At 40.4% G+C, this 72,089-nt stretch overlaps 1 protein-coding gene and 4 non-coding genes across 5 annotated transcripts; 2 read left to right on the top strand and 3 right to left on the bottom strand.

Annotated features, from left to right (window-relative positions):
- Positions 1-3,655: 3,655 nt before the first annotated feature.
- Positions 3,656-3,728, bottom strand: trnaf-gaa (transfer RNA phenylalanine (anticodon GAA)). The gene has a single exon. It is a non-coding gene; the product is annotated as a tRNA-Phe (tRNA).
- Positions 3,729-18,699: 14,971 nt separating this feature from the next.
- trnaf-gaa (transfer RNA phenylalanine (anticodon GAA)) lies at positions 18,700-18,772 on the top strand. The gene has a single exon. It is a non-coding gene; the product is annotated as a tRNA-Phe (tRNA).
- A 326-nt stretch (positions 18,773-19,098) lies between these two features.
- Positions 19,099-19,180, top strand: trnas-gcu (transfer RNA serine (anticodon GCU)). The gene has a single exon. It is a non-coding gene; the product is annotated as a tRNA-Ser (tRNA).
- Positions 19,181-41,883: 22,703 nt separating this feature from the next.
- On the bottom strand, positions 41,884-44,443 carry LOC131350238 (polyadenylate-binding protein 1A-like). The gene is made up of 5 exons (XM_058385434.1): positions 44,278-44,443; positions 43,864-44,057; positions 43,663-43,754; positions 42,857-43,175; positions 41,884-41,952 (listed from the first exon to the last, which is right to left on the bottom strand). The coding sequence occupies exons 1-5, from the start codon at positions 44,441-44,443 to the stop codon at positions 41,884-41,886; spliced, it is 840 nt and encodes a 279-aa protein (XP_058241417.1).
- Positions 44,444-52,532: 8,089 nt separating this feature from the next.
- Positions 52,533-52,605, bottom strand: trnaf-gaa (transfer RNA phenylalanine (anticodon GAA)). Its single transcript has one exon. It is a non-coding gene; the product is annotated as a tRNA-Phe (tRNA).
- Between the last annotated feature and the right edge of the window lie 19,484 nt (positions 52,606-72,089).

Below are 72,089 nucleotides of genomic sequence, written 5' to 3'. Positions count from 1 at the left end.
ATCAGGTCTAATATTATTTACAATAATGTCAGTGTAAGTGATTATTATTTACAATAATGTCAGTGAATAATGAAGTGAATTACAATAAAGGTTTAATATTAAGAATAAGAATAAGAATAAGAATAATACGAATAAGAATTAAAAATATAATAATAACAATAATATAACAATATAACAATAAGAAGAGGAATAAAAAAATAACAATAATAGTAATAATAAAAAGAAGAAGAAGAAGAATGATGGTGTTTATAAATTCTTCCTCTTATTCTTCTTTCTCTTCTTGTTTCCATCTCTAAAAGTCCTCTTGAGGACAGAAGTCAGAAATTCATTTTATTTCCTGTGTTCACTGTGATGTGATGTAATGATCCATTTAAATATGAATCAATATCAGAAACATAATCATACACTTTCTTTAACATGTAATATTTAGCATGCAGAATATTGTTATTGTTGTGTGTTTGCTTTTTGTTGTGTTTCGGACCTGAAGTGGAGCTGGAACTCTGATTTCTGAGACACTTGTGTCAACAGCTGTGTCCTTACGGACAGCTGTCTCCACGGCTTCCAGAGTTTCCTCTGGGGCAGCTGTCTCAGTAGCTTCCACCCTGTCATCTGAGGCCGTTGTCTCCACTGCTTCCACATGTCCCTCTGAGACCGGTGTCTCCACTACTTCCACAGTTTCCACCGAGGAAGCTGTCTCCACAGCTTCCACAGTTCCCTCTGAGGCAGCTGTCTTCACAGCTTCCACAGTTCCCTCTGGGCCAGCTGTTTGAACAGCTTCCACATTGTCTACTGGGGCAGGGGACTCGGCGGGACGGACATTCTGTGAGGCAGCAGTGTTGACAATGTCCTCTGAAGCAGATGCCTCGGCGGTTTGGACAGTGTCCTTTGCACAAGGTGTCTCAACAGCCGGGGTGCTCCTTTCAAACCAGAGAGGCAGCACTGGTTGGAGCAGTTTTGGTGGTACATTGTGCAGTGTTGCACAATGCTCGGTGCTCTCTGCAGGCACTTTCTGTGGATGGTGTGGCCAATCTTCTTGATAAATTTTCTATTGCCCTGGTGTTGGGAACTGGGGCGTGCCTCCACTTTGGGCTCCTCTGCCTTGCGTGCCTCCACCTTGGGTTCCTCGGCCCTGAGCACCTCCACCTTGGCCTCCTCGGCCTTGCGTGCCTCCACCTTGTTCTCCTCTGCCCTGCGCACCTCCACCTTGCGCTCCTCCCAAGACCTGAAGTACTCGATGGTGCTGTAACACAACAGAGAAGCTGCACTTAGAATCTAAACCCTGCTGTTAAAAGTTATGTCCTCAGCAGCGGAATTACCACCTGATGTTGACTGAAATACCCTCATAAGACCAAACAAATCTCTGTTTCGACAATATAAAGAGTTCAATGCAATTAGTTTAAAAAGGAATGTAAAAAATCCTGATATTTGAACCCTGGCTGGTAAAAAGACACTAATTTACACGTGACTTACACTTGCCGGTCGTTCAGGAGTTTTCCGTTCAGCCGTTCGATGGCCAGCGCCGCCGCCTCCGCTGACTCGTACTGAACGTACCCATAACCTTTTGATTCCACAACCTTCAGGAGAAACACAGCGTGTCAACACACAACAACACACTAATCATGAAACTCAGATATTCAGCTATTCATATATATATATATTCATATATAACAGCTCAAAGCTCGAACCTTGCATGACACGATCCTCCCGAACACAGAGAAAGTGTCAAACAGGGAGGTGCAGTCAATGGACCAATCAAGGTTCCTGATGAATATGTTCCCTCCCTTGATGGGCTTGGCGGTGGGTTCCCAGTTTCACCACATGACACGCATGGGTCTCTCCAGGAGGAGTTCAAAACTGAACATGTCAATGGCTCTCTCAGCTGAGGGAACAGAAATAAGCCATTCATTTTTAATTAAAGTCTATTATAGTCTATATATAACTCATCCAAATATCTTTTCATATCTTTTTAGTACCATTTAAAACATGACCATATCCATATAGTAAAACTATAAAATACTACAGAAGTTACACATGTAGCCTTAAATCTGCTGCAAAAACAGGTAAGAAACAGTGTAGAAAAAAGAAAAGGTTTGTTTTACCGTCATCTCGATAGCGAAAGTTGACGTACGCGTATCCGAGAGGAGAGCCGGTCTTCCTGTCCCTGCAAATGTGGACAGATTGGACGTGTCCTGCAGGTCTAAATCTATTAGAAAGTATCACCTCTGATACTTCAGGGTGAAGATCTTTCACAAACAGTGCAGCCATTGTATAAAACAGTTAAAAGTGGTGAAATGCTGCTAAACGCTGTAAAAATACTGCTAAATGGTGTAAAATCGCTGTTACACAAGGGGCACTGTTTCTCTGTCGATAGCTAAAGGTGGTCTGAGGATGGTTGCTATGTACGTCATCAGGTGATGTTCAGAACAGAATTCGGAATTCTACATGACCTCATGACATCATGTAAGCAGTTAACATTAAACAGTTAAGTTCCAAACCCCAATAATGAATCCAATTCAAAATGGCTTTTAATATTAATATAGAAACACTGTATAGGCCTGGACAGGAAAGAGGCTGAGCTGCAATTAATCCCCAAAAAACATTCACTGACTACATTTTCAATGCATAGATATTAACCTAACGTAAACACTACTCTTTCAAGCTGCATTTAAACTTTTGCATTTAATATACATATATATATATATATATATATATATATATATATATATATATATATATAGAGAGAGAGAGAGAGAGAGAGAGAGAGAGAGATTTAATTTATTTTTTTAAATTCATGATTGGCATGGATATGGAACAGGATAATACATGAGACCATTCAGCAACGAATCTTTATAATCTTTATAATTGCGCTACCACCGTTTTGTCATAGCGGCGAGAGACTGCTGGTTTTGTTCCGGAAATTATTCATTTACTAAATAAACACTGAGCGGGAACATGCACTAGGAGAATATTAAGAACAAAAGGCCACCCTGGCAGCGGTGGGATTTGAACCCACGCCTCCAAAGAGTTGAAATGTGGATTGGCTGTCCATATCCTCCACCTCCTGTTGAGGTGGCTTGTTCATATGAACTTACAGCATGTGTGTCCAACCAGCATGGGAATGCAGCCCAAGGTTGTGAAACACTTATGCCGAGTTCACACTGCACGATTTTCAAAGTAGTCGGATCACTGTTGTTTTCACGCTGCACGACTGTCTGGGGGAGCATTCAGTTGCTGCTGTGTGGCACACAGCGGTAAACGGGAAGCACACACACACGACAAGGGTGGGACTCGACCCCACGTGTGCAGAGCACAGCGGATTAGCAGTCCATCGCCTTAACCTCTCAGCCACCTCATCGGGTGGCAGCGCTTCCAAGGAGCCTTGTCAAAAGCAGGGGTTTTCTAAGGGCATGCAGGCTAGGAGGCTACCTTGCCAATGATTTGTAGGCAGGTATTGAGGCATGCGGTCACGTAAACTGAAGGGTGCAGGCTAAGCGTTCAACAAGAACCTAAGAGTTCTGTAGCACACTAGTTTTTTGCTCTCGCCTCAGACCAGGGGGCTTTCAGATCTTTATCCTGTGCTATTTCCACGTTTTGCTGTTTTCAAGTCTGAGGCATAAGTTGCAGAACTGTGCTGGGGGACTACACTACCTCCAGCTGCCGAAACCCAGGATCGAACCAGGGACCTTTAGATCTTCAGTCTAACGCTCTCCCAACTGAGCTATTTCAGCACCTCTGCCAAGGTTCTCCTGTATGTGTGAGTGAGCAGGTTTTTTGTCGGTACGACTGCACACCACGTCCAGACCGGAGAGGCAAACTTCTTTAGAAAGCGGTAGAGCTTTTTCCTTAAGGGCATAGACAGAGGGCATGGTTGCCTTACACCACTCAAATCCCACGCTACCCGAGGGCGCCGGTGGGGTTACGCGTGCGTGGTAAGAAGATGACCAAGTCATTCGGCCAGACAAGGAGGAAGCCTGGCACGGGCACTACAAATGGTCTGCCGTGCGACTAACACGCCTTCCACTTCACCAGCTCTACAGGAGACATCTAACCATTCCCAAGGAAGGAGGGAGCTCGGCCTTGGCTCGCGGCCGGTCACTGACCTTGAATGGTCTCGGCTTAAGGCCCCGTGGTCAACCGCCACCCCTGTAGCCATGGGCGGAAGGAACGCTTCTGCTTAAAGAAGAATAAGAAATGTGTTTGAATCCACATTTTCTAAAGGTGGCTATATTATTATTACTATTATTTTTTAAATTATTTTTTAACCAGTCTGCTCTGATAAAAATATTCAGCCTGATCTACCTAATAAAAATAATTATGTAGTTCAAGTAAGACTAGTCTTTGTATTTATTACTTAATTTTCTATATGTAAGAAATACTTCTTGCTCTAAATTTCTGCATTTCCTTAGTCATTGTTTTGGGTTTGCTCTACTTAACTTTGAAAGTTTTAAAAGTGTATTTTTATTGAAACTTAAACCTAATTTTTTTTAAAGCTTCCATATTACTTAACTTTGAGTGGACCCTACTTTGTTTTTCTAAATGTACTAGTCACATTTGAAAGTTACATTTACTCCCATTTTCTGGTCAGGAACTAGGCATTTCCTATGCATTACAGGTAAAATATGAATTGTGTAATTATGCATTTTGAAATGCAACTTCACCCAGCACAAGAATAAAAGGAAGGAGATTTTTTATTATATGCACACACTCATGAACAGTCAGTTCTTCCAAAATGCACTTGGTCCTGAATTTACACAACATGAAATAAAGTAAATACAAGAAGAAGCAGCTCGACTCTCTGCTTGTCTGTCCATCAGTACCCAAAAGTAAAAAAAGAAAAATATATTTATAACAATATGTGAGAGTATATCAAGAGTGTGATATGAACAATGTCCTTTCTGCAGTTATGTACAGTCTACAGTGTGATGTAGAATGTTAGTGTGTGTATTAATTAGGAGGTTGTTGTTGTCCTCAAAGTCCACATAGGGCTGGCAGCGTTGCTTTGATATACCCAAATCCTCACGAAGCAGAATCCAGCTGAGGTTGGTCCATCTCTGGATGCCTCAGGATCCTCGCAGGGTTGGCCTCTGTCTACTGGAGCTGGCACAATCTCCAGATGCCTCGGGATGGGTAAAAAAAGGAACAGGTGGAAAGGAATTAGCATTCGTAATATTAGCAGGACTAGATGATAATGTGCATTTGAAAGGCTGCATTTTAAAGGCTGTTTTAGTAATAGTGGAAATATGATTTTCAAAGGACAAGTTGCTGTCTAATATTACACCCAGGTCTCTCACTGCTGAGCTAGCCATAACAGTACATCCTTCTAAATGCAAGCTAAATTCTAATGGAGGGTAATGTAAAACTTCAAACAGGCTTCTTCAAGGTGAGTTGTTTTATTATGGTTTGACATAATAGGCTTGCTTAGTCATATCCATGGTCTCTGCTATTTGTGTCCCTAAATTAGTGTTAGAGTGAATGAGTGCAAAGGTTACTGTGAAGACAGAAGAGAGAGAGGAGAAATGTGAAAAGAACTCCACACAAATCTCATGCTTACTCTCCCCATCTGGGAAGCATCCGATCTTGAATGGGAAAAAACATGTATTGTGGAGCTGCATCTGTAATATGTATATAAAATGGAACATTGATATATTGTAGAAAGTATTCAAAACTGTTCGTTTCCTTGTTTTTTTGATAGGTTACTCCCTTATTCTGAAATTAAATAAATTCTCCAAAAAACACCATAACAAAAAGTATAGTTTTTCACATACTGTATGAGTGTAACTTATAAGTATATGTTTTGTAACTGTTTCACATTTCTCTTCATTCCTCCTCCCAGTCCCTGCTATGTACAAACATCCCACTGTGTTATTAGGGGTTACAACCGGCCAGATGATGAGCAGTGCCTTGTTTCCTCCAGAGGTATGAATATCAGTACCTATAAATGTCATCTACACCTCTATTAGTTCATTAGTAGCTGCTGAGAATATGCTCCTTGTAAGGTTGTGACTGAAATGTTGTGCGGTCTGTGTCTTATTATTTTGCATGTTTATATTTGCAGCCTGGCTAGCTAAGCATTTAACTCACTGGTTCGTGTGAGTTTTCCTTCACATCAGGACAATTGTATATAAAGACAAATAGGGTTATGACCAACTGATCCATTTTAATTTTTATAGAACTAAATGCAAAATGTTTACTATTTTTTTAAACTGGTTGCCTACAAGCTATATGGTTGATATGAGGTGTGATATGATGTGTTGTGTGAGTGACTTTCCTGTTCCCAGTATCTTAAACTCTGAAGGTGAATAAAGTGTTGTTGTTGTTGCTTGTAGATTGAACTAAATGTAAAAGAAGACATGACAGAAGACTGGTGATAAACCAAGCTAAACATGTGGTGCTAAAAATATAGCTTAGGTACATGTGATTTCCACTGATCACACTTGAGATTTTTCTAAAACATCATTAACAGTCATAGCAAAAACACGTCATAGCTTGTAGACCTAAGAGGCAAGATTCTGCTGAGGCACAGATCTGAGTATTTTCATCATCTTTGAAGGTCCCTGTGACTTAAATACACAAACCTAAACAAAGCACAGGGGACACCTATTAGACATAATGACAGAGACTGGACACCAACAAAAAGGCAGTGGGGGCCTCTAGTGGCCAGAAAACAGTCCACAACCCTGACAGGAAACCAGTAGATAGCAGTTTATATTCATTTTTCATCATAAAATGGACATAATAAAGCCTCCAAAAGTCATGATGGACAAATCAATGTGTATAAATTACACCAAAATATAGATTTTAATTAAAACGCTTAAGAGAAACATTATTACAGACTTTTGCATAACAGCTGGATAGACTTTTATTTGATAATTATGTGCAGTATTGACATTAAAATTTATACTTGATTTGGATTGGTCAGAAGGTGTTCAGCATGGTCCTGATAGCAGTTCAGGTTTCAAATCAAATCTCTCTTTTTTAAGAATGTCCTCTTTCTGATTATTGTTTCTCTAAAAACTCCAATCATTTAACCCTCCTGTTATCTTCGGGTCAATTTGATCCGCTGTAAAAAGTACTCAAGTACTTTTTTTTTTGGTTTTAAAAGTATTTCCCCGCAGATTCTGGCTGGTCATTTGTTCCAAATAAAAGATGAGATGTGTTGTTTTAAAGTCTTAAAGAAAGTTTTAGATATAAAAATTGGAACACACTAAAATAAATACAGAAATCTAGGCAAAATGTTCATCTTTACTGAGTTTAAACGACCAGCCAGAGAAATGGGGAGAGCTGACCAGCGAGCAAAATCATTCTGAGATTTTGTGAACTGTACCAGCTCTCCCAATTGTTCAGTATGAATGGCAATTGCTAAGGGTTCAATTACCAATGCAAAAAGCAAAGGTGAAAGTGGGCAGCCCTGTCTTGTGCCATGTTTCAAGGGGAAATAAGAGGAAGATACTCCATTTGTCCAAACTGAGGAGACTGGGAAGGAATATAAAATTTTAATCCAGGAAATGAATGTGTTGCCAAAACCAAATTTCTGTAGCACATAAAAAAATGTAATCCCATTCTACATGATCATGTTTGTGTCAGTTTCTTCCTCCTCCCTGCTCCCCAAAACATGCAATCAGGTGAACTGGCTACATGCAATCATGTTCACTTCAAGAGAGAGAAAAGAGAGGTTTAAAATCATTTCTATAATCTACTATTTAAAACAGTCCAGGCTGGTGGAGGTGGTGCAACGGTGTGGGAAATGTTTTTATGGCACATTGGGCCTGCTGGGCTGCTTAAATGCCACAGCCTCAGAAAGTTATTAGTGTATTAGTGCCGATCTTTAAGAATAAGGGTGACGTGCAGAGTTGCAGCAACTATAGAGGGATAAAGTTGATGAGTCATACAATGAAGCTATGGGAAAGAGTAGTGGAAGCTAGGTTAAGGAAGGTAGTGGAAATTTGTGAGCAGCAGTATGGCTTCATGCCCAGAAAGAGCACAACAGATGCAATTTTTGCTCTGAGAATGTTGATGGAGAAGTATAGGGATGGTCAGAGAGAGTTGCACTGTGTGTTTGTAGACTTGGAGAAAGCGTATGACAGGGTGCCAAGAGAAGAGCTGTGGTACTGTATGAGGAAGTCAGGAGTAGCAGAGAAGTATGTCAGAGTGGTGCAGGACATGTATGAGAGGAGCAGGACAGTGGTGAGGTGTGCTGTAGGGCAGACAGAGGATTTCAAAGTGGAGGTGGGACTGCATCAGGGATCGGCTCTGAGCCCCTTCCTGTTTGCTATGGTGATGGACCAGTTATCAGAGGAGGTCAGACGGGAGTCTCCTTGGACAATGATGTTTGCAGATGACATTGTGATCTGTAGTGAGAGCAGGGAGCAGGTGGAGGAAAACCTGGAGAGGTGGAGGTTTGCGCTGGAGAGAAGAGGAATGAAACTTGGTCGTAGTAAGACTGAGTACATGTGTGTGAATGAAAGGGAGGGAAGTGGAACAGTAAGATTACAGGGTGAAGAGGTGAAGAAGGTACAGGAGTTTAGGTACTTGGGGTCAACAGTCCAGAGTAATGGAGAGTGTGGGATAGAGGTAAAGAAGCGAGTGCAGGCGGGTTGGAATGGGTGGAGAAAGGTGTCGGGAGTTCTGTGTGATAGAAAAATTTCAGCAAGAATCAAGGGGAAGGTGTAGAGGACAGTGGTGAGACCGGCCATGCTGTACGGTTTAGAGACAGTATCACTGAGACAGAGACAGGAGTCAGAGCTGGAGGTAGCAGAGCTGAAGATGTTGAGGTTCTCTTTGGGAGTGACAAGGTTGGACAGGATTAGGAATGAGTACATCAGAGGGACAGCTCATGTTGGAGGTTTGGGGGACAAAGTTAGTGAGGACAGATTAAGATGGTTTGGACATGTTCAGAGGAGGGAGAGTGAGTATATTGGTAGGAGAATGTTGGACATGGAGCTGCCAGGCAGGAGGAAAAGAGGAAGGCCAAAGAGGAGGTATATGGATGTAATAAATGAGGATATGAAGCTAGTGGGTGCAAGTGTTGGGGATGCAGAAGATAGGGATAGGTGGAGAGAGATGATTGGCTGTGGCGACCCCTGAAGGGAAAAGCCTGTCATCATAATACACACAAATAATCTCATCTCATCTCATCTCATCTCATCTCATCTCATCTGTTGTGCATTAATCACTAAAGTTAAAAGTAAAAGGTAATGTAAGAATGGAGTATTTAAAACCTTTTATATTCTTATACACAAATGCCTGACAAGATTTCGTATCTTGCAGTGCCTTCTGCTGCCCTCTCCATACCACCTGAGTTCTTTCAGAGAGAACTTGCATCTACCAAGCAACAGGTGGAGGAGAAAAGACTGCAGAAACGTAAGAGGCCTGAAGCTCACCATCAGCTGAGAAGATCATCAGCGTCTCTCTTCCCTCTATTATGGACATGTACTCCACATGCTGCATCCGTAAAGCAAACAGCATTGTGGACGACCCCACACACCCCTCACACACACTCTTCACCCTTCTGCCATCCGGAAAGAGGTACTGAAGCATTCAGACCCACACAACCAGACTGTTGAACAGCACACACACACACACACACACACACACACACACACACACATATTTCTTGTTCACATGTACACGTCACTTTAATATTTGTATCTCTTTGCACTCACGGTCAAACACTATTCTTTTGCGTCAGCGTTATGTGTCTTGTTTGTCTGCACTGTCTTGTCTTGTCATCCTGTGCACTTATGTTGTATGTTTAGTTTCTAAAGAATGCACCTTGTAGTATAGTTGTATACTTGTAGTATAGGACCTCTGGTTCAGGAGGAAAGTTGTTTCATTTCACCGTGTACTGCATCAGCTATATATGGTAATAAAGCTTCTTTGACTTTTGACCATGTCGGACGCCCGTGTAGGTTTTGTAAGATGGAACTAAAGCAGGGTCCGAACAGTCCACATATACACTACCAGTCAAAAGTTTGGACACTCCTTCTAATTCCATGGTCTTTCTTGATGTTTATTTCTTTCTACATTGTAAAACAATGCTGAAGGTGGCCGAAATCCAGAATAATGTCCTTTGAACAGTTGATATTGAGACATGTCTGCTACTGATGCTCTGTAAAGCCTTCATAACAGCTCTAATCTGAGGTGCTGTTAATTGGTGATTTCTGAGGCTGGTAACTCTAAATGAACTTCTCCTCTGCAGCAGAGGTAAGTTTTGGTCTTGCTTTACTGGGATGGTCTTCATGTGAGCCAGTTTCATCATGGTGCTTGATGGGTTTTGCAAATGCACTTGACAATACTGTTCTTGCAAGAACTATTCCAGAACACCTGACCTTCGTGTCTTAAAATAACAACTGACTGTTTTTTGTTGTCGTTACATATGGATTACTTAAGTCCATGTGTGTTATTTCATAGTTTTGAAATCTCCAGTATTGTTCTAGGATGTAGAAAATAAATCCCTAAACAAAAAACATTGAATTAAAAGGTGTGTCCAAACTTTTGACTGGTAGTGTACACACACTTTTCTATATATTTTCAGATAGAATTTGTATTTATTTTTAGATATATTTTGTATATATTTTGTCTTTATTTTAATGTGTATTAAATTAATTAGTGTTTAAAGTTTGCAATAATATGTATATATGTGTGTGTGCAGTCTCTGGTGTGTGTTTTTTCACATTTTTTGTGACTTTTGTTTCGATTGCTCTTTAGTGTTAAAAATGTCAAATAAATAAATTGATTGATAAACACTGATTTCTTTGTTGTTGTGTCTCTATTTACAGAATTCATTATATATTATTCATAAATGTGTGTTTACATAAACTCTTTCATGAACTGCATGCTGTCTTTGTGCTTATAGTTCACAAAGCCGTATGCAGCATTTTTTTGTAGCATTGCAGCAATTTTCACTCAGTTAAAAAATTTCATTCATTTGCACTGAGTGGGATTCGAACCCCGTTCCTGACAAACGTTTTAATAAATTTAAATTGGCTGTGACATGAATTTACCACCTGGGACAACAGCAGAAAAGCTTCAATTTCCATTTTTCCAAGCTTCCAGTTTTGTAATAATTCAAGAGTGTGTATGTTACACAGACAATCTCTAAATAATTTAAAAGCCCAATTTGTTGTTCAATATTGTTTTAGGCTTTATATTGCAAAAGTTAAATGGTAATGACTATTAGGCTCTGTGGCGTTATAGTTTGCTTGAGTTTTCACTGATTTTATTTAAATTCATTTTGGGATAGTTATTTCCTTTGCTATAAATCTTTATGAATAAAAATAAACAATAAACAACAATTCAAGAGTCTGTACATTGTTATAATATGCTATGTTACAAAGGTGTAGGTTACACAGGCAATCTATATTATTAAATAACTGCATATGGATTAAAAACAACACTCAGATTTATGCATGAATTTATACATTTCTATTTTCTACACTGCAGGGTTAGCTGATGTTTATTCAGATAAATAATACATAGAATAAATAAACAGTAAGTTGATAAATAAAATAAAATAAAAAGTAAGTAGATAAATAAGAGAAAGAAAGAAAGAAAGAAAGAAAGAAAGAAAGAAAGAAAGAAAGAAAGAAAGAAAGAAAGAAAGAAAGAAAGAAAGAAAGAAAGAAAGAAAGAAAGAAAGAAAAGAATGAATGATTTTCCCTAATGAAGTTTAAAGCATTAACCAACTCTTTATTAAAACATTCAGTGTTATGGAAAAGAACCATAATGACAGATATTCACACATTTATAGTCTGTAGGAAATAAAAAGCTATAATGCATCACATGAAAGTAAAAGTAAAAAAACTGTAAGGACGGTTGAGAATGAACTCATTTCTGTATCCAATAAAGCGGTCATGTCACGGTACAAAAACGAAAGACTCGAACCCGAAGACTCGAAAGGTGAACTAATCTTTTCTGTTTACTGATCTTATGCGATGTTGCGCATGCGCGGTGAACACAATATGAACAAATCACTCCCCGAGACGACTCGATGTTCTCGAGTCATGGGAAAGATTCGTTCAAAATGAACGTCTTAAGCAAGTGAGAAGATGGGCGATTCCACACAGCTACATGTAATCCATATCAATGTATACGTTAGTTAGATGCCCTTATTGTCCAAGGAATCAGGTATAATATGTCTAAAATGGTTGTTAAATGACCCCAGTTGTTTTGTGTAGGTGTGGAGGACATGGTGCTTTCTTTCTAGAGGAGCAGAGTGCTGGGGTTGTGCTTACAGAGACTGAATGGATGCTGTGACCACAGGCACAGTTTAGGACACACACTGACCCAAACTCCCCATCCTGAGACTTTGGAAGAGATCTGTATTTATTAGTTTTAAACTATGTGCAGCAAATTGTGGAAAAAATGTGTTTTAATTACGTTTATAGCATCATTTTGCAATGCATTTAACCCTAAATCCTTCTGCAGCTTTTATGGTGGCATGCAACTCCATAATGATGTTGATCTGTCTCTAACACACATACATAAATAAAGAGTCTAGAAATCATTTCTAATTTAAAGAGTTGTTTTGAGCTTGACTCTGACAAGAAGCCATTGTTAATATGAATAAACAGCTCTCTCTCTCTCTCTCTCTCTCTCTCTGGCCTTAATATGAAACAGTAACACTCACCGCTTTAATAAAACTTTATTTTCTTTCTTTCTTTTTTTCAACATAGGACAGAACTAGCAGTAACAGCCCTTGACACAGAATTACAAAAACTTAAAAAAAACTTATTATAAATGATAAAACTACTGCAATGGGCAGAAACAGAAGTGCAGAGTCAAATACTTTAAAAACATTATGCAAAAAAAACAAACCAACAACTGTATTTTATATATCAAACATGTAGATCTTGTATAAGCAAGAACACTGCTGTAATGGCAGCCCTGAACATTCAGACTAAAGCTTTTATCTTTCCTGGTTTCTGGAATGGCCATGTCCTGATTAGTGCATGTGTCCGTCTCTGATCCTGCAGCCCCTGACCCTGTATCTGACTGACCTGACCCTGTATCTGAGCCTGTATCTGACTGACCTGAGCCTGTATCTGACTGACCTGAGCCTGTATCTGAGCCTGTATCTGACTGACCTGACCCTGTATCTGACTGACCTGAGCCTGTATCTGACCCTGTATCTGACTGACCTCAGCCTGTATCTGATCCTGTATCTGACTGACCTGAGCCTGTATCTGACCCTGTATCTGACTGACCTGAGCCTGTATCTGACCCTGTATCTGATTGACCTGAGCCTGTATCTGATTGACCTGACCCTATATCTGACTGATCTGAGCCTGTATCTGACTGACCTGAGCCTGTATCTGACCCTGTATCTGACTGACCTGAGCCTGTATCTGACCCTGTATCTGACTGATCTGAGCCTGTATCTGACCCTGTATCTAACTGACCTGAACCTGTGGATATGGTGATACAGGACTCTGATTAAGAGTCTGGGTTAATACAGAGATCAGAGTAAACACAAAGTGAATGACATTACTTTAAAGCTCTACATTTCATCATGATGAAACTGAACACATGAGCTTAGTGCTGTTAGCGCACTACTCTACTGTTTGAGCAACAATAATGTTATGCTATGATGCTAATGATTGTACAATGATACACTTGTCCAGTTCATTAAAATACTCTTAATAACAGGAACAGGGTTATTATACTTCTAATAACAGGAAGTTTGACACGATACTACAATAGACACACATTTAAGAAACGGATTAATTAAATCTTCTCACTTGATTAAGACAGGTTCAAACACTAACCGGCAGAGTAGCGCGTCAGTGACGTCCCTTTACTGATAGGCTGTGATAGGGCAGTAGGTTGAGCAGTGGACCAATGGGGACTTTTATCCCGCCCCCTAATCTGCATAAAATTCTACGCGTGATTTTTGGAATAACAAACACTAGCATGCTGGAAAGAACAAACTAGCATCCTTGTGATTCACGTGTTTTATTTATTTTTACGAGTACGATATTTATGGCGCGGATTTGACGCTATATAAAACATTCAGGGCTGGATTAAACTCTTTCCGGTCTCGAGACCTATTGATAAGGATTAGCCCTAGCCACGCCCCTGGTTACCATGGAAATGTTCTGACATTACAGAATCAGAACAGTGACGTGGGACTGCTGAAGGGTTGATCATTTCTACTTTGGAGACGGTTCACACTTTCAGACTGAGGTAAGAGAGATTTTTTGTGTCTTCAAACTGACAAGTGTTTAAAACTCTAATTTAATGATCTAAACGAAAACATTATCCATTTAGTCAAAGTAGCTCTTAAAGGAAAACAGGTTGGAGAGTCCTGTTCTATAAAGTTCTGCTGTTGTTGTGTAGATTTGTAGCAATTCAGTGAAGATGATGGCAACAAAGGTGATGAGAAAACACGTTAAGGTTTTTGTTCTAGTTCTCCTTTTTTATTATCGTCCTTTTAACACGTAGTTTCTCCCTAATACTAATTTAGCTAACATTAGCTAGTTCAGGCTAGCTACACACGAGCTAGTAGCAGAGACTGCGCCTTGTGCACTAGAAATGTACAGATTTCTGCTTCCTAAAGATACTGTGACAGACACTAATGTTAGTGGATCGATCCCTGATTCTCGTCCGGCACCAAGACCGTGCTTCTGCTCCCCATGTAGGGTTTTAGTCCTGCATATGCCATGAGAAAGACGGTGTATTTCTGACAGAGGGGTTACTGACCGGACAGCGGCACGAGCGCGAGACCGTGAGCTGCAAAAGCACGTGCCGTGTCCGGTGTGCACATGCATGACATTTAGCAAGAGTTTGTCCAAAAAAGCTGGAGATTAATGATCTGATCAAATCTATTAGTTCAGAAAGCTCCTGTATTGATTGGGTGTACTTCTGTCATGTTGTTGTAGTTTGTACATTTAGACTTCACAACCTTTAGTTCTGATCAGTTTTAATAGCAGCGATTATTAGTTAATAATTAGTTAATTGATTATTAGTGTCTAGTTAGGGGTTTATTCACTGCTATTCAGGTGTTATTTACCAGCTGTGACTGAGGTCATGTGACTGACGGCGTGTGACTGAGGTCATGTGACTGACGGCGTGTGACTGACGTCATGTGACTGAGGGCGTGTTAGGACATGTGACTGAGGGCGTGTTAGGACATGTGACTGAGGGCGTGTGACTGACGTCATGTGACTGAGGGCGTGTTAGGGCATGTTTCTACTTTGGAGACGACCACAGAGATCTGGGTTTGGTCCCTGCTTCCAGCGAAGTCTCCCGATTATTACACACACAATGTTAGTTAAATGAATGTGATTTCTATTTCTATGCTCTGTTGCAATCATATGCACAGGCTGTGAACACACTGTGCATTGTACACTGTCTGTGCATATGACATGACATTCATCCTGTGAATCACATTTATACCTGTGCACTGTTATACATGATCACACTGTAACACACACTGCACTGTTATACATGATCACACTGTAACACACACATTTTAAGACACATTGAGGCCATTTCTGTCAAAAATGAACACACTTAAATTAATACACTAGCCTTCAAAATAAGGGATGTACAAAACAGAAAAGAAATATATAAAAGGTGGACACTTTATAGCCTTGCTAAGGCCATAATAATATATATAGTGGGGTCCAAATGCCATTTTTTTTTATTTAATACATTAATTTGTTTTACAGATTATATTATTTGACAACAACCTGAAGTCAAATCTTTGAAATTTATGCTTTCTGAGTTTCTAGCATTTAGCATGTTGCCTTTTTTGCTTTAAATGAGTGTGTGCATGTGAGCTGCATGGACACCACAAGTTTATGCAAAACCTTACAAGTCATTTTAGATCAAATGCATCAGTGTGTCACTTGAACACATGCTTCAGTAAAAAAGATCAGACATGAGGAAAATCTGACCTTTTAAATAGACACCTAGAAAGAGTACAGAATCTTAAATTAACTATTGTTTACTTTCTATATTTTAAATAGGAAAAAGTGCAGTTGAAGAAAAATCCCAGATTATTAATGTGGTCACAGAATTTGTTGTTTTACCCGAGTTGGTTTCTTCAAGTCTTTTGTTTTGCGGTGATTGAATGAATCTGACATTTGACAAATTCAGACTTTCAGCATGTGAAATGTTAAAAAAAACCTGTGAGGGTGGACTAATGCAAATTTTGTTTGTCCAAAATTAAGAGATGACTAGAGCACAAGCCTCCATTTAAGAATATTGAGGATTAATATTATTATAATTATTATACATATTATAAAATTGTCGTCTAGATACTTGTCATGAAAACCAGTCGGGAGTTTGTGAGAATGATGTCTAATGTCACGCGCTTTGATGCCTTTTTGTAACATTGCTAATGAATAAATGGCATATTTTATACGCCAATCGCGTTAGCAGCTAATCGCTAATGCTAATCGCTAGCTTGGTCTGTGCCATTACTAAGCCTGTGATTGGTACAAATAATTGATAAGTGGTATTGGAAAAATAATTGGTTTTGAATTAAAATGAATTAACCACAACTTCTTGGAAGCCGTACGAGATATTGGGCTACTTTTCTTGCCGAAAGCCCGGTGAGTGTATAGCATGTTCACTTTTAGCTCGTAGCTGTGGCTAATATGCTAACAAGAAATGACACCACACTTGATATTGTTGTCTAGATACTTGTCATGAAAACCAGTCGGGAGTTTGTGAGAATGATGTCTAATGTCACGCGCTTTGATGCCTTTTTGTAATATTGCTAATGAATAAATGACATATTCTATGCGCCAATAGCATTAGCGCTAGCAGCTAATGCTAATCGCTAATGCCAATAGCTAGCTTGGTCCTGTTGACTGAAACTTTCTGTTGGTGTTGACTTGTTAGTTCAGTTATTATCTTGATGTGTGGTTTGCGGGCATTCCAGTTTCGGGGTGCAGCTAAATATATATATTTTTTTATTTTTTTACTTTTGGGTACTGATGGACGGACAAGCAGAGAGTCGAGCTGCTTCTTTTTCTTCTTCTTGTTTAATGGCGAATAACTCCTTAGGATCATTATCGCCACCTACTGTACTGGATGTGAAGTAAGTTTACATAGGTGATGAGTCTGAAATTTGAGAAGGGGATATTTTGGTGGATGTTCCGTTTTCCTTCCAATCTATGGCGCACTCAGTTCACATGCTCATGCTAGCGCTGCGTGTTTAGCTCCTCTAACACTCACAATTAGCTCTTCATGCTCCAGATTAGGTAGAATACTCCCATCCACACATATTATCATCTAGATCCTAAACCTGGGTCATAAATATATACTGTATTTAATCAGTGCTCTGTATACCTGTTCACGTTGTCTTTCCCCACTTCACTCTCATGGTGGAAGTGAGACTCAGATGGTGTCTTCATGCTTCTGATTCACTGAAGACTCCTGGTTTATGTCATCTGTAGTGGGCAGGGCAGGGGTCCTTGATCTCCACGATTGAGAACCCTGTGCTAAAATGAGGATGTGAACAAAACATTTCCTCTAAGGTACATAGTCTCAAGGTCAGCTTGCAAACCTAAAAGCCATACAGATGGCAGTGAAGGTAGTCACAGTAAGCTCCCTGTTTTACAGTTGTTCATGTTAAACAGCATTTTCTCAGGTTCTCCCAATGCATGTCGCACTACTCTGTGGTTGTTGTTTTGTTAAATCTGGTATTTACGTTATTTCATGTTGTGTAAATTCAGGACCAAGTGCATTTTGGAAGAACTGACTGTTCATGAGTGTGTGCATATAATAAAAAATCTCCTTCCTTTTATTCTTGTGCTGGGTGAAGTTGCATTTCAAAATGCATAATTACACAATTCATATTTTACCTGTAATGCATAGGAAATGCCTAGTTCCTGACCAGAAAATGGGAGTAAATGTAACTTTCAAATGTGACTAGTACATTTAGAAAAACAAAGTAGGGTCCACTCAAAGTTAAGTAATATGGAAGCTTTAAAAAAAATTAGGTTTAAGTTTCAATAAAAATACACTTTTAAAACTCTCAAAGTTAAGTAGAGCAAACCCAAAACAATGACTAAGGAAATGCAGAAATTTAGAGCAAGAAGTATTTCTTACATATAGAAAATTAAGTAATAAATACAAAGACTAGTCTTACTTGAACTACATAATTATTTTTATTAGGTAGATCAGGTTGAATATTTTTATCAGAGTAGACTGGTTAAAAAAGAATTTAAAAAATAATAGTAATAATAATAAAGCCACCTTTAGAAAATGTGGATTCAAACACATTTCTTATTCTTCTTTAAGCAGAAGCGTTCCTTCCGCCCATGGCTACAGGGGTGGCGGTTGACCATGGGGCCTTAAGCCGAGACCATTCAAGGTCAGTGACCGGCCGCGAGCCAAGGCCGAGCTCCCTCCTTCCTTGGGAATGGTTAGATGTCTCCTGTAGAGCTGGTGAAGCGGAAGGCGTGTTAGTCGCACGGCAGACCATTTGTAGTGCCCGTGCCAGGCTTCCTCCTTGTCTGGCCGAATGACTCGGTCATCTTCTTACCACTCATGCGTAACCCCACCGCCGCCCTCAGGTAGCGTGGGATTTGAGTGGTGTAAGGCAACCATGCCTTCTGTCTATGCCCTTAAGGAAAAAGCTCTACCGCTTTCTAAAGAAGTTTGCCTCACCGGTCTGGACGTGGTGTGCAGTCGTGCCGACAAAAACCTGCTCACTCACACGTACAGGAGAGCCCTGACAGAGGTGCCGAAATAGCTCAGTTGGGAGAGCGTTAGACTGAAGATCTAAAGGTCCCTGGTTCGATCCCGGGTTTCGGCAGCTGGAGGCAGTGTAGTCCACCAGCACAGTTCTGCAACTTATGCCTCAGACTTAAAAACAGCAAAACGTGGAAATAGTGCAGGATAAAGGTCTGAAAGCCCCTGAAAGGTAAAAGGTCTGAAAGCCCCCTGGTCCGAGACGAGAGCAGAAAAACTCGCATGCTACAGAACTCTTAGGTTCTTGTTGAACGCTTAGCCTGCACCCTTCAGTTTACGTGACCGCATGCCTCAATACCTGCATACAAATCATTGAAAGGTACCCTCCTAGCCCGCACGCCATTAGAAAACCCCTGCTTTTGACAAGGCTCCTTGGAAGCGCTGCCACCTGACGAGGTGGCCGAGAGGTTAAGGCGATGGACTGCTAATCTGTTGTGCTCTGCACGCGTGGGTTCGAGTCCCACCCTCGTCGTGCGTGTGCTTCCCCTTTACCGCTATGCGCCACACAGCAGCAACTGAATGCTCCCCCAGACAGTCGTGCAGCATGAAAACAACAGTGATCCGACTACTTTGAAAATCGTGCAGTGTGAACTCGGCCTAAGTGTTTCACAACCTTGGGCTGCATTCCCATGCTGGTTGGACACACATGCTGTAACATATATGCACACACATATGAGCAAGCCACCTCAACAGGAGGTGGAGGATATGGACCGCCAGTCCACGTTTCAAAATTAAGCTCTACCCCACCCCACAACTTCAGGCCCAGTATAGAACACACACACACACGTATACATAAAATGTTTTTTCCCCATGTTATGAGACTAATTCAATGTAATGCTTTCTTTCCGCTTCCAGGAATCAAAAACGAAAACAAACTGGAAAAATAAAGAAAACTGAAGAGCTGACTAAGAAGCAACATGAAAAGAAAAAAAGACAGTGGTCAGTTATTTTTTAGTACCATGGTAAAATGCTTCATGTTTTTTAGGTAAACGTTGAAATGTTGTCCTGTTTATTCCTGTTTTAATGTTTTTCTTAATTTTTTTTATTTTTGGCTTTTGTATTTTTGAAGCACTGGACAATGAAACTGTTTTGAACTTGAATGCATGATTGTGTAAATATTATCTGTTTCTTTCTGCATTATCTCAGACTAGTATACTTATTATCATTACCGAAATAATTAACCTCATTACCGAAACTCATGATTATTAGATGTTAATTTAATTAATAGAGATATAGTACTTTGATTTTAAATGCATGTGCAGAATCTTAAAATGATGTTCTCTCAGGTTTGTCACGTCATTTTGAAAAAATGTCAGGTTTCTTCAAAATATAAAGAAAAAATATTTGTAAATTGTGGACGGTGTTGCGGTAATGAGAGAAATCAGTCAAAATTTAAAAAACTGTTAAATTAAAAATAAATATTATTTCAGAACTTGAAGTAACTGTGCATGACTATTAATAATCCATTTTTAAAACTGTGAATTTTAAATTTTAAAGAAATTTAAATATTGTGAAAAAGTTCAATATTGGAGACTCATGGTGTCGCACTCTAATCAGCTAATTAACTTAAAATACCTGCAAAGGTTTCCTGAGCCTTTAAATGTCTCTCAGTCTGGTCCAGTAGGCTACACAGTCATGGGGAAGACTGCTGACTTGACAGACATCCAGAAGACGGTCATTGAGACCCTGCACATGGAGGGTAAGACACAAAAGGTCATTGCTGAAGAAGCTGGATGTTCACAGAGTGCTGTGTCCAAGCACGTTAATGAAATTTGAATGGAAAGAAAGTGTGATAGAAAAGGTGCAGAAACAACAGGGATAACCGCAGCCTTGAGAGGATTGTGAAACGAAGCCCCTTCAAGAATCTGGGGGAGATTCACAAGGAGTGGACTGCAGCTGGAGTCAGTCGCATTCCTTGTGTCAAGCCAGTCCTGAACCAGAGACGATATCAGAGGTGTCTTACCTGGGCTAAGGACAAAAAGGACTGGACTGTTGCTCTGTGGGCCAAAGTCCTCTTTTCAGATGAAAATAAATTTTCCATTTCATTTGGAAATCAAGATCCCAGAGTTTGAAGGAAGAGAGGAGAGGCAAAAAATCCAAAGTTGCTTGAGGTCCAGTGTAAAGTTTGGGGAGTGGTTTGGGGAGCCGTATCATCTGCTGGTGTTGGTCCACTGTGTTTTATCAGGTCCACAGTCATCTACCAGGAGGTTTTAGAGCACTTCATGCTTCATTCTGCTGACCAGCTTTATGGAGATGCTGATTTCATTTTCCAGCAGGACTTGGCACCTGCCCACACTGCCAAAAGTACTAATATCTGGTTTAAGGACCATGGTGTCCATGTGCTTGATTGGCCAGCAAACCCTGTGAAATCCCATAGAAATCCCATAGAGAATCAGTGGGGTACTGTGAAGAGGAAGATGCGAGACACCAGACCCAACAACGCAGAAGAGCTGAAGGACGCTATCAGAGTAACCTGGGCTTCCATAACACCTCAGCAGTGCCACAGACTGACCGTCTCCATGCCACGCCGCATTGCTGCAGTAATTCATGCAAAGGGAACTCCGACCAAGTATTGAGTGCTGTACATGTTCATACTTTTCAGTAGTCCAACATTTCTGTGTTGAAAATCATTTTTTTAATTAGCTTTTTATTGGTGTAATATTCTAGTTTTCTGAATTTTGGGTTTTCATTAGATGCAAGCCATAATCATCAAAATTAAAAAAAATTAAACACTTAAAATATATAAAAAATATATCAGTCTGTGTGTAATGAATCTATATACTATAGAGTTTCACTTGTTGAATTGAATTACTGAAATAAATCAACTTTTCGATGATATTCTAATTTATTCAAATACACCTGTGTATATATGGTGGGGGGGGACAAAATCTCTGCTGCCCTCTAGTGGACAACTCTGAACATAACCATGACGACCACGATTTGACCAAGCAGGAGTAAAATAAAAATATATAAAGGCTAAAAATATACATTATAGAAATATAACATACATATAATAATAAAAATGCTTTTTATTACAAAAGTACAGCTTTTGTATAAATATATAATCACTGCCCGATGCCTGTGGGTCATTATGCACAGAATCGAACTGAGCAATTATTTTCTTTACCCGTGTCACGAAAACTGAAGGACGTCATAGTACGGGTTTTTAAACTGTGGTCAGCCCTGAATAGGGGACAATGTCATTTATTTGTTGCTGCTGTTTCTTCTTCTTCTGGTGTCCTTATCCATGAGAGACAGAGAGAGAGAAAGAGAGAGACTTTGACTTTTACAATCCTTTTATTTACACATAAGTCACATAATATGTGGTAAAATCAGGGTGACTCAGTAATTCAATAAATACATTTTAAAATATTTCAATAAATTAAGTTAAGACACATCAGTGAATGGTGGATTTAGTTTAGCTCTGGTGCAAAGCAGGGTTTCTCTTCTGCTACAGAGCACAGAGCATTAGCATGACACCACACTGTCTCAAACATCTTCACATCATTCATCTTTCTGTAGAAATTAAAATCAATTAAAATTCTTGATTTAACAAGTCTGAGGAAAATTCTCTTTGCATCAGTCTGTGTTTTGTGCAAACACAGGTATATCGCCATTTTTGCCTGACCAAATATAAAATTGATCATTTGAAACTGTTCCTCCTGACGTACTTAAAACATACTGAGAGAGAGACAGAGAAAAAGATCTTTATGTGGTGGGTATGAGAACCCTGATTTGGCTGATGTGGTAATTATAGCATCATTACAAATAATACAGTCTATCTGTGTAAACTGTGTGTGACGGATAAAAAGTGCAGCTTTGTTCCAGAGCTACAGTATCCTATAGTAATGTTGTAAATGCTTGATTCTGATTGGTCAGATTCATTCGTTAATAAAAAGGGTGTGGCTGGTGATATGTTGAAGCTTTTCATGAGGAAATGTGTAATATATTTGGAAGGAGTCTCCAGTTTTAGTGTTTTTCTAATAAGGTTTGTTTGTGTTATTTTCAGTAACAGGATATGTTTTAGATTTTGGTCTAAAACTTTAAGAGCAAAAAATCAAGAGTTTGGTGAGATCATGATCCTTTATAACTGGAATAATGTGGATAATTTGCTTCGGTGATGTTCCACGATATTGGATGCAACTCAACAACAAAAGATGTTCATTAATTAGTAAAAAATTCTACACCAATTACCCATAACATCATGACCACCTGCCTAATATTGTTTTGGTCATCCTTTTGCTGCCAAAACAGCCCTGACCCGTCAAGGCATGGACTCTACTAGATCCCTGAAGGTGTGCTGTGGTATCTGGCACCAAGATGTTAGCAGCAGATCCTTTAAAGGAGAAGTTCACTTCCAGAACAAAAATCTACTGATAATTTCCTCACCCCCTGGTCATCCAAGATGTTCATGTCTTTCTTTCTTCATTAAAGAAATGATGTTTTTTTAAGAAAACATTTCAGATTTTTCTCCATATAGTGACCTTCAATGGTGTCCTGGAGTTTGACCTTCCAAAATGCAGTTTAAATGCAGCTTGAAAGAGTAGTGTTTACGTTAGGTTAATATCTATGCATTGAAAATATAGTCAGTGAATGTTTTTTGGGGATTAATTGCAGCTCAGCCTCTTTCCTGTCCAGGCCTATACAGTGTTTCTATATTAATATTAAAAGCCATTTTGAATTGGATTCATTATTGGGGTTTGGAACTTAACTGTTTAATGTTAACTGCTTACATGATGTCATGAGGTCATGTGACCAACTGGCATCATGTAGAATTCTGAATTCTGTTCTGAACATCACCTGATGACGTACATAGCAACCATCCTCAGACCACCTTTAGCTATCGACAGAGAAACAGTGCCCCTTGTGTAACAGCGATTTTACACCATTTAGCAGTATTTTTACAGCATTTCACTGAGGTTTCACTGAGTTTAGCAGTATTTTACAGCGTTTAGCAGCGGTTTCACTGAGTTTAGCAGTATTTTACAGCGTTTAGCAGTATTCCACCACTTTTAACTGTTTTATACAATGGCTGCACTGTTTGTGAAAGATTTTCACCCTGAAGTATCAGAGGTGATACTTTCTAATAGATTTAGACCTGCAGGACACGTCCAATCTGTCCACATTTGCAGGGACAGGAAGACCGGCTCTCCTCTCAGATACGCGTACGTCAACTTTCGCTATCGAGATGACGGTAAAACAAACCTTTTCTTTTTTCTACACTGTTTCTTACCTGTTTTTGCAGCAGATTTAAGGCTACATGTGTAACTTCTGTAGTATTTTATAGTTTTACTATATGGATATGGTCATGTTTTAAATGGTACTAAAAAGATATGAAAAGATATTTGGATGAGTTATATATAGACTATAATAGACTTTAATTAAAAATGAATGGTTTATTTCTGTTCCCTCAGCTGAGAGAGCCATTGACATGTTCAGTTTTGAAATCCTCCTGGGGAGACCCATGCGTGTCATGTGGTCTAACTGGGAACCCACCGCCAAGCCCATCAAGGGAGGGAACATATTCATCAGGAACCTTGATTGGTCCATTGACTGCACCTCCCTGTTTGACACTTTCTCTGTGTTCGGGAGGATCGTGTCATGCAAGGTTCGAGCTTTGAGCTGTTATATATGAATATATATATCTGAATAGCTGAATATCTGTGTTTCATGATTAGTGTGTTGTTGTGTGTTGACACGCTGTGTTTCTCCTGCAGGTTGTGGAATCAAAAGGTTATAGGTACGTTCAGTACGAGTCAGTGGAGGCGGCGGAACGGCTGAACGGAAAACTCCTGAACGACCGCCAAGTGTAAGTCACATGTAAATTAGTGTCTTTTTACCAGCCAGGGTTCAAATGTCAGGATTTTTTAAACTTTTTTAAACATTCCTTTTTAAACTAATTGCATTGAACTCTTTATATTGTCGAAACAGAGATTTGTTTGGTCTTATGAGGGTATTTCAGTCAACATCTGGTGGTAATTTTGCTGTCGAGGACATAACTTTTAACAGCAGGGTTTAGATTCTAAGTGCAGCTTCTCTGTTGTGTTACAGCACCATCGAGTACTTCAGGTCTTGGGAGGAGCCCAAGGTGGAGGCGCGCAGGGCCGAGGAGCCCAAGGTGGAGGCACACAAGGCTGAGGAGCCCAAGGTCGAGGCACGCAAATTTATCAAGAAGATTGACCACACCATCCACAGAAAGTGCCTGCGTAGAGCCCCACCATTACTGTACAATGTACCACCAAAACTGCGCCAACCAGTGCTGCCTCCCTGGTTCAAAAGGAGCACCCTTGAGACACCTTGCACAAAGGACACTGTCCAAAGCACCAAGGCATCTGCCTCAGAGGACATCAGCCAGATTGTCTACACTGCTGCCTCACAGATGGTCCAAGCCACTGGATCCCCTGCCCCAGTAAACAATGTGGAAGCTGTTGAAACTGCTGGCCCAGAGAACTCTGAGGAATCTGTTGAGACAGCTGCCTCAGAGGGATCTGTGGAAGCAGTGAAGACAGTGGCCTCAGATGACAGGGTGGAAGCAGTAGAAGCAACTGCACCAGTGGAAGCTACTGAGACAGCTGCCCCAGAGGAAACTCTGGAAGCTGTCTCAGATATCAGAGTTCCGGCTCCACTTCAGGTCCAAAACACAACAAAAAGCACACACACACACAACAATAACAATATTCTGCATGCTTAATATTACATGCTAAAGATAGTGTATGAAGGATTATGGTACTAATCTAATTGTGTGATTATTATATTGTGTAGTAATATTATTATTATTATTATTATTATTATTAATAATAATAATAATAATAATAATAATAATAATAATAATAATAATATCCTGTGTTCCCAGGATGTACCTAAATTTCCACCACCCCAGAAGAGGCTGATGATCTATATGTTAGAGTCAGCAGATTTAGATGACCAGATCACGATGGCCTGTGAATTTCACACACACACACACACACACACACACACAGACACACACACACACACACACATCCGGCTCGTATACACTCCTGCTCTCCAGCTTAGCATTTTATTCCACTTTTATCATCACATGTCCACTGAAAACATCTACAAACTCCTGCTTTCAACTGCATTTGTTTTTAGTACTTGATATCAGTTCATAGAGAGTCTGAGCCCCACCACCCATGCTACCTGATCGGATGCCTCTGTTTCTGTTCTCTCTCGCTCTTTCACACACCTCACACACTTTCTCTCTCTCTTTGCAGATGATTACTTGCTTCCACTGGTAGCAGAAATCCACCCTGCTGATGCAAAACAAATCACTCTGATGCTTGTGCAAGGAGAAAACAATTTCAAGATCATGAACATGATTAGTGATCCCGAGCACTTGCAAGCCAAGGTAAGTGTACACACACACACACACACACACAGTCAAGAAATATACATTCAAGCAACATGGCAAGTGTTTCATATCAGATTCGTAAATATCTTTAACATGTTAGCTTTGGTCATTTGGAAAACAAAGCCCCACCCACTACTCCCTCAGTCCTCATGTGTGTGTGTGTGTGTGTGTGTGTGTGTGTGTGTGTGTGTGTACGTTTGTAGGTGGATAAAATGGACACCTTACTGCGGGCAAGAGAAACTGGTGTCAAGCTGGTGAGGATCTTTAATTAAAATTTCTGATATTGATTCATATTTAAATGGATCATTACAAAGGCGGACAGACAGACAGATACTAGTGAGTATAGATGGTGACATAATGAAGTTAGTGCCTCCACAGGAGCAGTCTGACACTTTCACGGTTGGCAAAAGGCAAGTTGTCAAGAACAAAGACAACAAATCACCTAAATTTATTGTAACTGCAGGTATAAATGAACTGCAACACTCAGGGTTTCATAAATTTGGGGCAGAAGTGTAATGCCTACCTCAGGAACGAAGTTCTTCATTAGGCAGGGAGGCAACATGGGCTGGCAGAGTTTCTGAGGAATATAAAACTGCATCCTCTGCATTCTCTGACAAGCAAGGAAACCATGACCTCATTCACGGAGCCGAACCCCCCAGAGCGGCCGTTCTCTATCATCACCTTTATGTTTTTGATTATTCCAAATTGCACAAAGAACAAGCGCGGACCCTCATAACCCAGGTTCTCATCCACGTTCTTAATGTAGAGATTCAGACCCTGGAGCAGAAGAGGCAGAGTTAGCATTCCTTTTGTGTGTGTGTGTACACGTGTTTACCTGCTCAGTCTTCTGACTGAGCCCAGTCTGCCTCTCTACACTTGTCTGCCCCTCTACACTTGTCTCACTTTGCAGTTGTTTAACAGTTTTTCATTTAGCTGCTTGATGGCCATCTCCGCTGCCTCCACCTACTCATCCTGGGTGTCGTCCAGCACAGTGCCATGCGTGTGTCCATCTAGTGAGATAAAAATCACTGAAAAGAAGTTGGACTACTGATCGGAAGGTTGTGAGTTCAAATCCCAGGTCCATGAAGCTGCTACTCATGAACCCCTGAGCAAGGCCCTTAACCCTCAATTTCTCAGTTGTCTAAAATGAGATAAAATGTTGCTCTGGATAAGGGCATCTGCCAAATGCCAGAAATGTAAATGAAAATATCTGAAACCTCCCTCTTCTCTCCTCACAATAATCTCGTGTCACAATATTCAAAACTCATGTCACTAAGACCTATCGTAAACATCCATCCATCCATTTTCTAAACCTGCTTTATTATTAATTGGGGTCACGGGGATCTGCTGGAGCCTATCTTAGCACACACTGAAAGGCAGGGGTAGACCCTGGACAGGTCACCAGTCCATCGCAGGGCCACATATAGACAGACAACCACACACACTCACACCTACTGTATGAGGATTTAAGAATTGCCTAATTACTCCTATTTAGAATTACCAGTCAGCCTATTGTACATGTGATTAGACTGTCATTGGTCTAGGAGTATGATTCTCGCTTCATTGCGAGAGGTCCCAGGCTCAGATCCCGGATGAGCCCCCAATTTCATGTTACACCCCGTCTAGGGTAAAGGCGAAACAAGAAAGAGTCGATGACACAGGACAGTGTGGAAAAAAGGCATTAAAGTGGCATTTTAATGAAAACCTAGGGGTTTAGAGTACTACGGGGGAGTGTAGCTTCGGAAGCCGGCAAGGCCAAAATAACAAACAAAAACCCACAACCGTCCAGGATCTAAATACCCTGCTTCACAAAACAAAAATAAATATAAAAGACAAGTTCCTTCCCTAACTCCCTATCCAAAACAATCAATGAAGGATCCAATAAAGAAAATGGCATAAGTCTCCCTACATCCCCAAAATCCCTTGTAGAACTATGTACAGTATTAAGAACAATTTTACAACAGGGAAATCCAGAGTCAAGGCCTGAAAACAGGCAGCAGGCCGTACTATAAAGAGTTGAGCTAATCACATTAGCAAACAGTCGGTTCCTTACCCTCAAACATTCAAACAAACACACGCTGTCTTAGCATATACCTAGATAGCTATTAGACAAGGCAGGGCAAATACAGAAAGCCAGCACAGGACAGAGCAAGCACAGCAAGTGAGCACAAGGCTGAAGACAGGAAGTGATGAAGGAGACTTCTTATAGGTTGCATGGGGACTGGGGGAACGAATTAGGCTTCTTCCTAGACAGAAGACACAAACAACTTCCCAAACAAAAGAAAACACAGAAGTAATACCAAACAGGACATTATTGGGAGGAAACCAGAGTAAACCCACACAAGCACAGGGAGAACATACAAACTCCACACAGAATGACCCCTGGATCTTCTTGTAGTGAGAAAACAGTGCTAACCACTAGGCCACCGTACTGCCCCCAGTGTAATTTTAAAACCTTTTTTTTAGTGTTTTTTTACTTTAATTTGAGACTTGAGTACATTTTGGATGGATTCCTCTTTTAGTAAAGATTTTGACATTAACTATAATTTTTAAAGTCTACTTTAAATTATAGTTTTTTAAACTTTTTTTTTAACTATACTTTTTAAAAAAAAATACGTTCTGACCACATCCTACATATTCCTCAGACTTTACCACTGTATCTGCTGATGCTGATTGGACACTGCAAGGCTCCCAGGCTGAGACCCGCCCAAAGTGACATCATCACCCAGGGTCACGTTTGGCACATGTGTCTGCTGTTGAGACACGGTGCCATTATGCAGGTGCAGGCTGTAGATCTCCCAGTGCTACTGTAAATACACAAAGAACATCAACTGTCAAAATACACTCGTTGTGTGTAGTACCCTATACTACAAATGGGTAGGGTTTCTCTTTGCTCTCAAAACAGCCTTCCATGGTAGATTCTGTTCCATGTTGATGTGACTGCATCATGTAATTCCTGCAGGTCCTTCAGGTGCATGCTGTGAATCTCCTGTTCTACTACATCCAAGTCCACATTCTACTGGATTCAGATCTGGTGACTAAAAACCAATAAAGAACCCTGAACTCATTGCCATGCTCATGAAACCAGTTTGAGACAACTTTAACTTTCTGAGGCTGTGGCATTTAAGCAGCCCAGCAGGCCCAATGTGCCATAAAAACATTTCCCACACCGTTGCACCACCTCCACCAGCCTGGACTGTTTTAAATAGTAGATTATAGAAATGATTTTAAACCTCTCTTTTCTCTCTCTTGAAGTGAACATGATTGCATGTAGCCAGTTCACCTGATTGCATGTTTTGGGGAGCAGGGAGGAGGAAGAAACTGACACAAACATGATCATGTAGATCATGTGGATTGGGATTACATTTTTTTATGTGCTACAGAAATTTGGTTTTGGCAACACATTCATTTCCTGGATTAAAATTTTATATTCCTTCCCAGTCTCCTCAGTTTGGACAAATGGAGTATCTTCCTCTTATTTCCCCTTGAAACGTGGCACAAGACAGGGCTGCTCACTTTCACCTTTGCTTTTTGCATTGGTAATTGAACCCTTAGCAATTGCCATTCATACTGAACAATTGGGAGAGCTGGTACAGTTCACAAAATCTCAGAATGATTTTGCTCGCTGGTCAGCTCTCCCCATTTCTCTGGCTGATCGTTTAAACTCAGTAAAGATGAACATTTTGCCTAGATTTCTGTATTTATTTCAGTGTGCTCCAATTTTTATATCTAAAACTTTCTTTAAGACTTTAAAACAACACATCTCATCTTTTATTTGGAACAAATGACCAGCCAGAATCTGCGGGGAAGTACTTTAAAAACCAAATTGCCCTTCAAAATTTCTTATTTTACAACTGGGTGACAAATATACAATCTACACTGTTCTGGTTTCAGAGTCATTTTGGACTCTGTGATTGGGTCCCAGATTGAGTCAGTACTGAAGGGGGTTCTTGCTCCCCAGTCTCACCATCCTGACCAGCTGCACTACTGTGTGGTCCTCTTACTGCCATCTCACGTTTTCCTAACAGTAATTCCATTGTCCGGCAATTATTTGTACAGTTGTCAATGATATCTACATTGATAATATTTTTCCTAGCTTTTCTAACACAAAAATTCCCCCTTCCATTCATGTTTTTAGATATTTTCAGTTCCAAAACTTTGTAAAAAAGTCATTTCCCAACTTTTCGAATCTTCCACAAACATCCCATCTAGATCAAATTCTTGAAGTACCTTTAGATAAAATCGATGTATTGTCTACTCTATACAGGCTGATCTCCTCTATTTCTACATTTAAAATGTTTAAGGTAAGGCTTAACCCTTGTATTTACCTCCCATTTATTATAAACTTATTCACTCCGCATGCCAAATTGACCAGGTCACCATTTTTTTTTTGTTTTGTTTTTTTGAAAGTTTGCATTTCCTTACAACTCTTAATAATTATCCACAACACTTCTTTTTTTCTTTCACACAGATTTTGTTTTACATTATGCGTTATTTTTATTTTAGATTATGCATTATTAAAAACAAACTGGTCCATCTGTGGTGAAAAACACTGGTAGCTGTGGTTGCTAGAACTTTCCAAAAATGATTGTTACTGTTTATATATATATATACAGTATATCACTCATGGGATCAATAAAGTCTATCTATCTATCTATCTATCTATCTATCTATCTATCTATCTATCTATCTATCGTGTTTCTATTCTATTGTATCATTATTCTTTTATTATTATAAAAGTTCAATAAACAGGTTCCGCAAAAGGAAAAAAAACAGAAAATGACTGAAATAAAGGAATGAAAGTTACATAGTATTATTGGAATCTCCTTCAGTATATGTTAAACATTCTCCTTACAGAAAGTTTCAGCATTACAGTAGTTCTATGTATTCAGTATTTCTTTACATCACTGCATTTAAAAAGTATAAATTTTAATGTCAATACTGCACATAATTCTCAAATAAAAGTCTATCCAGCTGTTATGCAGAAGTCTGTAATAATGTTTCTCTTAAGCGTTTTAATTAAAAGCTATAGTTTGGTGTGATTTATACACATGGGTTTGTACATCATGACTTGGAGGCTTTATTATGTCCATTTTATGATGAAACAGCAAAAGAGTTTGAAAATCATCTGTCATTTTCTGATCATGATAAATATCAACACAACTAGACTGAAATATACAGGTAAGATATCTACTGGTTTCCTGTCAGGGTTGTGGACTGTTTTCTGGCCACTAGAGACCCCCACTGCCTTTTTGTTGGTTTCCAGTCTCTGTCATTATGTCTAATAGGTGTCCCCTGTGCTTTGTTTAGGTTTGTGTATTTAAGTCACAGGGACCTTCAAAGATGATGAAAATACTCAGATCTGTGTCTCAGCAGAATCTTGCCTCTTAGGTCTACAAGGGTTTTTTTTGCTATGACTGTTAATGATGTTTTAGAAAAATCTCAAGTGTGATCAGTGGAAATCACATGTACCTAAGCTATAATTTTAGCACCACAGATAATTAACTTTCTTTAATTAACTTACCTACTTAAATGTGTTATTCCAAAACCTTATGAAAACCTGTTTATGAGTTCCATCCATTTTAGAGTATGACTGTAACGTTATAAAATGAGTGAAAAATCAAGGGGTCTGTTTACTTTCTGAATGCACTGTACCTTTTCATTATAATGGTAAGACAGTCACTGACAGCTCCAGAATGCTCAATAATCCTCCAACATCCAATCACCATTTAAAACTTGACACTCGAGGCCACAACACAATGATGGGCATCAAATTCCACCCAGTCTGAACAATGCATCAGGCAGAAAAGTCACTGTTTATTCCACATGCCATTTATGATACAGATGAGTTTAACAGGAAGATAAAGAAATTAGTTCATTCATTCATTCATGAAATACTGATACACTCTGTACTTAAAAAAATCACATAAGAATTTGTTTGCATTTTGCACCATGACACTGATAGTCCAATTGACAACCATTGATATATTTTAATACTTTTCAGGTAAAAGTTCTGACATCTGATCTAAAAATTAGAAATTAGCAATTAGGATCATTAGTATCATATTTGTCTTCAGAGTAATTAACTGATCATTTTTTGAATATGACTAATATCCTGACTTTAGACATAACAATTAAGTCACATGTATATATGTAAATGTATTAGTGTACATGTCTGCTTTGTTCATTGCACTAAAACAACCATTTAATGAAACGCGATGAAATGAAATGGATATGATTTTATACATTTTTTTTATTATATTACTTTCATGCAAATGTCACAGTACTCTGAACACCTATAGTGCTAAAGGCAGCTACAAGCTATTCATCCATTCATCAACTAATGTTTAGATTGGTTTATCACCAGTCTTCTATCATGTCTTCTTTTACATTTATTTCATTTACAAGCAACAACAACACTCTATTCACCTTTAGAGTTTAAGATACTGGGAACTCTTTATATACAATTGTCCTGATGTGAAGGAAAACTCACACGAACCAGTGAGTTAAATGTTTAGCTAGCCAGGCTGCAAATATAAACATGCAAAATAATAAGACACAGACTGCACAACATTTCAGTCACAACCTTACAAGCAGCATATTCTCAGCAGCTACTAATGAACTAATAGAGGTGTAGATGACATTTATATAATATTTACTGATATTCATACCTCTGGAGGAAACAAGGCACTGCTCATCATCTGGCCGGTTGTAACCCCTAATAACACAGTGGGATGTTTGTACATAGCAGGGACTGGGAGGAGGAATGAAGAGAAATGTGAAACAGTTACAAAACATATACTTATAAGTTACACTCATACAGTATGTGAAAAACTATACTTTTTGTTATGGTGTTTTTTGTAGAATTTATTTAATTTCAGAATAAGGGAGTAACCTATCAAAAAAACAAGGAAACGAACGGTTTTGAATACTTTCTACAATATATCAATGTCCCATTTTATATACATATTACAGATGCAGCTCCACAATACATGTTTTTTCCCATTCAAGATCGGATGCTTCCCAGATGGGGAGAGTAAGCATGAGATTTGTGTGGAGTTCTTTTCACATTTCTCCTCTCTCTCTTCTGTCTTCACAGTAACCTTTGTACTCATTCACTCTAACACTAATTTAGGGACACAAATAGCAGAGACCATGGATATGACTAAGCAAGCCTATTATGTCAAACCATAATAAAACAATTCACCTTGAAGAAGCCTGTTTGAAGTTACATTACCCTCCATTAGAATTTAGCTTGCATTTAGAAGGATGTACTGTTATGGCTAGCTCAGCAGTGAGAGACCTGGGCGTAATATTAGACAGCAACTTGTCCTTTGAAATCATATTTCCACTATTACTAAAACAGCCTTCCACCTTAGAAATATTGTCAAGCTTAGGAACATTTTATCTGTATCTGATGCAGAAAAGCTAGTTCATGCATTCATGACCTCCAGACTGGACTATTGTAATGCATTACTAGGTGGTTGTCCTGCATCTTCAATAAACAAGTTTGAAGAATGCAGCTGCCAGAGTTCTTACCAGATCAAGAAAATATGATCATAAAACCCCAATATTATTATCCCTGCACTGGCTACCTGTTAAGTCTAGAATTGATTACAAACTAGCACTACTTACATACAAGGCTCTAAATGGTTTAGCTCCCACGTATCTAACCAGTCTTCTGACATGCTACAATCCACCACGCTCTTCAAGATCACAAAACTCTGGACTTCTGGTAGTTCCCAGAATATTAAAGTCTACAAAAGAAGGTAGAGCATTTTCGTATTCAGCTCCCAAATTTTGGAGTAGTCTTCCTGACAGTGTTTGGGGCTCAGACACATTCTCCCAATTTAAAAGTAGATTAAAGACATATCTCTTTAGCCTGGCATACACATAACACACCCAGTAACCTTGTACTCCAGTACATCTGATCAAATGCACATTATCATCTAGTCCTGCTAATATTACGAATGCTAATTCCTTTCCACATGTTCCTTTTTTTACCCATCCCGAGGCATCTGGAGATTGTGCCAGCTCCAGTAGACATTCAGATTAGCTCAAGAACAGTGCGCAGAGAGCTTCATGGAATGGGTTTCCATGGCCGAGCAGCTGCATCCAAGCCATACATCACCAAGTGCAATGCAAAGCGTCGGATGCAGTGGTGTAAAGCACGCCGCCACTGGACTCTAGAGCAGTGGAGACACGTTCTCTGGAGTGACGAATCGCGCTTCTCCATCTGGCAATCTGATGCACGAGTCTGGGTTTGGCGGTTGCCAGGAGAACGGTACTTGTCTGACTGCATTGTGCCAAGTGTAAAGTTTGGTGGAGGGGGGATTATGGTGTGGGGTTGTTTTTCAGGAGCTGGGCTTGGCCCCTTAGTTCCAGTGAAAGGAACTCTGAATGCTTCAGCATACCAAGACATTTTGGACAATTCCATGCTCCCAACTTTGTGGGAACAGTTTGGAGCTGGCCCCTTCCTCTTCCAACATGACTGTGCACCAGTGACCAAAGCAAGGTCCATAAAGACATGGATGACAGGGTCTGGTGTGGATGAACTTGACTGGCCTGCACAGAGTCCTGACCTCAACCCGATAGAACACCTTTGGGATGAATTAGAGCGGAGACTGAGAGCCAGGCCTTCTCGTCCAACATCAGTGTGTGACCTCACAAATGCGCTTCTGGAAGAATGGTCAAAAATTCCCATAAACACACTCCTAAACCTTGTGGACAGCCTTCCCAGAAGAGTTGAAGCTGTTATAGCTGCAAAGGGTGGACCGACGTCATATTGAACCCTATGGATTAGGAATGGGATGTCACTTAAGTTCATATGCGAGTCAAGGCAGGTGAGCGAATACTTTTGGCAATATAGTGTATATTAGACAGTAAGTGAACATTTTGTCCTCAAAGTTGATGTTAGATGCAGAAAAATGGGCGAGTGTAGACATTTGGGCGACTTGACAAGGGCCAAATTGTGACAGCTAAACGACTGGATCAGAGAATCTCCAAAACCGCAGCTCTTGTGGGGGTGTTCCAGGTCTGCAGTGGTCAGTATCTAAAGTGGTCCAAGGAAGGAACAGTGGGGAACCGACAGGGTCATGGGCAGCCAAGGCTCATTGATGCACATGAGGAGCGAAGGCTGGCCCATCTGATCCCATCCCAAAGACGAGCTACTGTTGCTCACCTTGCTGAAGTTAATGCTGGTTCTGATAGAAAGGTGTCAGTGGATGACGGGTCAGGGCTGTTTCAGCAGGTGGTCACAATGAACCAAAATTTGCTCCTTCCTGATTTTTTTTCCCCCCACATTTGTCACACTTAAATGATTCAGCTCATCAAGCAAATTATTTTTTATACAAGGATAACCCAAGTAAATACAAAATGCAGTTTTTAAATTATATCATTTCTTAAGGGAAAAAAGCTGTCCAAACCTGCCTGGTTTGCCTATGTAAAAAAGTAATTTCCCCCACACTAATAACTGGCTATGCCACCTTCAGCAGCAACAACTGCAATCGAGCATAAATGATAACTGGCAAGGAGTCTTTCACATCACTGTAGAGAAAATTTGGTCAACTCTTCTTTGGAGAATCTTTTTAAAGAAAACCAATCAGACCCTACTGTATGTCTCCATGCCGCCATAAGCCAAGGATGCCACACTGCTCTGTACATCACACACTCATTACTCTGTACTTAAATACACAAACCTAAACAAAGCACAGGTGACACCTATTAGACATAATGACAGAGACTGAAAACCAACAAAAAGGCAGTGGGGGTCTCTAGTGGCCAGAAAAAGTCACAACCCTGACAGGAAACTAGTAGATATTTTTCCTGTATATTTCAGTCTAGTTGTGTTGATATTTATCATGATCAGAAAATGACAGATGATTTTCAAAGTCTTTTGCTGTTTCATTATAAAATGGACATAATAAAGCCTCCAAAAGTCATGATGGACATATCAATGTGTATAAATTACACCAAAATATGGATTTTCATTAAAACGCTTAAGAGAAACATTATTACAGACTTTTGCATAACAGCTGGATAGACTTTTATTTGATAATTATGTGCAGTATTGACATTAAAATTTATACTTGATTTGGATTGGTCAGAAGGTGTTCAGCATGGTCCTGATAACAGTTCAGGTTTCAAATCAAATCTCTCTTTTTTAAGAATGACCTCTGTCTGATTATTGTTTCTCTAAAAACTCCAATCATTTAACCCTCCTGTTATCTTCGGGTCAATTTGATCCGCTGTAAAAAGTACTCAAGTACTTTTTTTTTTTTAAGTGCAAAATATATGTTAATGTGTTGGAAACAAACTTTATCTAAAGGTACTTCAAGAATTTGATCTAGATGGGATTTTTTGTGGAAGATTCGAAAAGTTGGGAAATTAGTTTTGAGATAGCAATTTGGTTTTTAGATGAGATGAGATGTGTTGTTTTAAAGTCTTAAAGAAAGTTTTAGATATAAAAATTGGAACACACTGAAATAAATACAGAAATCTAGGCAAAATGTTCATCTTTACTGAGTTTAAACGACCAGCCAGAGAAATGGGGAGAGCTGACCAGCGAGCAAAATCATTCTGAGATTTTGTGAATTGTACCAGCTCTCCCAATTGTTCAGTATGAATGGCAATTGCTAAGGGTTCAATTACCAATGCAAAAAGCAAAGGTGAAAGTGGGCAGCCCTGTCTTGTGCCACGTTTCAAGGGGAAATAAGAGGAAGATACTCCATTTGTCCAAACTGAGGAGACTGGGAAGGAATATAAAATTTTAATCCAGGAAATGAATGTGTTGCCAAAACCAAATTTCTGTAGCACATAAAAAAATGTAATCCCAATCCAAATGATCTACATGATCATGTTTGTGTCAGTTTCTTCCTCCTCCCTGCTCCCCAAAACATGCAATCAGGTGAACTGGCTACATGCAATCATGTTCACTTCAAGAGAGAGAAAAGAGAGGTTTAAAATCATTTCTATAATCTACTATTTAAAACAGTTCAGGCTGGTGGAGGTGGTGCAACGGTGTGGGAAATGTTTTTATGGCACATTGGGCCTGCTGGGCTGCTTAAATGCCACAGCCTCAGAAAGTTAAAGTTGTCTCAAACTGGTTTCATGAGCATGGCAATGAGTTCAGGGTTCTTTATTGGTCTTTAGTCACCAGATCTGAATCCAGTAGAATGTGGACTTGGATGTAGTAGAACAGGAGATTCACAGCATGCACCTGAAGGACCTGCAGGAATTACATGATGCAGTCACATCAACATGGAACAGAATCTACCATGGAAGGCTGTTTTGAGAGCAAAGAGAAACCCTACCCATTTGTAGTATAGGGTACTACACACAACGAGTGTATTTTGACAGTTGATGTTCTTTGTGTATTTACAGTAGCACTGGGAGATCTACAGCCTGCACCTGCATAATGGCACCGTGTCTCAACAGCAGACACATGTGCCAAACGTGACCCTGGGTGATGATGTCACTTTGGGCGGGTCTCAGCCTGGGAGCCTTGCAGTGTCCAATCAGCATCAGCAGATACAGTGGTAAAGTCTGAGGAATATGTAGGATGTGGTCAGAACGTATTTTTTAAAAAAAGTATAGTTAAAAAAAAAAGTTTAAAAAACTATAATTTAAAGTAGACTTTAAAAATTATAGTTAATGTCAAAATCTTTACTAAAAGAGGAATCCATCCAAAATGTACTCAAGTCTCAAATTAAAGTAAAAAAAACACTAAAAAAAAAGGTTTTAAAATTACACTGGGGGCAGTACGGTGGCCTAGTGGTTAGCACTGTTTTCTCACTACAAGAAGATCCAGGGGTCATTCTGTGTGGAGTTTGCATGTTCTCCCTGTGCTTGTGTGGGTTTACTCTGGTTTCCTCCCAATAATGTCCTGTTTGGTATTACTTCTGTGTTTTCTTTTGTTTGGGAAGTTGTTTGTGTCTTCTGTCTAGGAAGAAGCCTAATTCGTTCCCCCAGTCTCCATGCAACCTATAAGAAGTCTCCTTCATCACTTCCTGCCTTCAGCCTTGTGCTCACTTGCTGTGTTTGCTCTGTCCTGTGCTGGCTTTCTGTATTTGCCCTGCCTTGTCTAATAGCTATCTAGGTATATGCTAAGACAGCGTGTGTTTGTTTGAATGTTTGAGGGTAAGGAACCGACTGTTTGCTAATGTGATTAGCTCAACTCTTTATAGTACGGCCTGCTGCCTGTTTTCAGGCCTTGACTCTGGATTTCCCTGTTGTAAAATTGTTCTTAATACTGTACATAGTTCTACAAGGGATTTTGGGGATGTAGGGAGACTTATGCCATTTTCTTTATTGGATCCTTCATTGATTGTTTTGGATAGGGAGTTAGGGAAGGAACTTGTCTTTTATATTTATTTTTGTTTTGTGAAGCAGGGTATTTAGATCCTGGACGGTTGTGGGGTTTTTGTTTGTTATTTTGGCCTTGCCGGCTTCCGAAGCTACACTCCCCCGTAGTACTCTAAACCCCTAGGTTTTCATTAAAATGCCACTTTAATGCCTTTTTTCCACACTGTCCTGTGTCATCGACTCTTTCTTGTTGCGCCTTTACCCTAGACGGGGTGTAACATGAAATTGGGGGCTCATCCGGGATCTGAGCCTGGGACCTCTCGCAATGAAGCGAGAATCATACTCCTAGACCAATGACAGTCTAATCACATGTACAATAGGCTGACTGGTAATTCTAAATAGGAGTAATTAGGCAATTCTTAAATCCTCATACAGTAGGTGTGAGTGTGTGTGGTTGTCTGTCTATATGTGGCCCTGCGATGGACTGGTGACCTGTCCAGGGTCTACCCCTGCCTTTCAGTGTGTGCTAAGATAGGCTCCAGCAGATCCCCGTGACCCCAATTAAGAATAAAGCAGGTTTAGAAAATGGATGGATGGATGTTTACGATAGGTCTTAGTGACATGAGTTTTGAATATTGTGACACGAGATTATTGTGAGGAGAGAAGAGGGAGGTTTCAGATATTTTCATTTACATTTCTGGCATTTGGCAGATGCCCTTATCCAGAGCAACATTTTATCTCATTTTAGACAACTGAGAAATTGAAGGTTAAGGGCCTTGCTCAAGGGTTCATGAGTAGCAGCTTCATGGACCTGGGATTTGAACTCACAACCTTCCAATCAGTAGTCCAACTTCTTTTCAGTGATTTTTATCTCACTAGATGGACACACGCATGGCACTGTGCTGGACGACACCCAGGATGAGTAGGTGGAGGCAGCGGAGATGGCCATCAAGCAGCTAAATGAAAAACTGTTAAACAACTGCAAAGTGAGACAAGTGTAGAGGGGCAGACAAGTGTAGAGAGGCAGACTGGGCTCAGTCAGAAGACTGAGCAGGTAAACACATGTGTACACACACACAAAAGGAATGCTAACTCTGCCTCTTCTGCTCCAGGGTCTGAATCTCTACATTAAGAACGTGGATGAGAACCTGGGTTATGAGGGTCCGCGCTTGTTCTTTGTGCAATTTGGAATAATCAAAAACATAAAGGTGATGATAGAGAACGGCCGCTCTGGGGGGTTCGGCTCCGTGAATGAGGTCATGGTTTCCTTGCTTGTCAGAGAATGCAGAGGATGCAGTTTTATATTCCTCAGAAACTCTGCCAGCCCATGTTGCCTCCCTGCCTAATGAAGAACTTCGTTCCTGAGGTAGGCATTACACTTCTGCCCCAAATTTCCACAAGAGGCTATTGCTAGATAGACAGCAACACCACCTGTGATCAGGGAGAACAGATGAAATAACGTCTGTGATACAGACACCAAGCCAGAAGTTGGAGCCCCATCCGGATCTGATGTGGAAGTGCAACATCCAGCTGTGGACAGACGTCATTTTCTCCTGCACTTCTCTTTTAGGAAACCCTGAAGATGATATTTTGCAATCATGCAAAAACATCAGCGAGATTAAGAAAAAAAACAATAAAAAAGATCAGGAAAAAGGAATGAATAAGCCCCACACCCTCCAATAATAATTTCATATTATGATTGGCATTTTAATTAAAATTTAAAAAGAACCTTTTGTGTACATTTATTTATTTATGACTTAAGAGTGTTTGAATCTTATAATCTAATAAATCTAACATTCTAAAAAGTTAGATTAGAAAAAAATCTAAATAAAAATATTTAAGGTATTAATTATACCTTAAATATAGAATAGTAATAATAGGAATTAATGGGGGTTTATATTCATGAAAGAAAGTCTGTGAGGAAAATTTTCAAAAAGACAACAACAAATTAACACCACAGAGTGAAAACTTCTTTCTATTAAGAGGATCAAGATGTAAATGTAAGTTACATAAAGAACAAAGCTCCTGCTGTTGCAGGGATTCTAGCATTAACTGCTCTGCTTCATCCAGACACAATCTCACTGGCAATGTTTTACTTACCTGCTGCTCAGGATTGCTAAGGCTTCAGGAAATATTCTTCAAATGATGTCTTTAAAAATCTGAGAATAATTTCTCTAATTGACCAGTAGCATGCTAGTTTTGTCAGAAATCTAAAACAATCTTAATAACAAAAACTCGATCATCTTCAGCTTTAAATCTTAGCATAAACTCATTTGCTGAATAAATGAAATAAACAATTTGAAATGAAATATTGGTCATTATTGTTACTTTATTAAATAACACGTCTACTGAGGTCAGGCTTGTCCAAAATCTGACCCTATGGTCAAATGCATCCTGTTTACAGATGTCAACTTACATGTCACTTAAATATTCAGTTCTTTCAGGCCTTCACAAAGTTTTTTTGTGATTGTTGTGGCCAAAAATGTCAAATGTCAAAATTTGTGATGTTTTTCTGCTTTTTTGCAGAAAAAAGTTGAATTGAATTTTAAACTCCTACCAATGAAGACACAAAAATATGTAATTTCTTTCTATGGAATCTGCACCCATGTTTCGACATGAAAGCTTTGTCTGAACGTGTGGAAAACTGTGTCTATCTATCTAATTGTGATGAACTCCTACAGGCAGAAGGTGTAGAATCCATAAGTGGTAGTTTATTAAATCCACATCAGTAGGCAAAAATCTGAGTCAAAATAAACAGGCAGAGTAATCAAAAAATTTAGCAAAGACAGTCAGTGCAGAAACGGTACAAGGACACAAAACCACAGAGCAGAATCGAGAACAAACTCAGCAAGGGTCATACTTGTGAATTAATAGTAAATACAATGGAGAGACTCGGTATGTCATGACTCTAAATAATACTTTGCGTAGAGCTTCTGAAAATGCTGGCTTAAGAAGTGCTAATGGTAGGAGATATTAGTCAAATCTGTGGTGTGGGGACATTTCGGATTTGTTGTTGACTATGATGCCGATAAAACAAAAACTTAAAGTCTTTCAGTTAACAACAAATTCATTACTTAATTTTGGATTTCCTCCGTAGGTGCAGAGAGTGTCTTCCTGATGAGTGGTTCTGTGGATACTGTGATGTCCTGCATCACAAAAAACAGCCTCTCCACAATAGGAATAGTGAGATTGATGGGTTTTTCAAAGCCATTTCTCCATCCACTCACAGCATCAGAAGTGAGGATGGCTATAGTACCCATGAACAAGGTATGATCTTATGAAACCCTGAGTGTTGCAGTTCATTTATACCTGCAGTTACAATAAATTTAGGTGATTTGTTGTCTTTGTTCTTGACAGCTTGCCTTTTGCCAACCGTGAAAGTGTCAGACTGCTCCTGTGGAGGCACTAACTTCATTATGTCACCATCTATCCTCACTAGTATCTGTCTGTCTGTCCGCCTTTGTAATGATCCATTTAAATATGAATCAATATCAGAAATTTTAATTAAAGATCCTCACCAACTTCACACCAGTTTCTCTTGCCCGCAGTAAGGTGTCCATTTTATCCACCTACAAACGTACACACACACACACACACACATGAGGACTGAGGGAGTAGTGGGTGGGGCTTTGTTTTCCAAATGACCAAAGCTAACATGTCAAAGATATTTACGAATCTGATATGAAACACTTGCCATGTTGCTTGAATGTATATTTCTTGACTGTGTGTGTGTGTGTGTGTGTGTGTGTGTACACTTACCTTGGCTTGCAAGTGCTCGGGATCACTAATCATGTTCATGATCTTGAAATTGTTTTCTCCTTGCACAAGCATCAGAGTGATTTGTTTTGCATCATCTGCTACCAGTGGAAGCAAGTAATCATCTGCAAAGAGAGAGAGAAAGTGTGTGAGGTGTGTGAAAGAGCGAGAGAGAACAGAAACAGAGGCATCCGATCAGGTAGCATGGGTGGTGGGGCTCAGACTCTCTATGAACTGATATCAAGTACTAAAAACAAATGCAGTTGAAAGCAGGAGTTTGTAGATGTTTTCAGTGGACATGTGATGATAAAAGTGGAATAAAATGCTAAGCTGGAGAGCAGGAGTGTATACGAGCCGGATGTGTGTGTGTGTGTGTGTGTGTGTGTGTGAAATTCACAGGCCATCGTGATCTGGTCATCTAAATCTGCTAACTCTAACATATAGATCGTCAGCCTCTTCTGGGGTGGTGGAAATTTAGGTACATCCTGGGAACACAGGATATTATTATTATTATTATTATTATTATTATTATTATTATTAATAATAATAATATTACTACACAATATAATAATCACACAATTAGATTAGTACCATAATCCTTCATACACTATCTTTAGCATGTAATATTAAGCATGCAGAATATTGTTATTGTTGTGTGTGGGTGCTTTTTGTTGTGTTTTGGACCTGAAGTGGAGCCGGAACTCTGATTTCTGAGACAGCTTCCAGAGTTTCCTCTGGGGCAGCTGTCTCAGTAGCTTCCACTGGTGCAGTTGCTTCTACTGCTTCCACCCTGTCATCTGAGGCCACTGTCTTCACTGCTTCCACAGATCCCTCTGAGGCAGCTGTCTCAACAGATTCCTCAGAGTTCTCTGGGCCAGCAGTTTCAACAGCTTCCACATTGTTTACTGGGGCAGGGGATCCAGCGGCTTGGACCATCTGTGAGGCAGCAGTGTAGACAATCTGGCTGATGTCCTCTGAGGCAGATGCCTTGGTGCTTTGGACAGTGTCCTTTGTGCAAGGTGTCTTAAGGGTGCTCCTTTCGAACAGGGAGGCAGCACTGGTTGGCGCAGTTTTGGTGGTACATTGTACAGTAATGGTGGGGCTCTACGCAGGCACTTTCTGTGGATGGTGTGGTCAATCTTCTTGATAAATTTGCGTGCCTCGACCTTGGGCTCCTCAGCCTTGTGTGCCTCCACCTTGGGCTCCTCGGCCCTGCGTGCCTCCACCTTGGGCTCCTCGGCCCTGCACACCTCCACCTTGGGCTCCTCCCAAGACCTGAAGTACTCGATGGTGCTGTAACACAACAGAGAAGCTGCACTTAGAATCTAAACCCTGCTGTTAAAAGTTATGTCCTCGACAGCAAAATTACCACCAGATGTTGACTGAAATACCCTCATAAGACCAAACAAATCTCTGTTTCGACAATATAAAGAGTTCAATGCAATTAGTTTAAAAAGGAATGTAAAAAATCCTGATATTTGAACCCTGGCTGGTAAAAAGACACTAATTTACACGTGACTTACACTTGGCGGTCGTTCAGGAGTTTTCCGTTCAGCCGTTCCGCCGCCTCCGCTGACTCGTACTGAACGTACCCATAACCTTTTGATTCCACAACCTTCAGGAGAAACACAGCGTGTCAACACACAACAACACACTAATCATGAAACACAGATATTCAGCTATTCAGATATATATATTCATATATAACAGCTCAAAGCTCGAACCTTGCATGACACGATCCTCCTGAACACAGAGAAAGTGTCAAACAGGGAGGTGCAGTCAATGGACCAATCAAGGTTCCTGATGAATATGTTCCCTCCCTTGATGGGCTTGGCGGTGGGTTCCCAGTTTGACCACATGACACGCATGGGTCTCCCCAGGAGGAGTTCAAAATTGAACATGTCAATGGCTCTCTCAGCTGAGGGAACAGAAATAAACCATTCATTTTTAATTAAAGTCTATTATAGTCTATATATAACTCATCCAAATATCTTTTCATATCTTTTTAGTACCATTTAAAACATGACCATATCCATATAGTAAAACTATAAAATACTACAGAAGTTACACATGTAGCCTTAAATCTGCTGCAAAAACAGGTAAGAAACAGTGTAGAAAAAAGAAAAGGTTTGTTTTACCGTCATCTCGATAGCGAAAGTTGATGTACGCGTATCCGAGAGGAGAGCCGGTCTTCCTGTCCCTGCAAATGTGGACAGATTGGACGTGTCCTGCAGGTCTAAATCTATTAGAAAGTATCACCTCTGATACTTCAGGGTGAAGATCTTTCACAAACAGTGCAGCCATTGTATAAAACAGTTAAAAGTGGTGAAATGCTGCTAAACGCTGTAAAATACTGCTAAATGGTGTAAAATCGCTGCTACACAAGGGGCACTGTTTCTCTGTCGATAGCTAAAGGTGGTCTGAGGATGGTTGCTATGTACGTCATCAGGTGATGTTCAGAACAGAATTCAGAATTCTACATGATGTCAGTTGGTCACATGACCTCATGACATCATGTAAGCAGTTAACATTAAACAGTTAAGTTCCAAACCCCAATAATGAATCCAATTCAAAATGGCTTTTAATATTAATATAGAAACACTGTATAGGCCTGGACAGGAAAGAGGCTGAGCTGCAATTAATCCCCAAAAAACATTCACTGACTATATTTTCAATGCATAGATATTAACCTAACGTAAACACTACTCTTTCAAGCTGCATTTAAACTGCATTTTGGAAGGTCAAACTCCAGGACACCATTGAAGGTCACTATATGGAGAAAAATCTGAAATGTTTTCTTAAAAAAACATCATTTCTTTAATGAAGAAAGAAAGACATGAACATCTTGGATGACCAGGGGGTGAGGAAATTATCAGTAGATTTTTGTTCTGGAAGTGAACTTCTCCTTTAAAGGATCTGCTGCTAACATCTTGGTACCAGATACCACAGCACACCTTCAGGGATCTAGCAGAGTCCATGCCTTGACGGGTCAGGGCTGTTTTGGCAGCAAAAGGATGACCAAAACAATATTAGGCAGGTGGTCATGATGTTATGGGTAATTGGTGTAGAATTTTTTACTAATTAATGAACATCTTTTGTTGTTGAGTTGCATCCAATATCGTGGAACATCACCGAAGCAAATTATCCACATTATTCCAGTTATAAAGGATCATGAAATCACCAAACTCTTGATTTTTTGCTCTTAAAGTTTTAGACCAAAATCTAAAACATATCCTGTTACTGAAAATAACACAAACAAACCTTATTAGAAAAACACTAAACTGGAGACTCCTTCCAAATATATTACACATTTCCTCATGAAAAGCTTCAACATATCACCAGCCACACCCTTTTTATTAACGAATGAATCTGACCAATCAGAATCAAGCATTTACAACATTACTATAGGATACTGTAGCTCTGGAACAAAGCTGCACTTTTTATCCGTCACACACAGTTTACACAGATAGACTGTATTATTTGTAATGATGCTATAATTATCACATCAGCCAAATCAGGGTTCTCATACCCACCACATAAAGATCTTTTTCTCTGTCTCTCTCTCAGTATGTTTTAAGTACGTCAGGAGGAACAGTTTCAAATGCCAGTTGATCAATTTTATATTTGGTCAGGCAAAAATGGCGATATACCTGTGTTTGCACAAAACACAGACTGATGCAAAGAGAATTTTCCTCAGACTTGTTAAATCAAGAATTTTAATTGATTTTAATTTCTACAGAAAGATGAATGATGTGAAGATGTTTGAGACAGTGTGGTGTCATGCTAATGCTCTGTGCTCTGTAGCAGAAGAGAAACCCTGCTTTGCACCAGAGCTAAACTAAATCCACCATTCACTGATGTGTCTTAACTTAATTTATTGAAATATTTTAAAATGTATTTATTGAATTACTGAGTCACCCTGATTTTACCACATATTATGTGACTTATGTGTAAATAAAAGGATTGTAAAAGTCAAAGTCTCTCTCTTTCTCTCTCTCTGTCTCTCATGGATAAGGACACCAGAAGAAGAAGAAACAGCAGCAACAAATAAATGACATTGTCCCCTATTCAGGGCTGACCACAGTTTAAAAACCCGTACTATGACGTCCTTCAGTTTTCGTGACACGGGTAAAGAAAATAATTGCTCAGTTCGATTCTGTGTATAATGACCCACAGGCATCGGGCAGTGATTATATATTTATACAAAAGCTGTACTTTTGTAATAAAAAGCATTTTTATTATTATATGTATGTTATATTTCTATAATGTATATTTTTAGCCTTTATATATTTTTATTTTACTCCTGCTTGGTCAAATCGTGGTCGTCATGGTTACGATGATGGATGATACGGCTCCCCAAACCACTCCCCAAACTTTACACTGGACCTCAAGCAACTTTGGATTTTTTGCCCCTCCTCTCTTCCTTCAAAGTCTGGGATCTTGATTTCCAAATGAAATGGAAAATTTATTTTCATCTGAAAAGAGGACTTTGGCCCACAGAGCAACAGTCCAGTCCTTTTTGTCCTTAGCCCAGGTAAGACACCTCTGATATCGTCTCTGGTTCAGGACTGGCTTGACACAAGGAATGCGACTGACACCAGCTGCAGTCCACTCCTTGTGAATCTCCCCCAGATTCTTGAAGGGGCTTCGTTTCACAATCCTCTCAAGGCTGCGGTTATCCCTGTTGTTTCTGCACCTTTTCTATCACACTTTCTTTCCATTCAAATTTTATTAACGTGCTTGGACACAGCACTCTGAACATCCAGCTTCTTCAGCAATGACCTTTTGTGTCTTACCCTCCATGTGCAGGGTCTCAATGACCGTCTTCTGGATGTCTGTCAAGTCAGCAGTCTTCCCCATGACTGTGTAGCCTACTGGACCAGACTGAGAGACATTTAAAGGCTCAGGAAACCTTTGCAGGTATTTTAAGTTAATTAGCTGATTAGAGTGCGACACCATGAGTCTCCAATATTGAACTTTTTCACAATATTTAAATTTTCTGAGATACTGAAGTTTGGGTTTTCATTAGCTGTAAGCCATAATCGTCCAAATTAAAAGAAATAAACACTTGAGATATATCAGTCTGTGTGTAATGGCTCTATATAATACAGCAGTTTCACTTGTTGAATTGAATTACTGAAATAAATCAACTTTGCACCTGTATATATATATATATATATATATATATATATATATATTAAGCCTTTAGATATTTTTATTTTACTCTAATTGGTCATGCTTGGTCAAATCATGGTTGTCATGGTTAGAATTGGATCATTATAATTACTCCCTCATCATCATCATCATCATCAGTGGTGAGGAAGACGAGGAGAGAGAACACGTGCTATGTACAATCGAGGAAAACACGTGAGCTTCCTCCAGCAGTGTGTATGTTCACATGTGAGCAGTGTAACACTTCAGTTCAGGTTCGTGATGCGGTGTGTCGTACCGAGACGCAGAGGTTCCACTCCTGAGAGAACTTGCTGTCGGGGAAGTCATCCTGCAGCGTGAGCTCGGACCGAAAGGCGTCTCGATACTGACGGAAAGTCAGAGAACTCAACAGGTGACTCTGTCTGTGGGAAAAACGAGACTTCTCACACTTTTCCAAGAGCTCAAGAACGTCCTGGAATAAACAAACAGGAAAAAAATACAGAGATTTTATAAACATGCGGCGTTTTTTGGTGACAGGTATATTAAGTGTGTGTGTGTGTGTGTGTGTACATACTAGTCTGCAGGTGAGTCCCACCACAGCTACAGGAGCCTGAGCAGACTGAGAAACATCCAGCAGGTTGTACAGCAGCGTCTGGTTCTTATGATGAGCAAACAGATCAAACTCTTCCAGGATGAAGAACACTGGCTGACTGCTGCTTTTATCACCTGCAGACAGACAGACAGGGAGGAAGACAGACAGGTAGACAGGCAGATAGACGGGCAGTCAGATAGGCAGGCAGGTAGGCAGAGAGGTAGGCAGAGAGGTAGGCAGGCAGACAAACAGAGAAACAGACAGATAGGTAGGCATACAGACAGCCAGGTAGTCAGACACACAGGCAGACAGGTAGGAAGACAGACAGACAGACAGGTAGGCAAACAGGAAGACAGGCAGGCAAGAAGGCAGACAGGAGGGAAGATAGACAGACAGGTGGGCAGACAGACAGGCAGGCAGACAGGAAGACAGACAGACAAACAGGTAGGCAGGCAGGAAGACAGACAGAAAGGAAGACAGCCAAGAAGGAAGACAGACAGACAGACAGACAGACAGGTAGGCAGGCAGGCAGGCAGACAGACAGGTGCACAGACAGGCAGGCAGGCAAGAAGACAGACAAACAGGTAGGTAGGTAGGCAGGCAGACAGACAAACAGGTAGGTAGGTAGGTAGGCAGGCAGACAGACAGGTGCACAGACAGGCAGGCAGGGAAGAAGACAGACAGGCAGGTAGGCAGGCAGGAAGACAGGCAGGCAAGAAGGTAGACAGGCAGGAAGAAAGAAAGGAAGGAAGACAGGCAGGAAGACAGGCAAACAGGTAATGGCAGACAGACAGACAGACAGGCAGGAAGATAGACAGACAGGTGGGCAGACAGACAGAAAGACAGGTAGGCAGACAGGCAGACAGACAAGAAGGCAGGCAGGAAGACAGACAGAAAGACAGACAGGCAGGTGCACAGACAGGCAGACAGGAAGACAGACAGACAAACAGGTAGGCAGGCAGGAAGACAGACAGGAAGAAAGACAGGTAGGTAGGTAGGTAGGCAGACAGACAGACAGACAGACAGACAGGTGCACAGACAGACAGGCAGGCAAGAAGACAGACAGACAGGTAGGTAGGCAGGCAGGCTGACAGACAGACAGACTGGGTTATCAGTTACAGTAATATCACTCCCAAGTTTCTCTCACATTCACTTCTTTTGAATCATGTGATGTTGCCGCTCCTGTAACGTCCCAGCTGTATACACGACTCGAGAATTCCAGGAATACTGGAACACGCTCACCAACACTTTGTCTCCTACGACGTTCTCCAGTTGAAGCTGGCGTGTGATCTCTCTCAGAGCGATCCGGTCGTCCATCTGCAGCAGACCTGCACGAGACACGCGGCCATGAACGGAGCCGTGACTTAAACCAGCAGCCTCTTTTAAACACACGCTCTTTTACACAACACTCACTGCTCAGGTGAACCTGCAGGACATTCATCTTCACCTCCTGCAAGTCCAGCAGCTCTCTCAGAGCACAACGTAGCAGCTACACACACACACACACACACACACACACAACAGCTTAGTGTAAAGTACATGTGTGTATCCTAACCTAACAGAAGTAGCACACAGACATCTTCGTACCATGGTTTTAACAGATCCACATGGACCGATGATATGCAAAGAGTTACTCTCACTCGTGAACCGCTGTCCTCCTTAACAGCTCCAACAGGTGCCTAAAACACACACACACAGAATACATCATACACACACACACACACACACACAGAATACATCATACACCTTTACAAAATATAGGTCTTAGCAGACACCTCATATAAAGAGTGCATTCTGTTCTAAAAACCCACTTGTACTTCGATTCCAAGCCCATGGGTTTACCCTCAGCACTCTCTGGACCTTCAGACATCAGAAGAACAATTTTAAAACAAAGATTAGCATGCAGAGTGCAGACGACAGCGGATAGTACTTTAAAATCGATGTTTTTACAGCATACTCCAGCACTTCCTCTACAAACATTTACACACATATCTGGGTGATTCTCACGAAATCTTGGTTTTAAAAATTTCAAACATGAAAATTTTAAAAATGCTTAAATTAACATTAGCAACAAAGTCTGGAGTGTTTGTGAACATTAATTTAAAAACTTTTACTTACCATTTAACACCTTTTTGAACATAATTTCCAAAAGTCCTAAAAAATCTCATTACTGCAACACTGTGAAAACATTAACACTGATAGAAAAGCAAATACATTTTCACAGTTTTAAAAATGGATTATTAATAGTCATGCACAGTTACTTCAAGTTCTGAAATAATATTTATTTTTAATTTAACAGTTTTTTAAATTTTAACTGATTTCTCTCATTACCGCAACACCGTCCACAATTTACAAACATTTTTTCTTTATATTTTGAAGAAACCTGACATTTTTTCAAAATGACATGACAAACCTGAGAGAACATCATTTTAAGATTCTGCACATGCATTTAAAATCAAAGTACTATATCTCTATTAATTAAATTAACATCTAATAATCATGAGTTTCAGTAATGATATATAGGTTTCAGTAATGAGGTTAATTATTTCGGTAATGATAATAAGTATACTAGTCTGAGATTTATACTGAGCCTTGTATACTTTTTCTTATACCTTGTATAAGAAAAACATTAAAACAGGAATAAACAGGACAACATTTCAACGTTTACCTAAAAAACATGAAGCATTTTACCATGGCACTAAAAAATAACTGACCACTGTCTTTTTTTCTTTTCATGTTGCTTCTTAGTCAGCTCTTCAGTTTTCTTTATTTTTCCAGTTTGTTTTCGTTTTTGATTCCTGGAAGCGGAAAGAAAGCATTACATTAAATTAGTCTCATAACATGGGGAAAAACATTTTATGTATACATCATCATATAGTATAGAATTGATGCTTACTCTGTGTGTGTGTGTGTGTGTGTGTGTGTGTGTGTGTGTGTGTGTGTGAGTGTGTGTGTGTGTGTGTTCTATACTGGGCCTGAAGTTGTGGGGTGGGGTAGAGCTTAATTTTAGTCTTTGAAATGAATTGAAAAGTAAAGTAAAAAAGAAAATAAAAAAACAAACAAATTACTAACAGAAGAACAAATAACTGTTTATTTATTATGTAATTAAATTACTAAATTATAACAAAATTGTGCAGCAAATTTATTAGGCTGCTGTCACTTTAAGAATCACACGACCTCCATGCCTTAGTGTGGCGGGAATTTCCCCCAGTATGAACAGTCCACTCAGTCCAGCACCAAAGTCCTGTTATAGTAGTGGCTAAAGGGTTGTGTGTGTGTGTGTGTGTGTGTGTACTCTCATGTACATTTCCTAACACTGTAGGGTGTTTATTGCTAATTACACCTGCTGTAACATCTCCAAACCTAACCTTTCTCTCTCTCTCCTAACCTCCCTCTTCTGTACTCCTCCAGCAGTTCTGGGTTTCTGTAGAATTTTTCCCTGAACTTTGTCACCCTAACCTTTGCTAAAGCTTTTTTTCACACTTGCTGATTGTCTACAATGAAACAAATCATAAAGCAAAATATCAACATTTAGGAAATTTGAAATTAATATTAAATTCATAAGAGATATTTAAAGTTCTCTTTACCACAACTGCCCTTAAATGGTTGCGGTGTATGAGAATGGTGTGTTGCAGAGGATGAGGTGCCTCAAGATGTTTTGCTAACAATAGAGAAGCCATGATGGTTTTACTCATTATATATATATACATATATATATATATATATAGAGAGAGAGAGAGAGAGAGAGAGAGAGAGAGAGAGAGAATTTATTTTTTTAAATTCATGATTGGCATGGATATGGAACAGAATAATATAATACATGAGACCATTCAGCAACGAATCTTTATAATCTTTATAATTGCGCTACCACCGTTTTGTCATAGCGGCGAGAGACTGCTAGTTTTGTTCCGGAAATTATTCATTTACTAATTAAGCACTGAGCGGGAACATGCACTAGGAGAATATTTAGAACAAAAGGCCACCCTGGCAGCGGTGGGATTTGAACCCACGCCTCCAAAGAGTTGAAATGTGGATTGGCTGTCCATATCCTCCACCTCCTGTTGAGGTGGCTTGTTCATATGAACTTACAGCATGTGTGTCCAACCAGCATGGGAATGCAGCCCAAGGTTATGGAACACTTATGCCGAGTTCACACTGCACGATTTTCAAAGTAGTCGGATCACTGTTGTTTTCACGCTGCACGACTGTCTGGGGGAGCATTCAGTTGCTGCTGTGTGGCGCATAGCGGTAAAGAGGAAGCACACGCACGACAAGGGTGGGACTGGAACCCACGCATGCAGAGCACAAAGGATTAGCAGTCCATCGCCTTAACCTCTCGGCCACCTCGTCAGGGGGCAACGCTTCCAAGGAGCCTTGTCAAAAGCAGGGGTTTTCTAATGGCGTGCAGGCTAGGAGGCTACCTTTCAATGATTTGTAGGCAGGTATTGAGGCATGCGGTCACGTAAACTGAAGGGTGCAGGCTAAGCATTCAACGAGAACCTAAGAGTTCTGTAGCATCCTAGTTTTTTTGCTCTCGTCTCAGACCAGGGGGCTTTCAGACCTTTATCCTGCACCATTTCCACGTTTTGCTGTTTTCAAGTCTGAGGCATAAGTTGCAGAACTGCGCAGGTTGACTACACTGCCTCCAGCTGCCGAAACCCGGGATTGAACCAGGGACCTTTAGATCTTCAGTCTAACGCTCTCCCAACTGAGCTATTTCGGCACCTCTACCAGGCCTCTCCTGTATATGTGAGTGATCAGGTTTTTGTCGGCACGACTGCGCACCACGTCCAGACCGGCGAGGCAAACTTCTTCAGAAAGCGGTAGAGCTTTTTCCTTAAGGGCATAGACAGAAGGTCCTGTCCAGCAGAAAGCAAGATGTACTTCATTGTACTGATTGGAACTGCTACATAAGTATCGTGTTAACTAGGGCATCTACAGATTTATTTGACTGCAAACAAACAGTAGCATTTACATTTACAAGATTTATCAGATACTTTTATCCAGAGCAACTCACATTTACACAGCTGAGCAGTTAAGGGGTAAAGGGCTTTCAAGTGAGCAAAAGGGTGAAGCAAGTGAGCACAAGGCTGAAGGCAGGAAGTGATGAAGGAGTCTTCTTATAGGTTGCATGGAGTCAGCTGACCAGGCAGGGCGTGGCACCAAGTAGACTGGGGGAACCAATTAGGCTTCTTCCTAGACAGAAGACACAAACATCTCCACAAACAAAAGAAAACACAGAAGTAATACCAAGAGTAGGGAGGAAACCAGAGTAAACCCACACTAGCACAGGGAGAACATGCAAACTCCACACAGAATGACCCCTGCCTGTTTAAACCCAGGATGTGAATCCAGGATCTTCTTGTTGTGAGGTAACAGTGCTAACCACTAGGCCACCGTACTGCCCCCAGCTTTCACCTTTGCTTTTTGCATTGGTAATTGAACCCTTAGCAATTGCCATTCATACTGAACAATTGGGAGAGCTGGTACAGTTCACAAAATCTCAGAATGATTTTGCTCGCTGGTCAGCTCTCCCCATTTCTCTGGCTGGTTGTTTAAACTCAGTAAAGATGAACATTTTGCCTAGATTTCTGTATTTATTTCAGTGTGTTCCAATTTTTATATCTAAAACTTTCTATCTAAGACTTCAAACCAACACATCTCATCTTTTATTTGGAACAAATGACCAGCCAGAATCCCCAGAGAAATACTTTAAAAACCAAACTGCCCTTCAAAATTTCTTATTTTACAACTGGGTGACAAATATACAATCTACACTGTTCTGGTTTCAGAGTCATTTCAGACTCTGTGATTGGGTCCCAGATTGAGTCAGTACTGAAGAGGGTTCTTGCTCCCCAGTCTCACCATCCTGACCAGCTGCACTACTGTGTGGTCCTCTTACTGCCATCTCACGTTTTCCTAACAGTAATTCCATTGTCCGGCAATTATTTGTACAATTGTCAATGATATCTACATTGATATTATTTTTCCTAGCTTTTCTAACACAAAAATTCCCCCTTCCGTTCATGTTTTTAGATACGCTATATTGCCAAAAGTATTCGCTCACCTGCCTTGACTCACATATGAACTTAAGTGACATCCCATTCCTAATCCATAGGTTTCAATATGACGTCGGTCCACCCTTTGCAGCTATAACAGCTTCAACTCTTCTGGGAAGGCTGTCCACAAGGTTTAGGAGTGTGTTTATGGGAATTGTTGACCATTCTTCCAGAAGCGCATTTGTGAGGTCACACACTGATGTTGTACGAGAAGGCCTGGCTCTCAGTCTCCGCTCTAATTCATCCCAAAGGTGTTCTATCGGGTTGAGGTCAGGACTCTGTGCAGGCCAGTCAAGTTCATCCACACCAGACTCTGTCATCCATGTCTTTATGGACCTTGCTTTGTGCACTGGTGCACAGTCATGTTGGAAGAGGAAGGGGCCAGCTCCAAACTGTTCCCACAAAGTTGGGAGCATGGAATTGTCCAAAATGTCTTGGTATGCTGAAGCATTCAGAGTTCCTTTCACTGGAACTAAGGGGCCAAGCCCAGCTCCTGAAAAACAACCCCACACCATAATCCCCCCTCCACCAAACTTTACACTTGGCACAATGCAGACAGACAAGTACCGTTCTCCTGACAACTGCCAAACCCAGACTTGTCCATCAGATTGCCAGATGGAGAAGCGCGATTCGTCACTCCAGAGAACGTGTCTCCACTGCTCTAGAGTCCAGTGGCGGCGTGCTTTACACCACTGCATCCGACGCTTTGCATTGCACTTGGTGATGTATGGCTTGGATGCAGCGGCTCGGCCATGGAAACCCATTCCATGAAGCTCTCTGCTACTGTTCTTGAGCTAATCTGAAGGCCACATGAAGTTTGGAGGTCTGTAGCGATTGACTCTGCAGAAAGTTGGCGACCTCTTCGCACTATGCGCCTCAGCATCCACTGACCCCGCTCCGTCAGTTTACGTGGCCTACCACTTCGTGGCTGAGGTGCTGTCGTTCCCAAACACTTCCACGTTCTTATAATACAGCTGACAGTGGACTGTGGAATATTTAGGAGCGAGGAAATTTCACGACTGGATTTGTTGCACAGGTGGCATCCTATCACAGTTCCACGCTGGAATTCACTGAGCTCCTGAGAGCGACCCATTCTTTCACAAATGTTTGTAAAAACAGTCTGCATGCGTAGGTGCTTGATTTTATACACCTGTGGCCATGGAAATGATTGGAACACCTGATTCTGATTATTTGGATGGGTGAGCAAATACTTTTGGCAATATAGTGTATTTTCAGTTCCAAAACTTTGTTAAAAACTCATTTCCCAACTTTTCGAATCTTCCACAAAAATCCCATCTAGATCAAATTCTTGAAGTACCTTCAGATAAAGGTTGTTTCCAACACATTAACATATATTTTGCACTTTTTTTAAATATTTGGTATTATAAATCTCATTTATATAAAATTATACCTCATTTTTGAGTACTTTCTACAGCGGGTCAAATTGACCTGAAGATAACAGGAGGGTTAAATGATTGGAGTTTGCCAAATACTTTGATTTAACTGTTTTTAGAGAAACAATAATCAGAAAGAAGACATTCTTAAAAAAGAGAGATTTGATTTGAAACCTGAACTGCTATCAGGACCATGCTGAACACCTTCTGACCAATCCAAATCAAGTATAAATTTTAATGTCAATACTGCACATAATTATCAAATAAAAGTCTATCCAGCTGTTATGCAAAAGTCTGTAATAATGTTTCTCTTGAGCGTTTTAATTAAAATCCATATTGTGGTGTAATTTATACACATTGATTTGTCCATTATGACTTTTGGACGCTTTATTATGTCCATTTTATGATGAAAAAGGAATATAAACTGATATCTACTGGTTTCCTGTCAGGGTTGTGGACTGTTTTCTGGCCACTAGAGACCCCCACTGCCTTTTTGTTGGTTTCCAGTCTCTGTCATTATGTCTAATAGGTGTCCCCTGTGCTTTGTTTAGGTTTGTGTATTTAAGTCACAGGGACCTTCAAAGATGATGAAAATACTCAGATCTGTGTCTCAGCAGATCAGAGAAAATCAGTGAGATCAGTGGAAATCACATGTACCTAAGCTATATTTTTAACACCACATGTTTAGCTTGGTTTATCACCAGTCTTCTATCATGTCTTCTTTTACATTTAGTTCAATCTACAAGCAACAACAACAACACTCTATTCACCTTTAGAGTTTAAGATACTGGGAACTCTTTATATACAATTGTCCTGATGTGAAGGAAAACTCACACGAACCAGTGAGTTAAATGCTTAGCTAGCCAGGCTGCAAATATAAACATGCAAAATAATAAGACACAGACCGCACAACATTTCAGTCACAACCTTACAAGCAGCATATTCTCAGCAGCTACTAATGAACTAATAGAGGTGTAGATGACATTTATAGGTACTGATATTCATACCTCTGGAGGAAACAAGGCACTGCTCATCATCTGGCCGGTTGTAACCCCTAATAACACAGTGGGATGTTTGTACATAGCAGGGACTGGGAGGAGGAATGAAGAGAAATGTGAAACAGTTACAAAACATATACTTATAAGTTACACTCATACAGTATGTGAAAAACTATACTTTTTGTTATGGTGTTTTTTGGAGAATTTATTTAATTTCAGAATAAGGGTGTAACCTATTAAAAAACAAGGAAACGAACGGTTTTGAATACTTTCTACAATATATCAATGTCCCATTTTATATACATATTACAGATGCAGCTCCACAATACATGTTTTTTCCCATTCAAGATCGGATGCTTCCCAGATGGGGAGAGTAAGCATGAGATTTGTGCGGAGTTCTTTTCACATTTCTCCTTTCTCTCTTCTGTCTTCACAGTAACCTTTGTACTCATTCACTCTAACACTAATTTAGGGACACAAATAGCAGAGACCATGGATATGACTAAGCAAGCCTATTATGTCAAACCATAATAAAACAACTCACCTTACCTTCCATAGAATTTAGCTTGCATTTAGAAGGATGTACTGTTATGGCTAGCTCAGCAGTGAGAGACCTGGGCGTAATATTAGACAGCAACTTGTCCTTTGAAATCATATTTCCACTATTACTAAAACAGCCTTCCACCTTAGAAATATTGTCAAGCTTAGGAACATTTTATCTGTATCTGATGCAGAAAAGCTAGTTCATGCATTCATGACCTCCAGACTGGACTATTGTAATGCATTACTAGGTGGTTGTCCTGCATCTTCAATAAACAAGTTTGAAGAATGCAGCTGCCAGAGTTCTTACCAGATCAAGAAAATATGATCATAAAACCCCAATATTATTATCCCTGCACTGGCTACCTGTTAAGTCTAGAATTGATTACAAACTAGTACTACTTACATACAAGGCTCTAAATGGTTTAGCTCCCACGTATCTAACCAGTCTTCTGACATGCTACAATCCACCACGCTCTTCAAGATCACAAAACTCTGGACTTCTGGTAGTTCCCAGAATATTAAAATCTACAAAAGAAGGTAGAGCATTTTCGTATTCAGCTCCCAAATTTTGGAGTAGTCTTCCTGACAGTGTTTGGGGCTCAGACACATTCTCCCAATTTAAAAGTAGATTAAAGACATATCTCTTTAGCCTGGCATACACATAACACACCCAATAACCTTGTACTCCAGTACATCTGATCAAATGCACATTATCATCTAGTCCTGCTAATATTACGAATGCTAATTCCTTTCCACATGTTCCTTTTTTTACCCATCCCGAGGCATCTGGAGATTGTGCCAGCTCCAGTAGACAGAGGCCAACCCTGCGAGGATCCTGAACCTCAGCTGGATTCTGCTTCGTGAGGATTTGGGTATATCAAAGCAATGCTGCCAGCCCTATGTGGACTTTGAGGACGACAACAACCTCCTAATTAATACACACTAACATTCTACATCACACTGTAGACTGTACATAACTGCAGAAAGGACATTGTTCATATCACACTCTTCTGTCTTTAGAATAATTTATAATCACACTCTCCGGTGTCACCCAAATGAAGATAGGTTCCCTTTAGAGTCTGGTTCCTCCCAAGGTTTCTTCCTCATACCATCTAAGGGAGTTTTTCCTTGCCACATGTCTCCACAGGCTTACTCACTAGGGATGATTTTGTCTAACATCTAGGACTTTTTACACTATGTTTTTTGTTTCTTATGTTCTGTAAATCTGCTTTGAGACAATGTTCATTGTTAAAAGTGCTATACAAAAAAAAAATTAATTGAATTGAACTGAATAGAATATGAACGCAGCCAGTCCATGATTTGTACCACTCAAAGGACACATTCATGAAGATTATGAAGAAGGGAAGCATCTTCCCTTCTAACTGGTCACCAGATTTCCATGTAAGCCAGTCCTTTGCATGCAATGTTTTGACTTTGGCTCCCAGACAGTGTGGTGTAAATATATAATGGCCTTGTTTCTTGTCAAATAAGGATGTGGAGACACACTGGTGGATCAGAGAAATATAATATCTGCATTGTATTATTTATTTATTTATTTGATCTGTTTTGAAGTAGTATTATAACAAGCGATAAATTATAGAGCCATTATTTGAAATAATTATTCATCCCTTACTTGTGAATCAAGCACGTGACTTAAATACTCAAACCTAAACAAAGCACAAGTGACACCTATTAGACATAATGACAGAGACTGGAAACCAACAAAAAGGCAGTGGGGGTCTCTAGTGGCCAGAAAACAGTCCACAACCCTGACAGGAAACCAGTAGATACACTATATTGCCAAAAGTATTCGCTCACCTACCTTGACTCGCATAGTGCTTAGAACTTAAGTGACATCCCATTCCTAATCCATAGGGTTCAATATGACGTCGGTCCACCCTTTGCAGCTATAACAGCTTCAGCTCTTCTGGGAAGGCTGTCCACAAGGTTTAGGAGTGTGTTCATGGGAATTTTTGACCATTCTTCCAGAAGCGCATTTGTGAGGTCACACACTGATGTTGGACAAGAAGGCCTGGCTCTCAGTCTCTGCTCTAATTCATCCCAAAGGTGTTCTATCGGGTTGAGGTCAGGACTCTGTGCAGGCCAGTCAAGTTCATCCACACCAGACTCTGTCATCCATGTCTTTATGGACCTTGCTTTGTGCACTGGTGCACAGTCATGTTGGAAGAGGAAGGGGCCAGCTCCAAACTGTTCCCACAAAGTTGGGAGCATGGAATTGTCCAAAATGTCTTGGTATGCTGAAGCATTCAGAGTTCCTTTCACTGGAACTAAGGGGCCAAGCCCAGCTCCTGAAAAACAACCCCACACCATAATCCCCCCTCCACCAAACTTTACACTTGGCATAATGCAGTCAGACAAGTACCGTTCTCCTGGCAACCGCCAAACCCAGACTCGTCCATCAGATTGCCAGATGGAGAAGCGCGATTCGTCACTCCAGAGAACGTGTCTCCACTGCTCTAGAGTCATGTGACAACACTGAAGTAATGCCACTCTGCTACAGTGTAAAGTAGTGAGTGTACAGCCTGTATAACAGTGTAAATTTGCTGTCCCCTCAAAATAACTCAACACACAGCCATTAATGTCTAAACTGCTGGCAACAAAAGTGAGTACACCCCTAAGTGGTGTAAGAAAAATAAAATGATGAGGGCATTGAAGATCTTAACGTAGAATTTTATTGCAGCGTCGCAGTGACAAAATACATAAGGTACTTTGGGTTCATCGGAGTCAAAAAGAACGCAGGACAAATCCTGCTATAACCTTTTATACAGTGTTTCCCGTGTGTAATTTAAATGAGTTTCACTTTAAATGTAAATTAGTGTAAGAACTGAGTATTCCCCAAATGGCTGGATGATACTGTCGTCTAGCCGGATGTCCTTATATGGTCATCAAGGTCACGTATACCTTGGCTAGGTATTGTTCTAAGTGTCCCAAATGTCCCAAATGGTCGGGTGATACTAAATGGTAATCACAGTCACGTATACCCTTTGTTCAGGGACTGTTCTTGATATCTTGCTGCCGCTCCCAGACTAATAATTGATTGGATTAAGTGTTCTAAATGTTTGGTAACGCTGCTTTAAGATAATGTAAAGATACCAAACAGATAAACTGATTTGAATCAAAGATATTTCTATATGATATGTAAGCCTTTTTGGGAATGAGCTCTTTCAGATGTGTACTGTGGAGTGGAATCTGGGTTGAGGCAGTCTGTAGTTTCTTACAGTCCCCCCTTTGATGCTTTTGGCCCTGAAGCATCACAACACTTCCTTTACACAGATTACACCTCCCATTTCGGGCAGGTGCCCAGTGGCGGTGAAGCCCTGCAGTGGGTTATCCTCCTTCGGCCCTCAGAGAATCTTACCCGTCATCGAAACTTCACCTCATGCACACTGGTTATGGCTCCATTCCACTAGGCAAACTTATCATAATGTTTCTTTTTAAGAACCAAACATTTAGAACACTTAATCCAATCAATTATTAGTCTGGGAGCGGCAGCAAGACATCAAGAACCGTCCCTGAACAAAGGGTATACGTGACCGTGATTACCATTTAGTATCGCCCGACCATTTGGGACATTTGGGACACTTAGAACAATACCTAGCCAAGGTATACGTGACCGTGATTTAATATAACATTTACATCTTAGAATAAAAAAAAACACAAAAAGAACAGGAGCAAGGCTCCATAGTCCTTATGGATGGCCATACAGCAGATATTATGTTTAAAAAACAAATGATTATAAAATAATAATAATAATAATAATAATACAGTGGAACCTCGACATAAAAATCCCGTCTTCAAATTTTCTCCTTAAGAATTGAAATTTTGAAAGAAATTAGCATCGGCATATGAAGCATTTTCAACATACGAACGAACCGAACGCCGGCTAAGTTGTAGATTTTTGGGAGGCTGGAACGGATTATCTACATTTACATTATTTCTGAATTAAATTTGTATGCCGAGGTTCCACTGTTGTAGTAATAATAATAAAAATGAATGAAAAAACATTAACTTAAACAAAACTGGCAAGTCCCTTAAAGGTTAAAGGTTGTCCCACTTTAGACCTGGGTGTCTGACCCATGGTGGGATTGACCACTCGTCACAGAATGGACTGTGCAAAAGAATCTGTTTCTTTTTAAACAATTTGGTGCCTTTCGTGGTTGAAAGGAGGTTCATCAAAACTACCTACCTTCCTTCTTACCCACCTAACTGCATACTGACCACCACATTCTGCCACACCCACCTGCACCACCAGGCCTCATACACCCACCTGCCCCAGTCAGCCCAGCCCACGCAGCTACCCCAATAGGCTTCCCCTCCCGCCCACCCCGTCAGCCTGTAACACGCAGCCCTGCCCTACCCCACCCGCTCCGAAACACAGCCCACTCCATCGCCCGCCTCCTGGCCACTGTACGACACCACCGCCCACCCTCTCCAGACCGATCAAGCGTGCCTGCCCTCCGGTGGGCCCCGCCTGTCACGCACACTACGTTCCCTGCCCCTCCACCTACCTAAACATGACCACCCCCTCCCGGCCTACCCAGTCCCGCCCAGTCTACTGCACCCTCTCACCCCGCTGAATCCACCGACCTGAACACACACCTAACTAGGAACTAGAGCTGCACGATTACTCCTTAACAAACGGCCATCACGATTCCACACCATCTTAATCCTACTTTACTACAGTTCAGCTAAATCTATTTTCATGGAAATGAGAGAAGTGTAACGAGGAGAGAGGAGCGTTCCCAAGTATCGTCTATTTTTTCGGTTTTAAACTAGATTACGCTGCATTACAAGCAATGTTTAGTCACGGTTTCTACACTAAACGGTAACACCACCAACCTGTTTAATCACCTGAAACATTACAGACCACACTAACGTTAATAAAAGCGACGTTATTCAGCGCAGGGGAGCGTCAATAAATGACTAACTGAATGACACTAAACCGATGCTGTTACAAACACCTTCACACTGTCTTTCACATGTGAGTAAAAATTATGATTTAAAATCTATTTTGATTAAAATAATGTCTAATTTAATTTACTAAAAGGCTTAAAAATAAGATAAAATAATACAATAAACATAAAATGATTAAAACTAATAAGATAAAAATAAGATTATTATTTTATTATTCTTATTACAGATTATTAAGATGATTTTACTTTTTATAAGTAATAAATTCTATTTAAATAATTAAAATAAATTCATTAATATTAATTATTTGTGTTTTTTTAATAAATTCTATTCATTACTACAAAAGTGAAATAAGAAGCGCCTCTTCATATTACATTTTGAGGGCTTCTTCTATTTTATATGAATATCTTTATGACAAAATTGAGATTTTTATTTATTTCTCATGAAAAACCTGGTAGTCATTTGTTTATATTTGTTTAAATTTAATTAAAGCCAAGAGCATTTTTTCTGTTTTGTTTACGTTTGGTAATTTAAGGTGCAGGGTTTCTAAACCACTAAAAGTTCAAAGAAATAGAAAAGCGTGATTTATATTCTAAAAAAACGTTTTATTTATTCATAAAAATATTTTTAAAATTACGATGTATTTCTCATTTGGTCCAGAATCGTGCAGCTCTACATCACACCTAAACACCTGAAACTCAACCTACTGACCTGAACAACTGTCCACCAACCTGCTCACTGACAGACCACCTACACACACCTACTGACCTGAACAACTGTCCACCAACCTGCTCACTGACAGACCACCTACACACACCTACTGACCTGAACAACTGTCCACCAACCTGCTCACTGACAGACCACCTACACACACATACTGACCTGCACAACTGTCCACCTACCTGCTCACTGACAGACCACCTACACACACCTACTGACCTGAACAACTGTCCACCTACCTGCTCACTGACAGACCACCTACACACACCTACTGACCTGAACAACTGTCCACCTACCTGCTCACTGACAGACCACCTACACACACCTACTGACCTACACAACTGTCCACCTACCTACTCACTGACAGACCACCTACACACACCTACTGACCTACACAACTGTCCACCTACCTACTCACTGACAGACCACCTACACACACCTACTAACCTGAACAACTGTCCACCTACCTGCTCACTAACAGACCACTTACACACACATACTGACCTGCACAACTGTCCACCTACCTGCTCACTAACAGACCACTTACACACACATACTAACCTACACACCTGCTCATCTACACACAAATACCCCACCTACACAAATATCTACCTATCTACACCCCACCTACACAAATATCTACCAATCTACACCCCACCTAATCATGCCTACGCAGTTGTGTATGCACGCACCCACCTACACACCCCACCTACACAAATATCTACCTATCTACACCCCAACTACACAAATATCTACCTATCTACACCCCAACTACACAAATATCTACCAATCTACACCCCACCTACACAAATATCTACCTATCTACACCCCACCTAATCATGCCTACACAGTTGTGTATGCACGCACCCACCTACACACCCCACCTACAGAAATATCTACCTATCTACACACCACATATACATGAATATCTACCTATCTACACACCACATATACATGAATATCTATCTACCTACACCCCACCTACACAAATCTCTACCCATCTACACCCCACCTACACAAATCTCTACCCATCTACACCCCACCTACACAAATCTCTACCCATCTACACCCCACCTACACAAATCTCTACCCATCTACACCCCACCTACACAAATCTCTACCCATCTACACCCCACCTACACAAATCTCTACCCATCTACACCCCACCTACACAAATCTCTACCCATCTACACCCCACCTACACAAATCTCTACCCATCTACACCCCACCTACACAAATCTCTACCCATCTACACCCCACCTACACAAATCTCTACCCATCTACACCCCACCTACACAAATCTCTACCCATCTACACCCCACCTACACAAATCTCTACCCATCTACACCCCACCTACACAAATCTCTACCCATCTACACCCCACCTACACAAATCTCTACCCATCTACACCCAACCTACACAAATCTCTACCTATCTACACCCCACCTGTACAAATATCTCCCTAGCAGGGATAACTAGCATGCACAGGTCTGGTGAGCGGTGAGCAGAGGCCGCCGGGCTAGGTAGGCAGGCGGGGCGGGCCGGACGGGCCAGGCAGGGCCAGGGCAGACTACGTGGACAGGCAGAGCAGGGCAGGTCGGGGGGGGTTAGCCATATGGGGCAAGCTGTGTGAGCTGGGCTGAGTGGGGCAGGCTGGGTGATGCAGGCCGGGTGATGCAGGTAAGGTGAGGCAGAATAAGTGATGTGAAGTACGCTAGCTGAGGCGTGATAGGATAGGAACGGTAGGAATAAACTTACATATTAGAATTGTTTTGATTATTCTCAACAATTTTGATCTGAACTTCAGTTCTCAGTTCAAAGAACTCAATATCCAATGTCAGGTGATGTACACGTGATGTCAGGTGTAATAATAATAATGTAAATATTATAGACATCACTTTTCATAATACATAATGTTTAGTCTGTGTACTTGCCAGTGATGTTTTATAGTAAAAAAAAAAAAAACCTTAACATTTATGACTGCATTAATAACTATAGCACTGATAACAAAATCTTATCAAATAAAATCTAAATGTAAAGGTGATGAGGAGAGTTTACAAACTATACTGAAACTCTAATATCACAAAATCTCCTCAGATAAAATCTAAATGAACAGTCTGTACAGGTGATGAGGAGAGTAATGGGCTTTGGTTTTGCCTGAGTGATGAACTTCATCCATCTACATCTGGAGAGCAGACCATCACGCTCACCAGGACAGAACCACAGGCCAATGGTGATTCAACATCTGGAGGACAGACCATCAGGTTCCCCAGGACAGAACCACAGGCCACTGGACATTGATGAATCATCATCTGGAGGGCTGACCATCAGGTTCCCCAGAACAGAACCACTGGCCACTGGTGAATCATCATTCATTCGTTTATCTGCCTTACGGACTCCAGTGTAGACCGACACACACACATACAGTAATTCAGTTAGTAATCCATCCTGTCTCAATGTTGCTCTGAATATGAACATCTGGAGTAAATATAAGAGTCTGAATAGAAAATGATACGAATCCTTCACTAGCTACTCGGCAGTGTAGATACCTTGCTAAGTGATTTAGAAATGTTAACAATAGTCTGTGAGGATTGTAACGGTACTGTGAACTGAAGGGTCGAACTCCAGATGTTGCTCAGATTTAAAGCTGGACTCTTTCTGTTCATCAGAAGGGCTACAATGTTCTGTATTGTCTGGCAGCAGCTGGCGAAGTTTCATCAACCACTTGGGTTCTTCTGCTTTCTGCCTTCGCAGCACCTTCTCAGAGAGCTAACAAGACACAAGACTTCCCCTGGAGTCAAAGTGAGCGAGAAGAAGAGGAAGATATGTTGTGATCATGGCTGGAAGGAGCTAAAAGGACAGTGAGGTTGTGGAGCTCAGGATGTTCAGTGTGTTTTAGCTTCACTGCATGAATAACGTTCATCTTCTTCTTCTACAGTATGAGGCACAAAAAACTCAACGTGTTTTCTCATCACCTTCGTTGCAATAATCTTCACTGAACTTCTACAAATCTGCACAACAGCAGAACTTTATAGAACAGGACTCTCCAACCTGTTTTCCGTTAAGACCTACTTTGACTAAATGGATAATGTTTTCATTTAGATCATTAAATTAGAGTTTTAAACACTTGTCAGTTTGAAGACACAAAAAAAATCTCTCTTAACTCAGTCTGAAAGTGTGAACCGTCTCCAAAGTAGAAACATGTCCTAACACGCCCTCAGTCACATGTCCTAACACGCCCTCAGTCACATGTCCTAACACGCCCTCAGTCACATGTCCTAACACGCCCTCAGTCACATGACGTCAGTCACACGCCCTCAGTCACATGCCCTAACACGCCCTCAGTCACATGTCCTAACACGCCCTCAGTCACATGTCCTAACACGCCCTCAGTCACATGTCCTAACACGCCCTCAGTCACATGACGTCAGTCACACGCAGTCAGTCACATGACCTCAGTCACAGCTGGTAAATAACACCTGAATAGCAGTGAATAAACCCTAACTAGACACTAATAATCAATTAAGTAATTATTAACTAATAATCGCTGCTATTAAAACTGATCAGAACTAAAGGTTGTGAAGTCTAAATGTACAAACTACAACAACATGACAGAAGTACACCCAATCAATACAGGAGCTTTCTGAACTAATAGATTTGATCAGATCATTAATCTCCAGCTTTTTTGGACAAACTCTTGCTAAAGGTCATGCATGTGCACACCGGACACGGCACGTGCTTTTGCAGCTCACGGTCTCGTGCTCGTGCCGCTGTCCGGTCAGTAACCCCTCTGTCAGAAATACACTGTCTTTCTCATGGCATATGCAGGACTAAAACCCTACATGGGGAGCAGAAGCACGGTCTTGGTGCCGGACGAGAATCAGGGATCGATCCACTAACATTAGTGTCTGTCACAGTATCTTTAGGAAGCAGAAATCTGTACATTTCTAGTGCACAAGGCGCAGTCTCTGCTACTAGCTCGTGTGTAGCTAGCCTGAACTAGCTAATGTTAGCTAAATTAGTATTAGGGAGAAACTACGTGTTAAAAGGACGATAATAAAAAAGGAGAACTAGAACAAAAACCTTAACGTGTTTTCTCATCACCTTTGTTGCCATCATCTTCACTGAACTGCTACAAATCTACACAACAACAGCAGAACTTTATAGAACAGGACTCTCCAACCTGTTTTCCTTTAAGAGCTACTTTGACTAAATGGATAATGTTTTCATTTAGATCATTAAATTAGAGTTTTAAACACTTGTCAGTTTGAAGACACAAAAAATCTCTCTTACCTCAGTCTGAAAGTGTGAACCGTCTCCAAAGTAGAAATGATCAACCCTTCAGCAGTCCCACGTCACTGTTCTGATTCTGTAACGTCAGAACATTTCCATGGTAACCAGGGGCGTGGCTAGGGCTAATCCTTATCAATAGCTCTCGAGACCGGAAAGACTTTAATCCAGCCCTGAATGTTTTATATAGCGTCAAATCCGCACCATAAATATCGTACTCGTAAAAATAAATAAAACACGTGAATCACAAGGATGCTAGTTTGTTCTTTCCAGCATGCTAGTGTTTGTTATTCCAAAAATCACGCGTAGAATTTTATGCAGATTAGGGGGCGGGATAAAAGTCCCCATTGGTCCACTGCTCAACCTACTGCCCTATCACAGCCTATCAGTAAAGTGACGTCGCTGACCTACTCTGCCGGTTAGTGTTTGAACCTGTCTTAATCAAGTGAGAAGATTTAATTAATCCGTTTCTTAAATGTGTGTCTATTGTAGTATCGTGTCAAACTTCCTGTTATTATGCTAAAGAGTATTTTGATGAACTGGACAAGTGTATCATTGTACAATCATTAGCATCATAGCATAACATTATTGTTGCTCAAACAGTAGAGTAGTGCGCTAACAGCACTAAGCTCATGTGTTCAGTTTCATCATGATGAAATGTAGAGCTTTAAAGTAATGTCATTCACTTTGTGTTTACTCTGATCTCTGTATTAACCCAGACTCTTAATCAGAGTCCTGTATCACCATGTCCACAGGTTCAGGTCAGCCAGATACAGGGTCAAATACAGGCTCAGGTCAGTCGGATACAGGGTCAGATACAGGTTCGGGTCAGTCAGATACAGGGTCAGATACAGGCTCAGGTCAGTCAGATACAGGGTCAGATACAGGCTCAGGTCAGTCAGATACAGGGTCAGATACAGGTTCAGGTCAGTCAGATACAGGGTCAGATACAGGCTGAGGTCAGTCAGATACAGGGTCAGATACAGGCTCAGGTCAGTCAGATACAGGGTCAGATATAGGCTCAGGTCAATCAGATACAGGGTCAGATACAGGCTCAGGTCAATCAGATACAGGCTCAGATACAGGCTCAGGTCAGTCAGATACAGGCTCAGATCAGTCAGATATAGGGTCAGGTCAATCAGATACAGGCTCAGGTCAGTCAGATACAGGGTCAGATACAGGCTCAGGTCAGTCAGATACAGGGTCAGATACAGGCTCAGGTCAGTCAGATACAGCGTCAGATACAGGCTCAGGTCAGTCAGATACAGCGTCAGATACACGCTCAGGTCAGTCAGATACAGCATCAGATACAGGCTGAGGTCAGTCAGATACAGGGTCAGGTCAGTCAGATACAGGGTCAGGGGCTGCAGGATCAGAGACGGACACATGCACTAATCAGGACATGGCCATTACAGAAACCAGGAAAGATAAAAGCTTTAGTCTGAATGTTCAGGGCTGCCATTACAGCAGTGTTCTTGCTTATACAAGATCTACATGTTTGATATATAAAATACAGTTGTTGGCTTGTTTTTTTTGCATAATGTTTTTAAAGTATTTGACTCTGCACTTCTGTTTCTGCCCATTGCAGTAGTTTTATCATTTATAATAAGTTTTTTTTTAAGTTTTTGTAATTCTGTGTCAAGGGCTGTTACTGCTAGTTCTGTCCTATGTTGAAAAAAAGAAAGAAATAAAATAAAGTTTTATTAAAGCGGTGAGTGTGATCATGTATAACAGTGCAGTGTGTGTTACAGTGTGATCATGTATAACAGTGCAGTGTGTGTTACAGTGTGATCATGTATAACAGTGCAGTGTGTGTTACAGTGTGATCATGTATAACAGTGCAGTGTGTGTTAGTGTGATCATGTATAACAGTGCAGTGTGTGTCACAGTGTGATCATGTATAACAGTGCAGTGTGTGTTAGTGTGATTTTCCATGATATTCTTTGTTTTGTCCTAGAAGTTCTTTCTGTTCTGTTTGGACAACATGTGCTGAACACAGACACTCAGTGACAGTCTTCTGTATCTTAGATAGGCCTTGTCGTAGTAAACTCGCAAAATTGCCAGTGAACACGTCAACCACCACGTCTGATTCTGCTGACGTCTTTTGTTTACCTATAGATAATAATGAAGATTATACCTTTCTTCTGTATAAATACTCCCTGTTCATCTCATTAAATTTCGAAGAGTTCTGCTATTTAATCACTGTTTCTGCATAGTTCTTTAGCATCTCTTCCCTGAATTTAGCGCGACTCAGGAATTTTCTCAGAGTGAACACAAAAATTCTAAAACTAGGTTTCCATGTTCTCCTTGTATTTTGTTAATCATGTTCTATTTGTCCCGTGTCTTGTGTTGGTTTCGTTTGATTCATGTTAATAAAGCAACGCTTTAATTGTTCAGCATGTGGGTCTGTAACACTGTGTGCAGGAGTTCGCGACTATCACAGAGATCTGGGTTTGGTCCCCGCTTCCAGCGAAGTCTCCCGATTATTACACACAAACTTAGTTAAATGAATGTGATTTCTATTTCTATGCTCTGTTGCAATCATATGCACAGGCTGCAAACACACTGTGCATTGTACACTGTCTGTGCATATGACATGACATTCACCCTGTGAATCACATTTATACCTGTGCACTGTTATACATGATCACACTAACACACACTGCACTGTTATACATGATCACACTGTAACACACACTGCACTGTTATACATGATCACACTGTAACACACACTGCACTGTTATACATGATCACACTGTAACACACACTGCACTGTTATACATGATCACACTGTAACACACACTGCACTGTTATACATGATCACACTGTAACACACTGCACTGTTATACATGATCACACTGTAATATACTGTGCCATGTCTACTGTGTATACTCTATAATAATGTATCATATGTCATTACCATACTGTTTATCCAAGTATATGTTTAGATTGCAATTTAGACTGTACAGGCTGATTACAGACTATATATAGAAGTATTTAAATTTGTACATTACATATTCTACTGCAATGTCTGGAGCTGTACTCAAGAATTTCACTCACTTCTACATGTGTGGATGGTGATGTGACAATAAAGTGATTTGATTTGATCTGATCCGAGTTAAAACTACAGACAGCTGTTTACAGACACCAAACTCCTGAAATATCACCTGTGTGCTGTTTATTTTGTGAGCATGTACTCCAATAATACAGCATAAATATTTTAGTTTGTAGTGTTTCAATTAGAACTCCATCACCATATCATACAAAAATAATAATAAACATAATTTATTTAGAGTAAGCGCTCTGTGTGCTGCCATTGTCCAGTATAAAGTCCACTATGATTAACTCATGTTAATAATAAGAATATGAACAATAAAATAATTACAACACAGGACAGCTGTTCTAACTGTTAGATAAGCTTTATTTCAACTCCACTGATCAAAATGTTTGCTTACAGTTGCCTTTTAGTCCTACTGCCAACACGATTTTTCCATTTTCAGACAGTTCACATTTATCTATGACAAGAAGCAAGATATGCCACAAATGATCTAAAAGCACACCATCAGACTGAGCTTTGTCCAGCAACTTCCATGTACATTAGTGTCTTAAAAATCAATTTTAGCCACAGCAGTATGTCAGAGCTTGAGATGCATTTCCTCAAAACACCTGGAATCAGTTATAAATGTTGCCTGCACAGACAAAACAAGGACATTTTAAGACACATTGAGGCCCATTTCTGTCAAAAATGAACACACTTAAATTAATACACTAGCCTTCAAAATAAGGAATGTACAAAACAGAAAAGAAATATATAAAAAGGTGGACACTTTATAGCCTTGCTAAAGCCATAATATATATAGTGGGGTCCAAATGCCATTTTTTTTATTTAATACATTAATTTGTTTTACAGATTATATTATTTGACAACAACCTGAAGTCAAATCTTTGAAATTTATGCTTTCTGAGTTTCTAGCATTTAGCATGTTGCCTTTTTTGCTTTAAATGAGTGTGTGCATGTGAGCTGCATGGACACCACAAGTTTATGCAAAACCCTACAAGTCATTTTAGATCAAATGCATCAGTGTGTCACTTGAACACATGCTTCAGTAAAAAAAGATCAGACATGAGGAAAATCTGACCTTTAAATAGACACCTAGAAAGAGTACAGAATCTTAAATTAACTACTGTTTACTTTCTATATTTTAAATAGGAAAAAATGCAGTTGAAGAAAAATCTCAGATTATTAATGTGGTCACAGAATTTGTTGTTTTACCCGAGTTGGTTTCTTCAAGTCTATTGTTTGTTGGCCTGGCTCTCAGTCTCCGCTTCTAATTCATCCCAAAGGTGTTCTATTCGGGTTGAGGTCAGGACTCTGTGCAGGCCAGTCAAGTTCATCCACACCAGACTCTGTCATCCATGTCTTTATGGGACCTTGCTTTGTGCACTGGTGCACAATCATGTTGGAAGAGGAAGGGGCCAGCTCCAAACTGTTCCCACAAAGTTGGGAGGCATGGAATTGTCCAAAATGTCTTGGTATGCTGAAGCATTCAGAGTTCCTTTCACTGGAACTAAGGGGCCAAGCCCAGCTCCTGAAAAACAACCCCACACCATAATCCCCCCTCCACCAAACTTTACACTTGGCACAATGCAGACAGACAAGTACCGTTCTCCTGGCAACCGCCAAACCCAGACTCGTGCATCAGATTGCCAGATGGAGAAGCGCGATTCGTCACTCCAGAGAATGCGTCTCCACTGCTCTAGAGTCCAGTGGCGGCGTGCTTTACACCACTGCATCCGACGCTTTGCATTGCACTTGGTGATGTATGGCTTGGATGCAGCTGCTCGGTCCATGGAAACCCATTCCATGAAGCTCTCTGCGCACTGTTCTTGAGCTAATCTGAAGGCCACATGAAGTTTGGAGGTCTGTAGCGATTGACTCTGCAGAAAGTTGGCAACCTCTTCACACTATGCGCCTCAGCATCCGCCTGACCCCGCTCCGTCAGTTTACGTGGCCTACCACTTCGTGGCTGAGTTGCTGTCGTTCCCAAACACTTCCACGTTTTTATAATACAGCTGACAGTTGACTGTGGAATATTTAGGAGCGAGGAAATTTCACGACTGGGATTTGTTGCACAGGTGGCATCCTATCACAGTTCCACGCTGGAATTCACTGAGCTCCTGAGAGCGACCCATTCTTTCACAAATGTTTGTAAAAACAGTCTGCATGCCTAGGTGCTTGATTTTATACACCTGTGGCCATGGAAGTGACTG

Source organism: Hemibagrus wyckioides, unplaced genomic scaffold (genome assembly GCF_019097595.1).
Source record: "Hemibagrus wyckioides isolate EC202008001 unplaced genomic scaffold, SWU_Hwy_1.0 Contig29, whole genome shotgun sequence".
Classification (NCBI taxonomy): domain Eukaryota; kingdom Metazoa; phylum Chordata; class Actinopteri; order Siluriformes; family Bagridae; genus Hemibagrus; species Hemibagrus wyckioides.
The sequence above is the reverse complement of the archived record's forward strand: the minus strand, read 5'-3'. Positions and strand labels throughout refer to the sequence as shown.

What these genes read in the sequence shown, in the direction of transcription:
- LOC131350238 (XM_058385434.1), bottom strand. Translation starts at nt 44,443, where the DNA reads ATGGCTGCACTGTTTGTGAAAGATCTTCACCCTGAAGTATCAGAGGTG. An exon ending in GGAGGATCGTGTCATGCAAG is followed by an intron (nt 43,755 to 43,863) that starts GTTCGAGCTTTG and finishes TTTCTCCTGAAG; the next exon opens with GTTGTGGAATCAAAAGGTTA. An exon ending in CTCCTGAACGACCGCCAAGT is followed by an intron (nt 43,176 to 43,662) that starts GTAAGTCACGTG and finishes CCTGTTCGAAAG; the next exon opens with GAGCACCCTTAAGACACCTT.